Source organism: Abrus precatorius, unplaced genomic scaffold, assembly GCF_003935025.1.
Source record: "Abrus precatorius isolate BTA unplaced genomic scaffold, Abrus_2018 Scaffold4, whole genome shotgun sequence".
Lineage (NCBI taxonomy): Eukaryota > Viridiplantae > Streptophyta > Magnoliopsida > Fabales > Fabaceae > Abrus > Abrus precatorius.
This window is the reverse complement of record NW_020874384.1, coordinates 1,668,266-1,729,244: the sequence shown is the minus strand read 5'-3', so window position 1 is coordinate 1,729,244 and position 60,979 is coordinate 1,668,266. Positions and strand designations below refer to the sequence as shown.

Genomic DNA, 60,979 nt, shown 5'->3' with positions numbered 1-60,979 from the left:
ATTTTTCAAATGCACCCATTTTGTTTTGTTTAATATACTTTCAAGTTCAAATGAGTCAAAAATTAAATTCAACTATACGAGTTACGAGAGTGTTAATAATGAATGATGTTGGTAGTAGAAATAAATGAAAAAAATAAGTGAGTTATGTTGTGTATACTATGAAAAGGTCAAAACATGTGGTATTAACCACTATAATTTTCACTTCTAGTGTGGGCTCTACTTCTCCATGGGAACATAAAAAAGTTAAAAACCTTACATTCTCTCTCTTGTGCATATAAAGTGTGATTAACTGTAGTTATAGTAGTGTCTTTATTGCTTTTATCACACATAGAGCACTTCACATGTCACAAGTAATTGAATTAAATTTCAAAAGTTAGGTTGACATGACACATGGAGTGTAACATCCTTATTTTATTTATTACATATTTATTTTATTTATCATTTATTATTGTATTTTATTTTTTTAACATAGAATAATTAAAATTTTGGAAGCTGCGGGGAATCTAGCTCAAGCTAGATATAACTTGCTCAAGCAAGACTGGGTTTTTTGAACCAGGTGTTTGAAGACACTTCTAGCTCACGCGAGATGAGTCTCACCTAAGTGAGAATGGATAATATCTCCCCAATTGTCCTCTCACTGAGGCGATAAGCCCCTCACTTAGGTAAGAAGTACAGAAAAATGAGGAGCTTTCTAGACTATATCTCGTTCAGGCGAGATTATCAGAAAACATGTAAAATTTTTATCTGGTATTCTCGGTCAGGCAAGAGGCAGCAAGCAAAAAGGGTATTTAAGGAAATTACTATTCTAAAACTTGCATTATAATTCAAACAACCTTTTCTCATTTTTTTCTCTGTCCTCTTACTTCCATTCTTAGAAAAAACTTCTTGAAACTCCAAATTACTTTAAGATCTGAACTTTAACGTTTGTTTCGCTTGATTCTAAGTAAGTTTCTTAGAGCTTAATCTCCCAATCTTACTTCTATTTTTCCCTTTTCTCCTTCTCAAAAGTACTCTACCTTGTAATATATACGAAGAATTTTGTCCTTTGGACAATATCTTTCATGAATCTTGTCACAAATCACCTTATCGAGGTAAAGAGGGTTATATCCCATCATTTAAAATTTTAATTGTTGAACTTCCTTCCTTTTTCATAGACATGCTCTGTTCAGTATGTGGTCATATGATGTTTGTTTCAAAAATTTAAACTTAAATCCTACAATGTTAAACATTAAGATCTAATTCAAGTGTCATTTGAATCAAAGTTTTTTAGAGAAAATTACGAGTAAGATGTGATTTAAGTTATTTTCTTGAGCTAGATAAATTTTGAAATGGATAATTGCATGATATATTGTGTTTTGAGAAGTTTGCATGAGATATATAAAAAATGTGTAGTACAAGATAATATAGTGATGTACTTCAAATCATAACATAGATTATTTATATTTTAAAGTAATTATAGCATGAAAATGCAATTGGAGTTTAGTGGTGAGTTGTTTGACCTTTAACAAATTATTTGCTGATTTAACTGTATTTAAATGGCATGTTATCATGATTGTTAATCTTTGTTTGAAAATTGATGAATGTTTGATTGTTTTATGAATAATGTAGAAATATGATTTTTGAAAATATATGATTTGAACTGAGTCCGAAGGTATTTGATCTTCATGATTAGTGATTTTATGATGATAAATGAAAAAGGATGAAAGTTGTGCTATCACGAAAGGTGATGGAAATACGTATGAAAAGTTACAAAGATAGAGGTATAAAGTTGAGAGACGATTTGAGAAATCTGAAGATTTGAGAAATCTGAAAAAAATGAAGATGGTGAATGTTATTCATAATGGATACACATAAATTAATGAAAGTAAAAGCATCACAGATCTCACATTCATTTCCTGACTATATATTTTGAAAAGGAGTTAAATGAGCATATGCTCTATCCATGTTGATGCATGTAACCAATGACTATTTATATTTTTGGAAGACCTCAAGAGATCATAAGGGCAATAATTGTATGATTATAATATATGTGTGATAACATAATGATTGTGTGATTATAATATATGTGATGTAACATATTGATTGTTATGATCATAATATATGTATTGTAATACATTGATATGTGTAATTATAATACATGTATTGTGACTTATTTATTGGTATGATTATATTGCATGTATTATAACATACTGATTGGTGTAAACATATATCAAACCATAGATCTTAGTGTATGTTTTTTTTAAAATATTGCTGATATGATTGCCATTGTGTTTGGTCTGTTGTGAATTGTTAAATTATTGTTTGAGTTTAATTGTAATGATGAGGAGAAGACTCTCATCTTTACTTATATTCTCAAGAAATCAGTTAAGCTGAATGATTCAGACTATGATCATATTTTTAGACTTTGATGTGAAAGTGATATGCTCTGAGACTTTATATTTTTGTTTTGTAATTGTATAAATTAAGTCCTAATGTATTTTTGAGATTATAATTGATAAATATCAAACTTTTATATCCGAATGAAAGTCAATATATGTATATTTCCTTATAGTTTAAGGGTAAATTTAGTTAATAAGTTATAATATAATAGTAAATATTTATCTTATATAATTCTAAATAACTTTGCATTTTTATAAGTTGAATAATAAAAACAAATATTTTAATTTTTTATTAAATTTTCACACTATGAATAAAAAGAAATTTACTTTATTTTCTTTTCTTCGTTATAAATTACTACATAAACTAAATAATAAGATAATGGCATTACATTGGTAAGATATAGAACTAGTTTGTGTAAATTTAAACATATATGTCTTGATAATAGATATTTTTCAAAATTCAATATATTTGCCATAAATAAATTATATGTATTTTTATAGAATATTATTATGTTATTTTTTAACGGGTACTTAGTAAGATATATAAGATTCACATTGCTAGGTGAACAACATATATATAAAAGAGGTATATAAGTTATAGGACTTTACTCTAATACATTTTTCCAAAATAAAAATCATTCAGTACAAAAGAATGAAAATTGCTTGAGCGTTAGATGACATCAGCAAGCATATATTGGCATTAGAATTTAGCTCACAGAATAGAGTGATCGTCGGAGTCGCCCTCAATTGAATGTTTGATTCTTGTACGTCCAAGGTTTTGGCGAAGGAAGGTAAGTCAGCAATTGTAGCTTCAAATTAACAAATAGAGGCTTATACCAATGACAATTGGAACATGCTGTTTCGTGGCTGTTGTTATGTTTGTGACCACCTTTCAAGCTTATAGCAGGAATCTTACAAGCTTTGTTCATTTTATTTATTTGGTTTATAATATAGACACTATTAATTAAAATTAGAGTTTGTTTATTAACAGAAGTGACAAGTAGTTCTGTTTCATTTAAGCATGGCTTAAATAAAATTTTAGATTTAAATTTTTGTATATGTAAAATATCTTTAGTAATAAACTTACTTATCACATTTAAGTACACGACTGGACAGATCCAGATTAAATTAAATAAAAAAAATTTGTTTTAATTAATGGCCTTGCTATATCATCTAATTACTTAAAGTTATCATTTATTATATTTATAATTTTAAATAACAAAGATAAATTTAAACTTTTTCAAAAGTATACAGACTACCCAATTTAACCTGTGATTAACTTACTTATAATTATGCTAAATTAAAGTAAATACTGTTAAAGGTATCTTGAGTCTATTTTCTGTATACTCTGGATGGTTCATACGTACGATATTATGTCATTTTGTTTATTAGTCCCCACATTTCACATTTCTGCATGTCATTATTTTCAACTTTCTATTAAATATGATCTTTAACGTGGATGGAAGGTGGCCAGGCAGGGAAAGGTTAAGATGTTTTGTTGGTTATATAATTCACCGCGTGATGAGATATTGACAAATGATTTCTTAATAATGTTAAGATAATTTATTTTTTTTAAATAAAGCATTAAATAATATGTTTTCATCAAATATTTTAAACCCTTTCATTTCTTAGCTTGTCAAGGGTTTAGTGGTTATAAGAAAATACGATAAATTATTTTATTTTTAATGTTTATTAAGTAATAAAATATGATAACTTATTTTACTGTGCTATTTTATTTTATACTGATTATTCGAATTCTTATCGAGTTAAAGGTAATGATGAGCTAAGAATAATCAAGATACAATATTTTTTTTTCATTTTTCATTATTTAGAAATATAAATTTATTACTCTTTACAAAAAAACAAACTATAAACATTGTCTTATAATTTTTTTGGAAAATATGATTTTTATACAAATTGTTTTACTCATTTTAATAATATAATTTTTGTTTTTATAATTTATTTCTATTTTAATTATAATTTATCACAAAAATTATTTTTAATTATAAAAAATAAGAAATATTTTATTTTAACATCAAAATTTTAATATTATTTATACACAAAAATATTTTTTATTTTCAAGAAGATTTTAATATATATTTTTATTGGAAAGTTAATGATATTTTTTAAAATTATATTAATTTAAAAATTTAACTTTATCATTTAAATTTAATTCTTTTTATGTATTATATTTTTGTAGAATAAAAAAACAATATAAAATTTCTTATTTATTATCCATATATATGTATATGATATAGCAAGAAGTTACCATTCTCTTATTTTATTATATCTTTATTTAATTCTCCTTAAAATACTTATTCATTGAATCTTGAAATATTTATGATCAATAGTAAAATATAATTGTTATATATTAAATTGAAGACATCATTCTTAATTCTTATAAAATCACACTATCTACTTTCTATTGTCATGAAGCTAGTAAACTTTTATATATATATATATATATATATATATATATATATATACACACCAACATTTAAAATTTTCCATCTCACACTGAATACGACAAAGTATTTGAAATTCATCGTTAAAATAAAAGCTTATTAATTAAAATAACTTTGTTTCATATAAACTTAAATTTTATATCTAACTTAAAACTTCAACAACATTAATTACATATCATAATCATTTATATAGTTCTGACAAGGAATTTTTTATATATATAGAATTTAATATATATATATATATATATATATATATATATATATATATATATAGTGCTTTTAAAATTACAAAACTATAAAATTTAAAAATTACCATTGGCAAATATTTGGTGTATGTAATAAAGCAGTGAGAAATTATTAAGTTTTAATAATCGTTATTGACAATTTTTTAAAAAAATATTTAAAAATTATAAAAAATAAAAAATCACCGGTTGTGATTTTTGAAAAAAGCTTGGTAAAAAATCGCCACAAAATTTATAAAAATAATATATTTTTGTAATTTTTTTAAAACATCATATTTTGTCTTTTTTCATATATAAAAAAAGACCCTTCTGGCAAGGGTACGGTATAAATTCTCCGTGTGAATCCAAAGCATACCTCAATTGTTTCTATACTTTGGAAAGAGATAATTAACCAAAATCATATATCTCAAAATACGTTTTGCTCTCCAATTTGAAGAGAAAAAAGTGGCAAGTGGAAGAAATTTTGTTATAATGATAAAAAAATATTCCCCATTTTTATTATATTATATTACAAGGATAAAGGTATTATATTATGCTTTAGTATTCTTTTTATTTAATCAAATGAATGAAGAGATAACTCAATATTTATTTTTATTTATCTCTTATATTCTTTATTTTCGCTACCAAACAAAGATGAAAAGAGAGGGAATAAAAATAGTGTATCGTGTAAATGTACGTAGCTAGGAGGTCCCACTGTGACGAAAAGGTGATCGTCTCTCTCTAGCACCAGATCGTATTCCTACCTATGTGTCTCCATCACCCATTGCTGCCATTGTCTTCTATTTCTAGAACGCTGTTTATTGCTAGGCCACCAATTTAACATAACCCAAACCCACCACATATTTATTCAAAATAATACTATAATCACTCTTTTAAATATATATTTTATATTTTATTTTTTTAAAATAAAAACAAATCAATTGTAACATACATTTCAAAAACAATTAAAAGAGTGTATTCTTCATTTTTTGATCACGGACCAACCTAACATCTAAACAAAATATACAAATATAGACTTAAAAAAATGTGAAACTAATAAAATATACACTTTAAACAAACTTATACCATATACCACACAAAAAAATAATCATATGATCTCATAATTTATCATTATTTTTCATGGAAATTCCTTTTTAAGATATTACATGACATCAAATCGGAGCAAGTTATATAATCCTAAAACGAAACCCAATCTTAAATTGAAAAAAAAATAAAAAAATTTAATACCAAAGGCAGCCTGATTCTTTTCAGGAGAAGCCAATCTTGAGCACCCAAATTTATAGTGCAGTAATTGATAGTTGGGTGTAGTGAATAATGTGAATACTCTTTGTCCTGTTCATTGTTGACAACCAACTACAGGTGCTACGTGTATCTTCCAAAACAATGCACACATTTACTCAACGATTAGGGCAACATTTTGCTTTGTGACATCATTTGTGACATGGTCTTCACTAAAATGGATTTGGACCCACAATTGGCCCACTAGAGATAGTGACTCATCCATTGCCACCTGCGCGCTGTGTCATATCCATGTGCCCATTCTCTCTCAAAAGCATATCAATCCAAAGGCCTAAACCCATTTACCTTTTATGGCCACGTATAGGGAACCTTATTGTTTTCTTCAAAATGTTCATTATTGTAATGGCAATGGAGGTAGCTGATTAAAGACAAATAAGATGAAAGAACACATTAGTCTTAGTCTTTTAGAGATTAAGAAGACAGAGAATCCTCTTATCACATTGAATTGCAAAACCCAAATAGCCGAATCCAAATTGGTGATATCTAGCTAGCATCCTAAAAGAAAACAAAGCAAAGTCACCATTCATACATGGGTACGGCTTGAGATAATGAATCCCAAAGCGTAAATAACCACCACCGAATTGGCTTTATTAAACACTATTTTAAGATTCATGGAAAAAAAGGGCATGCAAAAACATAAAAATAAAAATAAAAAAGGTACAAGACACACTACTATATAAGTATACATAGCCAACAAAACCATGTCGGCTTCGGTCCCCCCCATGTTTCCCATGTCATTCAATGTGAAACCAAACCCATACATAACATCCTTTTTTGACGTTATTGATGAACCAACAGTCCATGAAGATGCAAAAATACAATTTCCACCCACCCATCATCCATCCCCTGAAATGGGGATCTTAGAGTAAAGGCATAGACTTGCATTAGAAAAATTTGTACAACCATGCTTTGAATATGTGGGCATCAAATTATGGTTTATAGTCAACTTTTATAAGCTGATTTTCCCACCACTCCCAAACAGTGGCTACATAAATATCGGAAAGCTGCTCTAGTTTCTAGATCAAATTATTATTCGTCTGTACATAGAATGCGCGATTATCCTTCCTCTTTTCCGTTATTGCTGCTGCTTGTGTGAACACGTACACTTAGTGCGATTGTCTGAAAGAGTCTGTCAAAGTGTATAATGTAGTAGGAAGAAAATGAGTAATGGAAGGGGTAATACTCATAATTCATTATAGCATATGTTATTAAACATCGTATTCTAATTATAAATGTAATGAATCTTAAAAGGCAATTCTATATCTGTTTTTGAAAATTTACACTGTCAACCAATTAAAAAAAATTATAGACACAGCTTCTAAATTAATTATTACAAAATTTAACAATTTTCAATAATATGAATAATGTTATTTCATTTCAATTAAATTATTTCTGTTATCAATGTAATGGGTTTTTCACTTTCTAAAAAGAAATCTATTTTTAACCGTTTAACCTGTTCATGCATAGGATAGAGACTGAGACAGGAAAGTTTTTAACATACCTGAACTTGCTTTTGAAGGTCTTTAATGTACTCAACAGCCAAGTCCAACATGTCTGCAGTGTTTGTTTGCTGCAAAGAGAGGAAAACAACGTTGATCCGTCAAAGGCTCTTCACAATCCATACATAAAAAGTGACGTATGTGTGCAATAAGTCAAATACTTACCTTATCCATGTTTGGGACGAGATCTTGTAGTTTCCTCATTCGCTCACTAATTTTAGTTCTTCTAACCTGAAGGGAAATTGACACAATGATAACCATTACTTCACCGTGGATGCCAATCATTACAATTTGCCCTATTATGCTTAGGCATCGAATAAATGAGTAACAACATAAATTGTTCGGTGCATTCCGAGTCATGAAAAAGTGATTGAGAAAATCCAGCTCCCTATTTTAGAATCAAGAAACCAGTGCCAGTGAAAAGGAAAAAGAAAATAATTTGGGATTTGGATGCTTAAGTAACTGGACAATATCTTGTTATAAGACAGAACAATGCAAAAAAATAATGGAGCCTACATAAATTATAGTAGGCCCTACTATAATATTTGTATATTTCTTTCTTATAACACGACAAAAATGTAGTCCATGTTTGGTTTTACTTATTTTAAGGAAACAATTGTTCACTTTTAAGAAAGTTTATTATTTTTCTAAAACAATCTTAGCCAAACATGCACTAATACGAGAGGGTATTAACCAATAATTTGACTAAAATAAATTATACCCTTTCTGCAATGCTTCTTGGGTGAGTGGCACATCCCCTCTTGGCGCGAATTTTGCAAGGAACAGAATCTGAGAGTTGAAGAAACTTCTCAATGGCTGCCATTTCTGCTGTAGTATTTGGCAAACTCAAGTGATGAGCCAAAGGAGCAGCAGGAGGCTGGCCTCCAGTTTCATTCTGATCAATGCAACAAAATCAGGTCAATAACATTGAAGTGATAAAATCTACCTCAAACATCAGCAGGGGTAAATAGTGCTAGTCTACCTGATTTTCAGCTGCATTTAAACCAGAAAATGGTTTTACATCATCTTCTCTATATCTTTTTAGACCAGTCATGTTGTCAGATATGATTGTGGACTCATCCCATGGACCCACAGGGAAACCTGAGATAAAATCATTACCCTGGCTTTCAGCATACCCTTCATTTTCTGGATTATTCTGTGTATTGCTCTTGTTCACAATTTCAGCCCTTGATGACATTAGTCCTGAAGAGTAATTTGATGCATTCTTCAACCTCGTTGGAGTTGAAAAGTTTACTTCCTCACTAGTGTTATTAACAGCTCCCATAGTTCCCATGCCTCTTACAGCAGCATAGCCTGCCAATCAAGCTTGCATAGCGTCATTATGACAACCTATTCATGGAGTAAGAAAATGAAGATTGGCATAAATATGAAGCCTAAACCAGCAAATATCGATCATTGTACCCATGATTAGCTCAAGCAACCTCTTCTTTATAAAACCATAGGATTTCTATCACACCTCCACCAAATTCTACTAAGACCATAGCTACCTTCGATTTGGCTTATTTAAAGTGAGAGATTAGAGTAAATTAAGAAGTTGTAGCCATTAATTAAAAATCATTGGTTGAAATTGAAACAACCGCACAATTTATCATTGTACTTTTCACAATTTTAATGGTTAATTTTTCAACTAATGACAATAATTCCTTACTTTAATCTATAGGCAAATGCTAACTACTTAAGGAACCAAAAGTAAATATCTTTTGGTCAAAAAATATAATAAATACACTTCCCCTACAATTTTTATTAAAAACTTTTCACTTCTAATTCTTTAACAAATGTTCTAAGGGTATTAATTAACAAGACCCTGATTTATGAAGTGAATTCCTCACTCTATTTTCTTCTACTCTCTGTTCTCTACTCTACTGGCTGCTCTGTCAGCAAAGTTTATCTAGAATAACAAATTTGAAGATAGTTATCCTACTTGAATTGGCAAGAATTAAGAGCATATTTGATTTTCTTTTTAAAAACAGTTTTTTATTTTTAAAAATATAATATAATAAAAATTTGTCCAATATTTTATTTTTAAACAGAACTATTTTAAAAAGGAAATCAAATATGCCGTTAGTGTTGACATTTTTTTGGAGATGTTTCCTTCCTTCCGTGTGCGTATGGGGATTTTAGGGAAACAAAATGGAAAAGTAAAGGTAAATCAGGATAAAATAAAATAAAATAAAATTTTGCTGAAAAAAAAATTTGACATTTTTTTAAACGAAAAGAAAAAGGTGGTGAAATTAAAAAAATGAAAAAGAAAAAGAAAAAGGACAAGAAATAGGACATACCACTTTCAATGTTAATGTTTGAAAACAGTCCAGCAGGTGAGCTACCATGCCTGATAAGATTGGAACTAGTTCCACAACCAGTCTTCATCTGATTTGGCAAAGGTGGTCGTCCAGTGTTTTGGTAAAAATTCCGAGGCGCAGAAGAACCATAACTATTGATATTACTTTGGTGTAGTTGGTGAAGAACCACAGGTTCATTATTTATTGATGTCAAGGCCTGAGATTGCTGGTTAACCTCTTCTTTAACCACAGAAACTTGCTGTTGCTGAACAGGTGGGAGATTCTGAGTGAGTGAAACTGAATCCTCAGCATCAGCATCAGCATCAACATCACCCCCACCAAGACTATTCACAAACCGTGTCAACATTCGCTCCGTTTCAGGACTAGAGGGGCGATTGAAGACGTGCTCATAGAACTCACGGTCAATGATGCTCGAAAAATACGAACTTGGAGCTGATCGGTACCGTGTCAACCCTGAATTCATCTGTTGCTGGTGATCCAGAAACATTGGAGGGTGCTGCTGAAGATCTGACTCCATTAACCCTCTTCACTTCTAATTCACACGCGCTCAAATTCAAATTTCAAAACTTGAACCAAAGTTTTTCTCTTTTTATTACCCAGATCACACCAACTTCTTCCAATCCTCTACTTCCACCCAATTCCTGAAAAAATTAAATAAAAATAAAATCTTTGTGCAGAGATCTAAAACTAACCAAACAAACCCCAAATCTAGATAATTTAACTTCCAACGCTAAACTGTAAAGTGAGTTGCCTCAAAATCAGGAAGAGATCAAACAAGCTCAGAAAAATAAAGAACACGACAAAAAAGGGAGAAAAACATGAGTTGTAGTTCTATCACACACAAACATAACATCGAAAGTCATAGAAACTAACGGAAACGTTTCCCTGTTTCTAAAAGTGAATCAATCAGCTCAAGGGGACAAGACAAGCAAACAAACCAACATGGGAAGATAAACAAAGGGTACGAACTACGAAGTTTAAAGTTTGAAGTTTGAAGTTTTAACATAAGAGCAAAGAACACATACCTGCTTCTTTTCTTTTTTTTTCTGTGCACTGGAACACCTTGGAGGTGAAGTGTTTTAATTTGTTTTGTTAGGCTTGCGTGTAGTGGTGACAGTGGTGGTGGTGGTGGAGAAGGGTGTGAACGAAGGTTCAAGAGAAAGGATTATAAAAATAGCAATGGATTTAGCTTGTGAGGAGGTGCAGCCAATGAGAAGTGAACAGAGGCATAAATGGAGGTCTGGGATTGAGTTAAAGTTTTACTAGAATACCCTCAATTTTGGGAAGAAACCAAATGGGAGATAAACGTGGCAGAGAGGGGCTTCCGAAGGGAGAAAGAACACAAGTTAATCCTATATTTAGAAGTAAAGGTAGGTTTTGATAAAATGGGAAGGATACGAGGTGAAATGACTTTATTGCCTGCACTCTTCCATCGCTGCATCATCATCAATCAATGCTATATACAATATGAAATCATTAAACTATCATTTCATTTTCCAACATTTCAGCTCTCGTTCAATTCCCCAACCAAATGGATTTTCTTTTTGTTTTTTTCAACAATGCTAATTTGTATTTTTGTAATTTCATCTTTTGTTTAAATCATTTAATGTCACTCTTGTAATTTGGCATTAAATTGATGTCACTTTTTTACAAGCATTAAAACAAATTTCTCCCTCTTTGAAATTATTGTTTTCTGCCGAGTTTGGGTGGCACCATACACTCGTGCGCAGCAATTTCGCCCTATGGAATTCAGCGAAAGATAAAAAAATATATCAGGTTACATCTGTATATGGTCTTAAGGTTATCTGTATGTTCCTAACCCAACGCTTCAATCTGACAAGTCTTTTACTACTTTTACTTTTTTTAATTTACACTTTTATATTTAGTCACTATTTTGATATGTTTTTTTTTTGTCAACATATGGATTATTTCAAACTCAAAATTTAAGTACAGTTAAATTTTTTAATTTTTCCTATAAATGTATTTAATAAGATTGGAATTTATCTCTTTGTATAATTTCAGCAACTAAATTAGACACTTCACGTGTTTATAGAAAGATGAATATGAATTCTCTATATGCATGATCTGTGAGTATTATTATTATTTAGTTCTTACTATCCATTAAATAAGCCTCGTATGTTTATTATTTATATATAAAAAGAGAAACAGATAAAAAAAATTAATATGAATTTATATTTTTAAATTTGAAATGACAATATGCACTCTCTACTCATGAATATGTTAAGGTCAAGACATGTAATTGGGTGGAGCCTGTGATTCTTTTGTTCCATCACTGTCTTTGAATACTCCCATTAAATAAAGTTGATTATTTTCAGAGAAAATAACATAATATATCAATCGCCATTAAAGCTAATTCAGTAATACCTTACAGTATAGCTGAAAATTAAAAAAAAAAAAAAAGTCATTGATGTTTGTGTGTTTGTGTGTATATTTCCCTTTTTTCTTAATACAATCTTATTCTTTTGTTTAAAACATCCCAATCTCTTAGAGACAGTAAAATTTCAAGGAAAAAAAATAAAATTTTCGTAATATGGAATTGGTGAATCCAAAAACATGCAAGATTTGAATAATTTGCAGTTCAACGACAGTAATTAAAAACACAATAGAGAAAGGTGTGAGCAACTATATAATCCCACATATGAAGTCCACGCACTTATTTGTTTTCTCCTTATAATTAATTAGTAGCTAATTGAAATGCATAAACACACATATTTAAGACAAATCTGAAGGATTAAAAAAATGAAAAATTGCTACATGTACTTGAGATATTGGTGTTGCGAGAAGTGGAAAGAGAAAAGCAAATATTTCTATGTTGCATTGGGGACCACTGCTTCCACACGGACGTTCGTGCACGGAGATGCGTTGAAAATAATTTCAATGGACCCTCTAATAAGTGCTACTCTCTTTTATTTATTCTTTACCCAATAAATAAACAATTTTCAAAATTTAAGAAATGTAGAAAGTTGACTCGATTAATAAATTCATCTCACACACTTTTTATTATTAATTCAAATTTATTAAAAACTACAAATTAAAAAATATTAATTTAAGAATAAAAATAATACACTTTTTTTAAATCGATTTACCATCACTTGAATTACTGAATACGTCTTTTTCGGAATAAATTTTCATTTATCTAAAGAATAATGATTTATTCTTTAATTATTGGCTAAGATAAACAGAAAAAAAAGGTTGAATATCCTGTGCATATGTGTGAATATGACTTAAAATAAAAATTTAATCACAACGGCATGAACTCCTGATCATAAACTAGAAAAATTGAAACTTGTTGCTTTTAAGATGACGATTATCGCTTATTACTTTCAAATATAAACAAAGAATATTATAGTTAATAATAAAAATTAAAGTTTTAATATAATTCATTATTATATATATATATATATATATATGCCTTATCAATTTATTTTATTTTCAAAATTTAATGGCCCAACCGAGAATTTTTAATGAAGTTATATTAATTATCTTATACTAACAAAGTTACTTGTGATTGTGGATCTCGCCTTCGAGTGAGACCCCACGTCTATATTATTAAATATCCAAATACATCTGTCATGCTTTTTATTTAAATAATCATGTACCAAAGAAATTAATAGTTTTAAATACAATTAATAAACTTTATAATTAATCATGATAAGTCCCTGTATGATAAAATCCTGTACTTCTTTGTTTTCAAGAAAGTGGTTTTACTAAATAAAACAATGCTAATAGTTTTTAATATTTATTTTTTTATTAGAATTTTGTTAATTTCAGTTTTTAAAATTAAATTTAAATATTTATAAATAATTTTTTTTATAAAAAAAATATGTAATTATTATATTAAAATTATAAAAATATAATAAATATTATTTTTAATAAAATTTTATTATTATTAATGGTTTATCTTCAGTTCTAAAAACTTACGTTAACAAAACTTTTTTATTGTATTTTAATACTTTTTAAATGCTCATTGGTGTAATTAATATAACTTCCCTGTTTGGAAGTTGGAACGTTTCTTACTACACCGTGAAAACTCAAAAATTTATAGAGATTTGATTTAGGAATATTCATAATTTCATATTGGTTTCTTCAGACAATAAAATCTTATGCTTATTAAATTATTTCATATGAATTTTTTTTATAATAATTACTTTAATTTACAGTAGCGGTAGCAAATGTGATGCACATGAAAATAATCATTTTCTTTTGGTAATCTGAAAAAATCTAAAAATTTCGGACTTAATTAAACAATATTTCACGATATTTCTTTCTTAAGATATTTAATTGGTAAACATTCAAGAAATACTAAATAAAACACTGAAATGCTTAATACACTAAATGTTATACTTTATAGTAAATTTCTATAATTTTAATTTCTCAACTAATTAAACATTTTAAAGACTGAAATAATTTGGGAACATCTCCTACAATAATGTCTGTTTATTTTTTACTTATGCGATGGAAAATAAAAATAAAAAGTAGATAAAAGAAAAGATTAAGAAAAAGAGTTAGTAAAAATGTTTTTATTATAATAATTAAGAAGAGCACCGTTGTATTGCTGGCCTGTATCCTTCATTGAAGGAGAAAATGACGGAAGAAAATTTGAATAAAAAAAATGAAAGCGTTTTGATTGGGTTAACGATCTTAATGTCAATTTTGTTAAGTAGTAGTATAATGTAGTTAATGAAAAACACTTAAAACAAAAAGTGGTGGAATTGAAAATATATATATAAATTCATACTTTAAATAATTATAACCGTTTACAAATGTTAATTAAAAATTTAAAAAAATAATGTTAAGAATACATTTGAAGTTTCGTAATATTGAATATCACGTTTGTTATTAATAAAATATGATAACTCTATTAACTTGTGAATTTATCTTTTTATATATAAATTTTATCTTATACAAAAAAAATAATAAATTTTTATATTTTTATTGATGCTTGCAACTTTTTTACTTACAAGTATCTAAATCATCTTAATTGATTTTTTATTTACTTTTTATAATTGATGTTGTTTTTTCTATTTTTTTACGTGACTAGTCGTTCATTTTAGTATAATTATTTTATAACTATCATTTTTTTATGTTGTTCTTCTAAAGTTTGACATTCAATACTATCGTATCGTAATAATAGGTATTTTACAATGAATGTCTGTATTTTAACAAATGAGTTTGTATTTTTTGTAATATGTTGGTTATTTTTTCTATTTTCTAAAACGTGTTTCCAAATGTATGACACTATCTTCAATTTTAGCTTTCAAAAAATTTTCATTATTTAATTTCTTACTAAAATTGTAATGTGTGTATTCTATTTTACTAATACTCAAATAAAAATTCTCAATTTTCGAAAATTGCAAGTTCAAAGTTTAAATTTGAAAATTTTGTTAATTGTGAATCAAAATTATATCATCTTAAAAAAAATTAGGTTAAAATAAATTAAACTAAATAACTCTAATTTATTATTTTAGTATAAATTTGACTTAATTTTATTCAATCTTGTTTTTATTAAATTTTGATATTTTATATTTTGTATCATTGTTGTCGATTGAATCAACACATAAGAGTTAAAAATAGACGCAAAAGAAGGTGACAAGGCACGTGTTTTCCCCTAAAATAGTTAATAGTGGGGAGTTGCGGCCAGCCGGGCATTCTAACTTGATATAATGTGCTTTTGTACTGTTACTGAATCACACCATACCCATATCTTTTTCCACATTTCACTGTTGCTAAAAGACAAAATCTCTTTGAGTGAGACCCAATCACTTTTCTACTTCGTTTACATATAAATATATTGTTTATACTAAGTGCCACTGTCTCACCCTCGTAAACTAATGTTAAATTGCCTCTATGTCCATGTGCCACTGTCATCAGGTTAAAGGAACACAAAAAGAAATTCCCTTTACTTTTTTTCTTATATTTGTCATTTTAATTATTAATCATGCTGAGGAAAAGATGAAAAAGAATATGTGCTTGGTTGCATGTGTCCATGTTGTGCTATGTTTGTCTTCCAAATTTTTTGAGTCTGTACATACAAGTCATAAAGATGAAGTAATGAAGAGAACACAGTAAAATTGGGATTTTGTTAGATATGTTGTACAAATTTTAGAAGTGGCTTTAATGATATAAAAAGTTTTATTTTATCAAATGCAGTTGTTCAAAGACTAAAAAAGGCCTAATAAAAGGCCTAATAAAAGGCCCAAATGTTCTATTTGTGCAATTGGTATTTGTTCTGGATTCTGGTGATTCAAAAGACCAGACAAAAGGAACGGATGCAGGGGAGATGCTTTTTACACACCCTATTTTACTTTCTACATATATGTATAGTTCTTAAAATATCTTTTATAATAATGCAAAACTATATATATATATATATATAAAGTGAATGAAGATAACTAAATAGCGAGCGGGCATGTGCTACGGGATAACTGTAAATGTTACGTTCAATGACCTCTGTCCAATTTTATTTAGATAAAAAGGAAGATATATTATACAAACTCAAATCAACAAGAAGGCATAGTTCAACTGCCTAAAGAGAAGTAACTTGAAAACAGACTCAGAAGGTTGTTGGGCACTATAATAACGTAGACGCACTGTGAATAATAAAAAAAAAAAGGTGTGAACTTAACCCTGAAAAACAATTACTCATTTTCCTTTTTAGTATTTGAAATAATGTTTATCAGTTTTTTGAAATTATATATTTAGAAAAAATTTACTATTTGAAATTAGATACTGGAAATTAAATTCTCAACTCATTTTCCTTTTAAGATTTATAATGCATATGATTAAACGTGACAAGAGACATGCGCACGCTATATGTTATGTTACAGGCAGTGATCATTGTGTTAGAAAGGATATGATTTTTCTACGGGAAAATGGAACGGCTAATGATCAACTTCTATGATTTTTTAGTTCTTATACGAAGAAAATAAGTCTTTTAGTTTAGGTGAAAAGAAAGAATGTTTTAGAAGAAAAAAAAAAGTATAATCAGTAAATAAAACAGGCCCGGTGCAGTTATCAGGAACATCGAAATGAATTGATCTTTCTACAGGCATGGATCCAGATTGGAGCCCAAAATCGTGTCAGCTTTTATTTTCTTCCCATCTTGCATCAGGCCCACTTAGCAGGCGTTTTGGAAGTTTCCGGCATCATTGGGCAACCAAATAAAGCATATTACCTTGACCAAAAGATTGGCTTAATTAGCTGCATCTGCGTTGACTAATTTTATGTTCGATTCATAAAAAAAGCCAGATAGTTCTCACAACTTCTAGAGACTAAAACATGATACTCAATCGTACCATACATCTTGTTTACTTTCCATGCAATAGCATTTTGAACCCATAAAGTCTAAATTTATAAGGTGTTCTTTTGTAATCTTATATTATTTAAGTATCATGAAAGAATATGATGATTTTTCAGACTAATATTAATATCAAATTGATGTCTGTGCTACACATTTTGACCATTTACAAAATATTTTGCACATATAGACATATATTAAGATTTTTTTAATACTTCCGGCTTCAATATTGACAGTTATTAAGCCAGAGGTTGAGTTGTCTCTTACCTTTACTTTTTTCATGAAATGATAACTCAACAATATGAGAGCCTCGGGGTAATTTGCTTCTTATTTGTTAAAACGTTTGTATTAATTTGTGAAATCAATAATATTGGGATCAGTATAAGTCAGTGAGATCTTTATAAAATGTGAAAAGAAAAAACGACTTTAATGGATTTTTGGAAAATTTATCATTCAAAATGTGGAAAAATATTATAAAACAAAAAGACTGATTGTAAATCATTAAAATAATTATGATTGAAAATTGTGTTCGCATCAACCACACATTACATAAACAAGTTGGGCTTTTTCGCCTTGTATGTGGTCTTCAACTTCCTTGAAGGTGGCCTAACTTTCTTGAACACCAATGGGAACTTGATTTTGGAGTTGTGAAATTGTTTGGTGCTTTCCCTTTTGCAAAGCTTAGCTGGGACGGTGGCAGTCTTGATAATTTGGATGCAAGGGTACCTGACCCTGTGACGAGAAGCCATCTCATTGTACATCTGCTCAACTGCACCATTCAGAGTGGTATCACGGAACTCCTTGTACATGTTGTGATAGCCTGTCCTACTCTGATACCTCAACCATATACCATAGTTCTTAATCTTGGTTGGGTTCTTCTCAAAAATCTGCAAAATAAGTTCATTTGTGATCGATGGATTTTAACACGCCAGAATAATGTTACTGGGTGTATTTTCAATTCTGTTGAAACAAATTGCATATCCAGACACATTTTTCCATGTACAAGAATATGTCATGATCCAAATTAACTCAACAGATTACTTAGTTCACTAAAATCATAGGTTATTGAGAAGTTCAGAAACAGTTCATACATGAACTAACTTGATTGAAATTACATATCATCAACAGTTATTTATAGCTAAACAGTGGTCAGGTAAAAACAATTCAGTATATGCAAACATCAAACAGGCAATTCAATTTTATTAAAAGCTTGATTACGCAAATAATATCTGTAGGAATTTGCTATGAAAATTTATATGAAAGGAAAGCTTTAAAAATAACACTTCACAGGTAAATTTTGCAATATTTGTGCGTCATTGTTATTCAGTTCTGAAATAAGGAATATAAAATACTTGTAAGAAACTATCCATGTCATTTCCCCCAATTATAATTTCCTTAACAGGTAAATGGGACTCGGATTCTCTCCCGTACGTCCTGTCACGTTGATTTTGTATTTTCGCTTAAGCAAAAATGCAAAATTTTGCTTGACTGGACCGTCCAGTTCGCGCCAAAACGGGAGAGAATCCCGGTCCAGGTCAATGTCATATAAACATCAACCTAGATAGCATTGACCATCATAAAAGCAAAGCAACTCAATCCACCAATAATACACTTTCCTCAACAATTTCCATCGTAATCGAGAATTATATCATTGTTTTCATCAAACCATATTTTCAAACCATCGGGAAAATATCCAGAAAGAAAAACAAACAAAGCAATCTGATTTTTAAGATAGATTGTACCTCGTTGATAGCAAGGACTTGACCATTACTCTTCTTAACCTTCTTCAGCTTCCTCAGAAAATACCTGATTAAAAAAACAACAAATCCCCAAAATTCAAAACACAAACAACTGACTTCAATTGATGAAGTCATAACACAAAATAATCCTGCAAAACATTGCATTAAAGATCTCAAGCGAGAGACGAAAGAGTTTACCAGAACTTGGACTTAGCGCGAACTTCATTGGTGGCCCACAGCTTCATACGATAAATCTTGGGGTGTTCATCTGCTTCCGTAGGGAGAGCCCTCCCAACAACCTGGTATTGGTGGAACTGCAGAGCAAACAAACGTCACTTGACAAAAAATGGATCTCAATGGAAAATGAAAAACAAAGGTTATTGAACCGAGTTTACTCACCCTAAACGTAACCATTTCTGAGACTAACGGAGAACGCACGCACGCACTCGTTCTGTCTCTCTCTTTCTCAGTCTCGTGCTGTGACAAAGAGAAAGAAGGTAGGGTTTTGATTATATATGAAGCGCCACGAAACCCTAATTTGGAACACGTTGGTAAAAGGGCTTGTCCTTTCTTTGGGCCCGACGATTTCGAGGCCCGAAACATACTGGGTATTATTTTACCATCATTTTATAAAGGAAAAATATTCTCCTGGACCAAAAGAAAAAACAGGAAAAAAAAATCTCGGACAAAAAAGGGGAAAATATAAATAAAAATGTATTTAAAGAAATATTTAATTAATATATAATTATGTTACTGATAGTAAAAACAAAAATATTTGAATTTCTCAGTTTAAAAAATTCTCAAAAAAAGTTTTATTGATAAAAAAATATTTTGATGGTAATTGATAGATATTTTATCATGATATTGATTAGTGTTAATCGAAGAAAATATAAGTGTCGGATAAATAAATTAAAGATATTTTTTAACTAAATAACTAAATAGTTTTAAAAATATTATTTTGATTTGATAGAAAAAATTATAAAACAAATGTTACAAAATAACAGAGACCCGTTCTTTGAAAAAAAAATGAATACTTCATGCATATTTAGAAACCTAATAGAATAAAATTAAATTCTATCTGTCTGTAGATAGATATAATAAAATAATGAAAATAGAATAATAAATAAATACTCAAATTCAATTGAACATAAATAACAAAAATTTTGTTAAAAATTAAAATAAATAATTAATAAATTTAAATTCATTTTAAAATAGAAAAAAAATAAATAGAATAAATAGAGAGATAGAATATAAGCAGGGAGTAGAAATTGAACTCGCATTGATAGCTTGGAAGGTTTATTCATCGTTATGATTTTAAGTCACATTTTACGTGGACATTATAGTTTATTATGCAAACAAATTTTTACGCATTAAGTGTAATTTTTAAAAAAGTATAAGAAATACTTTTAGTGTTAATAATAAATATTATGTTTTATTGGATTATATATGTTCAAAGGATAAAACTTTTGAATGGTAGAAATAAAATATAAAAAATAAATTGAATAATATTTGTATGTTTACGAAATTAATATGGTGGATCAATTATAATTTACGGTGTATTAACAGGTCCCGGAGTTTCCATGCGTAATTATGACAGCCTATTAACGGAGTAAGAAAATGAAGATTAGCATAAATATCGATCAGTGTACCCATTGTTTCTCATAAATCCTTAATTTGACAACTTAAAAATTCATTTTCTGCGAGCATTAAATCATACGGATCCTGTCTCCCACGTTCTTCTATTCCATCCGATATTCTTTATTAAATTGTTGAGGTTTGCTAAGGATTATTATCTTAAGGATGGTGTTTGATAAATATAAGTTAAAAATAAAAATAATATTACAAATTTTCTATTAAAACTTTTCATTCTCATATTTTCTTTATTATATCTGGAGACTATGCTCTTAACAAGATGACAGTATAAATCAGAGTCAGGTCCCTAACTCTCATGCATGCACATATCGCGCATCTCTACATTCATATTCTCTTTCCATCTTTTCAAAACCACAATGAATGCAGTTTGGTTAACGCCGTTGACAGCGCTGTTACTGCTCGCCGTTTCCTCCACCGTCCACTCCTGCCCGCCGTCGGACCTAGCGGCGCTGCTGGACTTCAAGTCAGCTCTCCAGGAGCTTCACTACGGCATATTCAACTCCTGGACGGGTGCCGATTGCTGCCACCGCTGGTTCGGCGTTTCCTGCGACCAAAACTCTGGTCGTGTCGCCGAAATCAGCCTCCGCGCTGGTTCCGTCTACACCACCTTCGAAAAACCCCACCGTCCCGGCTGCATGACCGGTCACATATCGCCGGAGATTTGCAAGCTAACTCGTCTCTCCAGCATGATCCTCACAGACTGGCAGGGAATCTCCGGCGAGATTCCTCGCTGCATTTCCTCCCTTTCTTTCATCCGCATCATCGATCTCTCCGGAAACCGCATCTCCGGAACTCTCCCCGCCGACATCGGCAGGCTTCAGCAGCTTACTCTGCTGAGCGCCGCCGATAACCTCATTGCCGGCAAAATCCCGCCGTCGCTGACTAGCGTGACCGGTTTGATGCATCTTGACCTTCGTAACAACAAGATCTCCGGGCCCATCCCGCAGGGATTGGGCCGGCTTCAAATGCTGAGCCGGGCCCTTCTGAGCGGGAACAGCATAATCGGGCCTATCCCGAGCTCAATTTCTAAAATATACCGTCTTGTGGATCTAGATCTTTCTAGGAACCAGTTGTCTGGGCCCATCCCTGAGTCATTGGGCCGAATGGCGGTTCTGTCAACCTTGAAGTTGGACATGAACAAGCTTTCGGGAAAGATACCCACGAGCCTTTTCGGCTCGGAAATCAGTGACTTGAACTTGAGCCACAACATGTTGGAGGGAAATATACCAGACGCGTTTGGGGATAGGTCTTATTTTACGTCACTGGATTTATCGTATAATAACCTCAATGGTCAAATACCCAAATCAATATCTTCAGCTTCTTACATTGGGTATTTGGACTTGAGCCACAACCATCTCTGCGGCCCAATTCCCAGCTCCTGCAATAATCTGGATGCGTCATCGTTTGCTTACAACGATTGCCTCTGTGGAAAGCCACTCAAAGCTTGTTAATTAACGCTACTACATCAACAGCTATTAATCTCATTCAAACTTTTCTAATCAATCCTCAATGTGTCTGTGTTGTCATATTAATTAATAAAAATAGAAGGTTTGTATCGTCCATGCACGTGCACATCGCGTAAGATCTCAGAAACGCATTGTTTCAAGGTTGACGAAGCTCTTTATTCAAAATTGAATTCAGGATGTCTGATACCCCCTGTCATTAAGAGCGGTGGAACAACAAATTTAAAAGTATATAGATAATGGGATATTAATTGCGAATGGATGTTGATGAATGGTAGACAGCACATGTGAGTAGCGGTGAGAAAATGAATGACTGTTCTACACTGTAGCCGTTGCTGCTGCATCCATGCTGCATGCCCCGGTGAGACCGGAATCGGGTCTCTCTCTTGGTTGGCGTGTCCCCCATACACGAAATAATAATTTTTTTATATTTTTGAAATAATAAATATGTTTATTTTTATTTAATATTTATTTATAAAATAGTAAAAAAAATATATTAAAAAGAGATGGTATATATATATAGAAAAGCTCTCACCTATGATCTGATTGCATGCTTACTAAGAACAAAATAAACCGAATGCAATCAATTAGGGCGTATATCAGACCGCCAGAGAAGTTAACCACTAAAAATATAGACTTAATATCATAAGTCTATTACTAATGAAAAATGATTTGTGTACGCTAAACAAATACACTTGCCTTGCAATAGCGCGGGTTTGAGCCTAAGGACCTGACATACCCTGAAATAATTTATCCATATTCCTGTTTTTATATTAATTAAAAAATCATAATTAAGCTTCAAATTATTTAATTGAAAATATATGAATTAGGTAGAGATATTTATGGGTTAACTTTGACTTAAAAACACTTCAAAATATTTAGAAATAAGTTTTTCAAAATTAAGCACAAACAATTTGAGCTTTTCTAGTACCTTCCTAAAGAGAATCATAGTCCCTATTATTATCTAAAATATTAAGAACCCTAATTCTCATTCTCTAAATCAGACACATATTCATTTGAGCGTAAGTAATTAATACTTTAAATTTTACGAACCTTAATTCTTAAATTGTTGATTTCCATATTTCATGAAGTGCTCATTCAATACTTCTAATGTTCAAAATTCTTTACAAAGCTCGATCTTTTAAGTCATATCACGGCATATAGATTTGTTAACGTACTCTATATTCTTAAATTGTCTCAATTTTAATCTTATATTTCACGTTTTAAGTTTGGATTTGTTATTCTATAATATATTTATTTGTTTTTAGTTTAGATTTGTTAACGTACTCTAAATTCTGTTATGTTCCATAGTTCAATCTTTGCTTGGTTAGTCATGTTGTTTTGTTGAGGATTGTGACTATAAGAGTAAGAGAAAGAAAATTTCTCTTATCTATGGATTAAGAAAAGCGTACTACGAACATAAAATGTGATAGTTTTCATTTCCTTAAACTTTTTGTCACCATGATATATTTATGCTAGAATTAGAGATTTCATAAATGGAATGCAAATATTGAATATACTGATTCAAAATATACGCACGTATCTTGGAGCTACCATAGAAGATTGGAGCAAGTTGCTCAGCAAGCATATATCGAGAAGTTTCAAAACACAAAGTAAATCTAGGGTGTTATACTGTGAGATATTTAGAACAGACATATATCTTGACATCAACAAAAGCACTTGTGAATTTAATTTGAAGGTTGGGATGTGAGAAACTAAATTTAATTTTTAGTTTAATTATTATTAATTGAAAAAGGCAAAAATCCTAGTATTGAAAACAAATCTTTTTCTTTTCTTGTAAATCTAGGTTTGGTGGTGATCATTCAAAAATTAAATATAGAATAAGACTTAAATTTAGCCATATTAAATTCGTACATTATTGTTTTATAATTTATTTTGAAACTGCTAGATTACCTTTAATTTTGGTCTTATTTCGTACAAAACTAATACTCATATTTCTTAACGTATATTGTAGTGATCAATTTATTAACTATTGAATTTGGGGGTTGGAATGCCTATATTATAATGTAATTTTTGTGCAAAATTGTAATTGAATGACTAACATTTTATTAAGATATAATTTCTTTTATTTTGTCTTTTTTTCCCCTTTTTTTTCTTTTAAGTGGACACGATATAATGCAAGTTATACTGAAATTCTCCTTTTAAAATAGTCATGATGAGGTGCATTCTTTGCGTCCTATATATAAAATGATAAATTGTTAAAAAAATGAAAAAATAAAAAATAAATAAAAACTGTGAAACTAATACTAAGTTAATATATTTCCATTTGTGAAAGATATCCTTTGAATAAATTACTAAAAATCACACTCTTACAATATTTTCGTATGATCTGAAAATGGGCAATTTTTCTTTACGAAAATATTTCCTTTACGAAGTTAAATAAAGGTTGCGTCATTAAATCCCTTTACGTATGAAGCTAGGTCTTATCAAGAACTCTTGCAGGAGGTTCCACGAAGGGTTTCTATCGCAATGTGGACATTTGCTTGGGGAATGTTGTGGGGTCTGAAAACTGCAACCCAAGAGATTTATTCCATTGCATAGTGTATTCCTTAACACTTTCTTTAATAAGAAAAAAAAATTATTATATGTATAGAACTTGTTATGATGGATATATAGAGAAATGATGGACTTTGTTCAGCTGAACTAGGATATTAGATTCCATCGTATGTAACATGTGTGCGGATTCATCTTACATCTTTGTTCTGCGTATAGCATTTCACTAAAACAAAAAACAGAAACAGATAACTAAAAGAAAAATTATTTACGTTTATAATTTTTAGAGATCATTTGATGATTTTTTTCAAGAAATGAATCGAGACAAGAATTAATTTTTTTTTTCATAAACCGAATTAGGTGTTTACTGTAAAAGTTATAATATTACACGGAACTCAATTTAATTTTTATATTTGTGAATATATATTACACATCTTATTGAGTCGTCAATTCAAAATGAGCATGTTTTGCGTGTGAGAGAGATGAGGCTAAAGTAGATTTGTGTCATGCAGGTGGTGTGAAAAATGTTGTCAAAATAAGAAAGAAATCTATGCATTACTCCTAAATGGCGTCAAACAATTGCCAATTAATATGTTCATATTTTAGTCATATATTGACTTATTGATTTTGACTTATAATTGAGAGTTGTGCTTGAACATATGGGTTACGTTGTAAATTATATATTTTGAATACTTAATTTTAATCAAACTCTATTGCATATAAGGTAAAATTTTAAACACATGAAAAATGTTGTATCTAATTTTTTGGTAAAAAGGAAAAGGAAAAAAATAAAGTATAAAATATGCAAACTGTTAAATAAACTTTAATATAAACTACAAAAGAAAATATATAGTAACAATTACAATTCTCTCTTGAATATAGGAGAATGTCTCTCCTACCCGGCTCGATCGATCTAGGTGAAATTAACAGATACTACACACAAAGTGTCAAACTTTGAGCTTGAGTACTCTTTAGGCTATGTGATAACTAGCCGGATAAATACCATCACTTTAAAAAGACACCTGCTTTGCCATAATACTGAATCAGATACTACGCACAAAGTGTCAAAGTGCAATTCTCCCAATTTCTTTTTGGTGTTATAAGCAACACATACACTTACTACTTCCCTTCCTTCCCATCTTAATTCTCACTTCCCATTCTACTCTTAACCTCCCTACATTTATCACATCCAAACACCAACGATCCATGCGAGTCGCCCCCACCACGATCACTTTAAAAATCACATTACAAAATTCCTTTCTTGTTAATAGAACCATGCAATGCTACCTAGCTAGTTAGCTTCCCCTAGAAAATCATACAAATTAATGCTTACATCACAAGTATTACAATATAATCCCCTTTTCTTCTACCAATCTCTCGATATATATGACACCAACCCGTTGCTACATCCCATATATAATAGTAAGTGACAAGCATGCATGATTGCACTTGCACTTACGCAATAACTAAATAGTCAAATAACATACCAACCAAAAACAACAAAATGGGTGGTGCTAGCTTCGTCTTGGCAATGGCATTAGTAATCCTAATGGCTCTAACATCCTCACGAGTAGAGTCATGTCCTCCCTCCGAATGGGCATCACTCATGGCCTTTAAGGCAGCACTTAAAGAGCCCCATTTAGGAATCTTCCATTCATGGAGTGGTACTAACTGCTGCTACCACTGGTACGGCATCACCTGCGACCCCACCACTGGCCGCGTCGCCGAAATCACCCTACGCGCCCTCACCGTCACCGACGACCACCGCTACAACCGCCGCACCGGAACACCCTACATGAGCGGCCACATTTCTCCCTCAATATGCAACCTCACTCAACTCTCCAGCATCACAATCTCCGATTGGAAGGGCATTTCCGGAAACATCCCTCGCTGCATCACAACGCTCCGTTTTCTTCAAATCATTGACCTCTCCGGGAACCTCATCTCCGGCAAAATTCCGTGGGATATAGGGCGCCTCACCCAACTTACGCTGCTCAACCTCGCAGACAATCACATCTCTGGGAGGATTCCGAGGACGTTGGTGAACCTAACCAACCTCATGCAATTGGACCTTCGCAATAACGCCATCGAGGGCCCAATTCCTTGGGATTTGGGCCGGCTCAAGAGACTGAACCGGGCCTTGCTGAGTCATAACCGGATCACTGGCCGAATCCCACGGTCCATTTCTGAAATTTACGGGTTGGCGGATCTGGACTTGGCTCTAAATCGGTTGTCCGGTTCGATTCCATTTTCTTTGGGCCGAATGAAGGTTCTGGACTCGCTGAATCTGAAGTATAACAACCTAACAGAGAAGATTCCGTGGACTCTATTGGGCTCCAGAATAAGCCATTTGGATTTGAGTTGGAACTGGTTGAGTGGGCCCATTCCCAATGTGTTTGGAGGAAAATCGTATTTTATAAGCCTTGATTTGTCGCATAATAATTTGACAGGTTCAGTAGCTAAATCTATGGTGCATGCTACCTATATCGGACATTTGGACTTGAGTCATAACCGTCTCTGTGGCCCCATTCCACGTGGTGCACCGTTCAACCATCTTCCCCTGAGTTCATTGGATCATAATCTGTGCCTTTGTGGAAAACCGCTTAATCCCTGCACTCATATCCCATGAACCATCAACTCAGTTGGTAGTGCTAAACGTGTGTCTAGCACTAATAAAAACTCTTTTGCATGTTTTTCATTTTGTTTTGTATTCGATTTTAAATTCGCAAACTGTAATATAGTTTATTAAGATTTCTTATTCTTGAATATGATTTACTTCTTTATGAGTTAATAAATTTTTTTATTAACATACCAACGTTACTACATACATAAAGTTATGATAAAAATGAATTTTCTAGATTAATTTATTTTTTATAATTATTATAAATATTTTTAATATAAATTTTCTATTTATTTTTACTTTTATATCCATTTTAATAAATAAAAAACACAATATTATATAAATAAATATATAAAAGGGTAATAAATATATTAAGCAAATATATAAAAGTATTAGATTTTTTAGTTATTTAAATCAATACAAAATTAAAAATAAATATATAAATTATATTTCAAAAGTTATAATAAGTATATCTATTTATATAATAAAAAACTAGTATATTTAAAAAATATAGTAATTTCTTTTCTCTTTTTAATATTTTATAGATATATTATTTGGAATTGACAAAATTTATAAAAATAGAACACAACAAATATATAATAGACACTAAATGAATTGGAATTAACAAAATTCATAAAAAAACAGAACACAGCAAATATATACTAGAAGACACAAAATGAATTGAAATTGACAAAATTCATAAAAAAAAACATAACCCATATACTGGAAACAAAATGAAACTCGTAATAACATTTAAAGAAATATATACTAAGAATCATCTATCAATCTTGAATATTGAAATAAACAGTATAATGTTCATCTCTAAATTTGAATAATGGCTCTAAAAGAAAATTCCTGTTTGCTCCTTTAGCTACGAAAGAAACAGGATTGTATTGGCTTATTCCATCCAAAGCGACAAAACTGGTTGCTTGGTTAAAAGAAGGGTTAGAAGCAGACATGCAACTGAGCTTAACTCCTGCAGCAGAATTCAGACCAGTATACACGTAACAACCCTTGTTGCTTTCGGATTCCAGAGATATAGTTCCATTTCGTCCATCCAACCCCGGTATTACTGAAAAAGCAGAAGATGTCCCAGGTGAAAAATTTACGATGTTAAGAGATTTGTCTGGTCCTTGTTCAGTCACGTACATTCCAGGGAGATCAAATGGTTCCAACATCACTGATGTACCATTCGATTCCTTTGGCACAAGTCTAAAAGTTGATCGAGGAGCCAAATCAGTGCCAGGTTGAGGTAATATTTGCATCGCAAGGGTTTGATTTGAGTTTGCTAAGACATAAGTTGATTTTTCAAAGTTCTGTGCACAAGAAATTAGTTGACTATTGTAACTGGCAGGAATTGGAGTAATCCAGTTTGAATTGCCCCCATCCTTAAGTTCCCAATCACCGCCGCTAGTATGACCCGCAAGAAGATAAGGACCATAGAGAATTGCTTTAACTGATACATAGTCAGGCCTATCATCTGAATTTAATTAAAAACATAATTAGTAACGAAATCAAAATCTCTAGTTAGAAGTAGAATATTTGTAATACACAAGTAAATTATCACATAATTCTACCTTTTATTGCCTCTGTTCTGAGAGTAATGGGAAACTGAAGAGTCAGCTTGTCACCGGCAAGCCATTGTCGCGTTATTGACAAAAACTTTCCTATTTAAAATATAAAGAAAATAACAAGATTAATTTTTTAGTTAAAAAAAACATGTATAAAATTTAGTTTCCTGGTTGTGATGTGTATATGATGTTACTCATTTTAGCAGTTAGCAATAAATGGTCCAATGTCGATTGAACAGAGATCCAGACCTGGAGCCGGCAAAGATAAAACTTCAGCATTTAATACCGCTTTGGCACCGTCTAAATGAGTCCAAGACGGTATTCGAAAGTTTAAAGTAGATGAAGTACTCTGCAAAACAAATACTTGACAAGTGAGTACAGACAACCAGTATAAGTAACTTTTTACATGCAGCAGACTTACGAAAGGACATAAAGACAACTATAACATCAATCCTAAAGTAACTTTCATAGACAAACCAAACCAAATTACGAAAAGTACATGCAGCATTTACTCTAAAAAGTGTCTAAGATGAATATTTGACTCATTTACCTCAGCAGGAGAAAAAATAAAGGAGACTCGTAAATAAGGATCCCATGACACAGCTGGAACAACAGTTTGACTGATCAAAATTTTTCCAGATTTCCAATCAAATGAACTTGATATGTACTGAATGATGTAAAGAGTAGGATTTTTCCCTTCCTCTTCAAAATAGATAGAATCCCCCAGCTTTGAAAATGATTCAATTCCTAATGAACAAGAAAAAGGATAAGAGTATATAAATGTGGTACTGTTTAATGCATATTCGGATAATAAATAAAATCAAGAAATGCACACCGGTTCCATAACAGCACCAGAAAGAGTCAAACGGAGTTCCCCAACTATGTCCAGTTTTAGCCTTGGAAAACCCAACACCTTGTGGAAGCATATAAATCATCACTCCAGGATCAGTTCCTCTTTGAATGCTGAGTACACCATTGGTTAAGGCACGCTCATAATAATCTGCATAAGAGATTTCTTTCGTCCATCTAAAGAGGTGGCGTGAAACCTGAAATCTTTTTATTTTAGTGCTAAGATAATGGAAACTAACACAACGACATATACAAGCATATAAAGACAGAAATAAATGAATATATGCTAATGAATTATAATATGAAAATAAATTTTCTCTCTTCTCGCAATTAATAAATGAGTTATTTAAACTTTTCAAATAAACATTTTTAACAAGCTAATAAAATGAACAATTGGTTGTACCTTCAACATATTATAAGTTGTGCATGACTCCTCAGTCTCTGTTGTTCGTATGTTGTCTGCTATTCTCTTTGGATCTCTCCTGCACAAAAATTGAAAAAAAGGAACTGACTATGAACTAATAAAGGAAAAACATTTCTAAACAAATATTCAATGGATAATCTCATATGCATACTGAAATGAAATTTAAAAAAGCTGACATCTTAATACCAGAATTCATGGACAGATGTCCCTCCAGTTGCATAGCTGTGAGAAGAGTTTACAAGAGCCATAAAGAATGTCCCAATTTCCTACAACACCAACAAACAAGTTGAAATAAGAAAGTTTTGAGTGCAGGCAATTAACTACAAACTAGATGATCAGAACATAAATGAACTCTTTTAAATTGTGTAAAATTCAAAACTAAGTAAATAATATCACATCAATAAATAGTAAATATACACATTTCCATTCAAACTTTATATATATATATATATAATCTGAGTGAAGCAATTCACCTTATAAAGTGGATCGCCTATTATTTCATAACGCTCTTGAGATCCAACAAGAATCGGGATATGCGTATTAGAGTGAAGATCAGCTATATCGTTAGCCTGCATCAAATAAGAATATTTTCAAATTAACTTCTACTGTTACACTAACTTGCCACCCTAAGACAATATAGATAAAATAGAAATTCTACCTGTACTGCCAGCAAACCTAGAAAGCATGGCTTGTCAAAAAGGTGAGCCAACACTAGATGCTTAGAATCTCCCTGAAAAGAAAAACATGACAGTTCTATGTCAGAATTGAAGTTTAAAGCAATATTAAGCCAATTCTTACTCTCAGCTATGAATTAAACTCTCTGTAATTGATGCCTATACTTAAATCAACAAAGTCTATAATATATTATTACAAACAAAGCAGCAATAGAGTTAACCTACCGTTATCCTGTATAATTTGTAGAGGACATCATTCATTCCTCCAGTTTCCTCATTCAGTGATTCATAATGTCTATTTATAGTGAACCTTGCTATGACATTCATCACTCTGTTGTAGAAGTAATCAACCATCCATGTTACCATTTTTAGAGCTTGAGGGTTTCCCGCAAACGTATGTTGATCCAAGAGGCCGGCCAAGATCTGTCAAAATTGAATAGTTGATATCCAAGCACTTGCATAATCAAAATATACTTTTGATACTTTTGATTGTACCTTGTGAATGGTGTAATAAGGAGCCCACACAGGTTGAATAGCTTCAAATCGATCAAAAAACTCCGATGGAAATGCAGATAGATATCCACTTCCAATTTTCTCTTGACAAGCAGACATACCAGTAACAACAGCTGACATTCTCTGCCTCAGGATATCATTCTGTGTGCTTGCCCACATTAGAGCGGATGCGCTTAAGTAATGCCCTTCACAGGATAAAAAAACAATTATAATTAGCCTTAAGAAAATAATTCGAGAGGCTTAAAGTTAGTAATGTGCTTGCTAGATGCAAGACCACCAACAAACATGCATTAGGGTGTCATTGTGTGTTACAAAAGCCTTTCAACAAAAAACAATACAACCAGTATTTGAAATACATGGATCAGACATCCTTTCAGAAAAAAACTTAGATATAGAATGATAAGCTTTAGTAAATGCCTGAAATTTTTTTTATAACTGCAATCCTTATTCAAACAATTAGTTGAATGAATAAAGAAAACCAAAACATAACGTGGAAAAAGCAAAACAGAAGAAAAGAAGATTATGCAGTTAAGCCCTTGAAAGGTTACAAAATTATTATGATTTTATTGCATGTTAAAGAAAAACAGAATAACAATTAAAATGATTAATGAAATAAACTAACCAACAAAATGACCTCTGAGCTCAACTTCTGGACCTTCCCACCCTCCATAAGGAGTTCCAGGAGTGGGTAGACCAGCTGTCTTTCGGAAGCTCCAAAGCAACCTGTCCACATCCAACATCAATAGATAATCCAAATTTGTCTGCTGTGCCCGGGCATGTATTGAATCCTCGTTCAATCTCACATCTTGAAGAGGCACTTCTTTGAGTAATCCTTCAGGTGAGTTGAAGACACCCACGTTCTTAATTTTCTTATACATCACTGCCCAGTCATATTGGTTTTGTTCTGTCAAGAGTTTCCTTGGCAGCAAGTCAGCCCAAGCGGAATCATCCGTTGGTGTCAAATGGTAGTGAGACATCACCTCTGCCTTCCACGTTTCATTCTTGGACGTCAATAGCTCAAATCTGAACGTGTGTGATTGTGTAGGAATGTTTGTGCACTCCTTGAGAGCAGTACAACCGCACAACATAAGGGCCACGAACAAAGACACTAGAGCCTCCATCTTCCTAGAAAAATTGCAAGTCAAAAGATTAAGAATCTCAAAACAAACAAATACAAGCCTCAAACATTACTCAACAGACAACTCCAATTCACACGTGGCTGCTACAATTACCGAGTAGACTTAGAACGTCGCAAAAAAACCAGCATCAAACACTACGGGACACACAGATTTATAATCTTAAGCCAGTTAAACTTAATTGATGATAGAGACACCAGATATCAATATATATAGAGATCTCAATTAAAGGTTACAACATTAATAATACAATGGAAATGTATTAACATTCATATTTACCCAGGGATACAGCATTACAGCTCAGAAAAATCTCAATAATAAATGGCAGAACATAATGTTAAAGTAAAAAACACAATAACAAAGTTACTTTGTATAAATCATGTAGAGAAATGAGTTTGAGGATAAGAAACAAAGTGGTATGAGAAGAGAGCCGAACAATAGAATAGAAAGAGAAGGGAACAGTTGCTCGCATACATGTGAATATCCATGTGAAGGGAATATATATAGACACTCCCGCTAGGAAACAAAGGAGTTGCAGCAAGTAAGTCACGATTAACTCATCCCGTGAAATGGATAGGTATGGATACGGAAACAGGGGAAAAGAGTAAAACACTAACCGGAATTATAGGAGAGTAGAAGAGGCCCTCTTCGTTGTAACTGCCCACTCACTCCAAAATGTGGAATTTTCCGGTGTCCCTGGATAACAGAGTTAAAAAATACTTTAAATTATTAAATTTATCTTACAAAATTATTTTAATTCCTGATCCCGGATACTCTATAAGTTAATCATTCTTAATTAAAAGTGCTTTTTTTAATTTTTTGATGCATTTGACTCGTATTTTTTTAATTAAAATTTGATATTTTATTTTTTAAAAGTTATATAAAATTATAATAAATATTTATAAAAATGAACGGCTCATTTAGTTTTTATAACAAACTATGTTAATTTAATTTGAAAATATTTAATAATAAATAATACTAATATAAAATGTTATACTTAACATATTTTAAATAAATAAATTATATCAATTGATATATGCCAGAGTAAAGCAATTTAATTGAAGTATACCACTGTATCTACGTAAAATATAAATTATATTAAGAATTTCTATTATCTTTTTATTAAATTGTACCTAGTAAAATTTAATTTTATATGACATGAAGTATAATTTTATCTATCTAGACAGATTATGCGTTACATCCTAGGTGAAGCTGAATAATATAAAATTATAAATAAAAATATATCTTATTTCTATTTTTTTCAAACTCTGAACATAAATATACAATATACAGAGGATCGCGAACAAAATGTCTGAAATCAGTTGTAACATTCTGAAATCTAGCAAAATATAAATATTACTTAAAATGAGTTACACGAAATCTTTACCTAAGAATTTATTCAATATTAATATTAATATAATAAAAATATAACATATCACTGCTTTATATAAATTTGCAAAAAATGTTAAAATAATTTAATATAAATAAAAAGTTATATTTTACTATTTTATTGCATTTTTATTAACTTTTAGATGCTAGTTTTTTACACTAAATTATTTAAATTAAACAGTTTAAAATATTAAATATAATATTAAAATTATACATAACTGAAAAATTACCGGATCTTTAATTATTATTCACTTAAGCATAGGCTATAATATAAACTTATCTCTATATATAGTTTATTGTTAGTAGTAAATAAATATATGTGCAAAGTAAACTATAGTTATAATGGTAAATTATTACAAATACGTAAATAAATTTTAATTAATTAATGATTTATTTTTAATGCATTTTTTTATATTGCATGACTATATTTTGTTATTAATTATTCTTACGTTCAAAAGTGTTGATAAATGAACTTTAAAAGACACATACAAATTAGAGAACGCAAAATTGTTACAAAAGTTTATAAATTATTTAAAAATAATTACTTCCTAAATAATTGTGTAAAATTTAATTAATTTCAAAAAAATTTATCTTACTTTAAAAATAAAAATAATATGTATTTATTATTATTATTATTTAAATACAACTTTATAAATTTATTTAAGATGACTTTTATTATTTCAATTTTATATTAAATAAATAATAAAAAATTATAATTTTTATATGTGTATATATATAATTATCATTTTTTTACATGAACTGTTAAATTAAAACATTTATATTATCAATAAATTTAAATAAAATATAAATTTAATTAGTTTAATAATTAATTTAAATGTTTATATATTGACTTTATAAAATTTTATATAAATAATAAATAAATAAATATTTTATTTTATTTTAATATATAATAAATATTTAAAATTTTAAACAACATTCATGTAAATGTCTAAATAAAAATTTTAATATATATAATCATAAAAAATTATATAAGTATTTTAATAATTGAATTGAATAAATTATCATATATTTATTAATTTAAATAAGTATGCAAGTTTGACAAGTGTTAACAATATTAACTTTTATACAGAAAGAATTTTTGCAGAATATAATTTTAAAAATTTTTACATTAAATTTAAACTTTTCATTTAACTTACATCTAACGGTTTATAAAGTAAAAAATTATAACTTAAAATTAAATAAAAGTTAAGAATTTTTAAACTTATACTAGTATGCAAGAAAAATTCATTGATATATATATATATATATATATATATATATATATAATTTAATAAAAAAGGAGTTTTAAAAATTTTTTATATAAAAATTGAAGAAATTATATTTGAGTAAAAAATTAGTTCAAAACAAATACTTTAGAGTAAAAAAATGATTTGAACAAATTATTTCAAAGTTAAAGGAAAATAATCCAAATTAATACAGAAAATGAAACATTTTGAAAGTATTATTTCATAGTACAAATAAAAACTAATGAAAAATATTTTAAAATAAAAGGATTTTTGAAATTTTTTTTAAAAGGAAATAATTATTTTTAAATAAAATGAATTATTAAACATGTATTTTCAAAATAAAAATATATTTAAAATAAAATTGACTCCCATTCTTAAAAGTGTTCTGAAAAAATAGATAATTTCTCTGTACGTGCTGCTGAAAATCAATTTATTAAGTCAAATGTAAGATATAATTATATTTAATCAAATAAGAGAGATACTAACATAAGAATATTTTAAATTTTTATTATTATATATAACTTTTGAATTCATTTTAATATTCAGAGATTAAGGGATATAAGTGATTTTATTATTTAATTAATATTAAATGTAAATAGACTCATTGTCATTAAAGCTATTCGTTATTTTGAATAAAAAAAAGTGTAATTATGATTTATTGATGTCATAATATGCATATTTTTATAAATAAAACTAACCTAATAGACACTTTATTTATTTTTATTTAAATTACAGAATATAATTTTTTTAATTTAATTTTGATATTATTTTAGCAATAAATTTGTAAAATTTATTTAAATTGAATATAAATAAAACACTGATTGATTCCTAACAAATACAAAAATTAAGCACTTAAAATAAAATAAAATTGATAAATATCTCTTTGTTATAATTTAGAGAGCTAAATAGTTAATTTATTTTCTTATGGACCTGTCTCACTATATATGTTTTTAAAGATTTTGAAATTAAAAAATAATTATCTTTCTGTTAAAAATATTTATATTTTTAATCATTATATTATAGTTAACATGTATTTTTTTATTTTAATTATTTATGTTTAATTTTAACATTTATTATTATAAAAAAGTTAGTTATTTACTCCCATGTTATATAAAAATTTATAATTTTAATGTTATATAAATGTTTGTTGGTTATTAATTTTAATATACATATTAAAAATTTATTTATATTTATAATTTTTTTCTTCAAATATTTTATATATTTTTATTTTCCAATCAATAACATATAAATTAGTATTACGTTGTATCTTAATTATATTTTTATTAAATATTAAATAGTAAAGGAGTAAGACATTTATTTCAAACATTTAACATATTATGACGACTATTTAGAGAATAATTGAAATTAAAAAACATAAAAATTGTACATGCTACTTGAAACTGCAATAAAAAACAATACAGGTTAAAAATACATCTAAAATAAAAATATAAAAATTATAAATGCTCCTGAATTTTGACTTACAAAACTATCACTTGATGTATTAAATCAATTTTAAGAAAATAAAAAAATTAATATATATTGGTGTATAAAAAAATAGTTAGTCTAGACAGAAGGTTGGAGGTGGTGGTTGTGCAAGATTGAGACTAAATTAAATGATGACATGACATTTGTGTAATAATATAGTTTTTATAAATCAACATAGCTATTGGATAATTAAATGTTTGGTGAATGATAATTACGTTTATCTTTTAAAAATTTTAATATTCAAACTAAACTATTTGCAACAGATAGTCTAAAACTTGTATTTAAAAGTAGAGTTGAAAAGAATTTTCGTATAAAAAAGTTTCAAATAAGATGATTTATCAGTTTTTGAATTAACTTTTTATACAGAAGTGTTAAATAACATAATTTATCAACTAATTAACTTTGCAAAATGACATAATTAAATATTCTATAAGATAAAACACATTAAAAATTAATATTTATTTTTACAATAAAATTTAATGTTTTTAAATGACTTATGATGACATGTTAACATGATAAAAAATTCTAAAAAATTAAAATAAATAAATTTTGTTAATAAAGACATCACCTCAACTCACATGATTTATCCTCCTACAACTAGTAATTGTTTTCTATATCACATAAATATTATTAAATTAAACTAAAATTTATTAATGATTAAATAAAAATATTGTGAGATTATTTTTTAGAAATAATAATTATAATTTTGAATATTTAAATATTATTATTTTTACTAATGAATAATTTATTTATTAGAAAAGATAATATAGTATATATAAAAAAATTAAATTTAAATTAATGTTAACGGAAAAACATAAAAGTTTAATGTAAAAATTACATATACAATTAAAAGAAAAAATCTAAAAGCACTTTTATTTTAAAAACTTATAAAATAGTATTTTTTTAAGAATTAATATTCATAAATTATTAATAGAGATTGAAAAATTTTATAATAATTATAATAAGAATTTTATTAAATTAAAAATATATAAATTTGAACTACAAAATAAATTATAGAGAATAAAATAGATTTAATATTAAATAGAATACAAAAAGAAATCTTAATAAATCTGTGTTAAAAAAATCAGAAAAATTTTCATTGAAAAATTACTACTAAAAATATATACAAAAGTTAATGCTATGTTGTCTTTGAATTGCTTTAATTAATTAAATTTAAAATAATAATTAAACAATGTATAACGTCTAAAATAACTATGAATTTACACATTATAATTTATATATATATTCACGTTACTTTTTTTCTAAAATCTTAATCTATTTTTTTTAAAAAAAGTTAAAATTCTTTTACACTTAAATCTAGACAGCAATACAATGAATACACTGTTTTTCCATTTAGTCATGTGTTAGTACATAAAAGTACGAAGTAGTAACCCTGCGTAGCTTTTTATAATAAATAATGCTTACATCGCTATTAAAAGGAACCGTATTAATAATAGTTAATATAAGATCGCTATTAAAAGGAAACATATTAACAATAGTTAATATAAGAAAAACGTATAAATTTTCAATGTGTTATATTTCATATAGCTTAAAAACAATAAAATAATTCCCTGTAAGGATATAAAATCATTTAAATTTAACTAATAGAGAAATTTTATATGCTCTCCACATCAGGCTAATAACCAGTTTTAATAAGAATTAAAATGAGATGACATGATTATTTGCTAATACAATAACCCATATTATAAAACATTTTTATTTTTGAATTATATTTAATTAGAAGTATACCGGTATAAACCACAAGTTTTAATTTCTTTCAAAGTCAACATTGTTTTGATTGGTTGAAAAGAAGGCCAAATTATCATAGAGAAAAAATCATGTGAACGGACAGTTAAAGACACCATATGGGTCCTCTGTATTGGCATTTCTTGTTGTACTCTAGTACTGGGAAACTGTGAGCTCTGCTGTCAAATTCACGTGCATAACCATCTATGTTTTGCGGTCATTTTATTTCCATAATTTTAATTTATATTAATAGGTTTAGTAAATTATTGTATAATTGTTTATTTCTAAATTTATGTTTGAGTTAAACTAATAAATTTTAATCTTTATATTAAGTTTATTACTTTAAACTTATTTTTAAATAAAATTAACTATACAAAACTAAATTCGTCAGAACTCAAATCTTCACGTGATCCTTCAAATACACACTCGATGTTTGGACTCTCAATTGAACCCTGCCCTTGTTGTAGGGGCATGTAGAGAATAAATTGGAATTTTTTGTCGTGTTTACATAAATTGGGAATTGTGGACCCTATAAAAGCAAAAGGAAAAAAAGGCTTTTTCCAAGTATACTAATCATCGTTCCAAAAAGTTGAAATAGTGTTAGAATGCAATAGAAAATTAGAAACTGTACCCAGAAACGCGAAGTTCTTCTACGAAGAATTTCTCAAATTGTTGGTATCAGAGACGTCGCAAAAGGAACAATTTCGGTGTTAATTTAAAGAAAATATTTAAAAAATCGAATTTAACTCATTTTCAGAAGGATTATTTATATCATAAAGTATATTTTAATTAATATAAAATTAAATTTATAATTGTCAGAAAGGGGATGGAGTTTTTTTGACGAAAATGGAGAGTAGAAGCAGATGTACAAGTAGTGAGATTAAATTTGAATTATTGTTCATTACTTTTGGACTAATGAGGTAGGTATTTTTATTTCTCACTAATTAATGCGTACTGCTACGCAAGAACTCTGAAATAATGTAATATGTGCATAGCTAAGTTGGTATTCTACGTCATATATATATATATTGTAAATAAATAGAGTACTTTCTTGGTGGAAAGCAATCTTTTCTTGTTCGTAAATGAATTTCCATTCAAGAAAACGATGAAGCAAAGTGAATGTGACTTGTGACTTGGGGTTTGGTTTCTTCTAAAGACACTCGAAAACTGATGGAATACTTGACTCAGACCTAACGTACAAGGACATACACATAAAGAAGCTAAGAAATTACCAGAATAATCTTCCTTGCACAGCACCAAATAGACCCATAAAATGAGCTAAATCATATATTTAAATGTAAAATATAAATTCGGATAAAATCTTTTTACTTTAAGACTAAAATAAAAAAATTATTTTAACCTGACTCAATAAATTTTGAAGTCCAATATTAACAAATTCTATGCGAGTTAACTGGTAAGTAATTCGTTTTGTTAACTCTACCGCTAAATCATATATTGTATAAGCTTTCTTGTGTTGAGCTTAATTGTTGGTCCTCTCTCGCAAAACAAACCCTCAACTAACAAATTTATATAAAACTGATCAAATATTATTATTTAATGTTATATTTATTATATATAATATATACCTAATTTAATGACAATAAAAGTTAATTTAAGTGTTAAAACAGCTCAATATCACTTAAGTAAAATTTAATATTTCAATTTTAGTACAATTTATTTTATTACTTTATCTTATTCTATTTATTTTTAATCTAGTTTTTCTATAAAATTAAATTATACTAAAAGATGGATAAGATTAATTCATGGACTCTATATCTGTTAAAAAAATAATAATTTATATTATATTTCATATCCACCAAATTTATCATCTTTTCGAAAAATGATTAAAATAAAACAAAATTTGATTCCTTTACAAGAATCTGTTTGCGAAAAGAATACTACAAGTCCATCCACTTGCGATTCCTTTGCTGTTTCTTTTCACCTTCGCCTTAAGTCATTGCTTGATCGAAAACAAGAATGATATAGATGATGCGGTCATGTTGAAAGTTACACAAGCCATTAGTTAAGCAAACCAAAAACAAGTGTTCAAAACTCTTCAGCCAGGTGTTTGATATGTACACTGTTGAAGCAATGATGTGCAACTATGTAGAAAGCCTTATCCCAAACTCATCATTGGGCATTTGAGAACAAAGATATATATGAAGAGTGAGGATATTTTGCATTGCTTTAGATAATTAATATCTTGAAGTTGATATGCATGTGGATGAGCATTGAGCCAAAATTTGTTGAGAATTTGTGAGCACACACACTCCACATCATTAACCTTACATTAAATATATATTTCAAGCAAACTTTCATGACATAGCATCCTAAACAAATCAAACTAAGCCACTTTCTTGTAAATCTGAGAGTCCTAGTCCCACTGGACCGCCCAAACCTTCTGTTTGCATGTGAATGATTCAGCATGTGGCCCAAGAAGAACGGTATCACATTGAAATGGAACGAAAAGATGCATCTCACAAGAAATATGTACAGATTGTAAAGTGCTCACCATATAACTTTTGTCTCATTATAGGGCTAGCTTTTTGATTCAGAATATGAATTTGGGAAAGGGACAAATAAGTCACTCTCTTGGCGTATCGTGTAAGTGGGTAACCCAAATCTCCAAATAAAAATTATAACTAAAATACAAGTATAGATAAAAATAATTAAAATAAAATTCAATGGAAATATTTTAAAAATTGTTTACGAAAAAGAAATAACATTTATGATTAAAATGATAAAAATGACAAGAAGAAAAAGAAAGCATTTTTCTCCTCTTTAAAATGCTAACGTACCTTGTGGACTTGGGTTTGATATTACATGTCCCGGTTATCTTTTTGAGTTCTCATCACTCAAAACTTTGTTTTTGTTTTTTAATTATTGAAATATATTATTATTATTACAAAGTTTAGACAAGGTGTTGCATCGAAGTTGTTTGTATGCTGTTTTCAAGTTAACTACTCAATTCTCATTGACAATAAAATTTGTGCCTCAAATGAAAAGTATAATATTATAAAAACTCAAAGGGGAAACGTTTATTCGGAACCCATAAACTATACCAACATATCTTGATGAAAACAAAAACAAAAGAAGAATACAAGTTGATTCTACTTTAAAAGTTTAACCTGATTGTTACCAAATTAGGTAACTGACATAATGTATTTTTAAATTAAATTTGTTGAATCAACGTTGAACCTATAAATTAGATTTTCCATGCAGGGCTTATCTAATAGCATGAAAGAAAGACTCAACTTTTAAGTTGAATAACCTATTTATGTATTTAGAAAGTTTAAATTCATACATTTTTACTATATATTTTTTAATTTATTTTTAACTCAGACTTTTAATATTTAACACCTCATTCTTAAGTCTAATTGACTTTGACGCAAATGTGACTTATATTTATATTTTAAGTTTGGGTTTATATTACAGGTTTTTTTTTTTTAAAATAATTGAGCTTATACTCTTTTCACGAGTGTTTTTTTTAAAGATATTATGAGTATATTTTTTTGCCCTTTATTTTCTTATTTGGCTTAACTTTTCTTTAAAAAAATTTGGTCATTTCATTTTCATTTATCAAATTTTTGTTTTGGGTTTCAAGTTTTTTTTTCTCTTTTCTAATGAAACTTAGACATTATATTAAAATTTGAGTGTGGACTCAATCCAAGAATATTTAGATTGAATGGAATTTAAGCATAAGTGACCAGTTTTATCTAAAATTGTTCGACAATTTAGACTCACAATTTTTTTTTACATTTCTCCTTTAATTTGTTACTAACTTAAAAAAAATTAAAAGACCTAAAATAAAAAAGGTCAAGTCAAATAAAAAATAAATAAAAAAGCTGAAAAAATTATACTTCTGACATTTTTTAAAAAAAATTAAAAAAGGAACACAAACCCATTTTAAAAATAAAAATAAGACTTATGATAAAGACTCAAACTTAAAGATAAGTCCAGATTTAAAAAAAATTCAAATTATAACTAAATTAAAAGCTCATTAAACTTGATACGAGTGTAAAAAAAAATAAATTTCACCCATGATGACCTGACTTGATACGAGTTTGATCGAGTTGAATTAGATTTGATAAGTTTAGTAATTCGTGACACCCAATTCAATCCAAGTCTAATTATGTGATTACTTTATCACCCTGCAAGTGTAGGTTGTCCTCATGATGGGTAATGTGTATACACACAAGCCACTTATTAGGGAGATTACAAAAACCACGTAAGGTGATCGTAAAGCTATCCATCTCCTGCATGCTGCACCACAAAAGTCATTATCTACGATGTCATGATTTTCCTCTTAATCCCCAATATATCAAGTATGCTGGAAAAGCACAAAGGGTAGACAATTAACTTCATTCACCATTCATAGATTAACCGTGAATTCACTATTGGATTGTCCACTTAATCTAATCGTTAATTCAATATTAGATTAGTGTAAAAGGATGATTGCACCCTCACCAAACGTTCCCAATGCAATCACCACAAGAGGAACGGAACCAACATAGTCATAAGACTCGTCCACCACAAATTTGAAAGCAATCATATACTTGGATAGCAAGAAATAAAAATACAAATTTGTGCACAGAATCAAGCAAATTCAGATAGAGAAGATCTTCAAAGTGGGAATAAATTGTCCAAAACCAAATTCCCAATCGCTCAATTTGCTCTCCCCACTTTTATCCTTCTCAAGTGCCAGCCAAGAAGGTTAATTGATTGAAATATCTATAAATTGTGGTGCAAACAATAAAGTGAACCACCACTTTGTGGATGCATGATACAACATACAATCCCCCATTGGCTTAATAACATGAATTATATAATTTTCTCCTTGACTTTCATTGTATTCCATCACTGTCACTTTGTTATCCAAATTTAATGAATCTGACTTTGGCTCAGACGCACTCTATATACACTATAATCTTTCGGTATATGCGAATAAAATGCGCTTATTTATCAATTTGTATATACACTATAATCAAGTTAATCCAAATTTATGGTTACTTAGCTATGACACATCGCAGAACAAATCTTGTCAGGTCACGTTTTTTTACTCGACAAATGTTTATATATTGTTCACTTTACACATTCAAACAATAATGAGGATTTCTAATTCATGCTTGATACTACAACACTTTACATAAGTTTTATATATGGATTATATATACTACATAATTTGGGACCATACTTTGCTTAATTGGAATTGTATAATTCCAAACAGTGAAACCTTCTCGCATTATTTTTATTCATAAACTTCCTTTTCAATACAATGAAAACATTTATCCACAGTGAAAACAATTGACCCAATTTTTTTGTTCAGGCCGAATATTGTTCTTTGTCTTATGTTGACGCTCTTTGTAGTGTACAAAAAATAAATATTTGCTTTATTATATTTTTCTTTTGGTCCAAGAACTCTCGTCTTATCACTTCATGTCTCACACCGTGGGCCCATTTCAGATTTCCTATTTTGGGCCACATTATCTATTTTCTCAGAAAGGAGAAAGTAACAGTTAAGACTCTTTGGATCAACTTCCTTGTGTGGACGTTCCCCAAAATGACATTATCTATCCTATCGTGTTTGGGCCTGAACAAATTTAACAATAAAATATAAAATTCAAGCTTGTCTTGTTGTTGACCATAAGAAAAAGGCTTGTCTTGTTATATTTATTTATAACTTTATTTTTTATTTTATAATTTTTTTCTTAAAATCCGTATAAATTTATTAATTTGGTGTTTAGTAGATATTTTTCTGTTAAAATATAAAGTAAAATAAGAAAAAGGCAAGAATAAATTTTTAACATGAAAGTTAATTAATTATTATAATTCTATAATCAAATATTTATTTATTTATTCATACACACATGCGGGAACCCTCGTGCTTCCACAAATTATTCATAACTTTTAAATTTGTGTTTAACTAGGTGATATTAAAAATATTTTTGTTTATTTAAGAACATGGATGAGTCAACTGAATGTTTAACGAATTATTTCCGAGCAATTAATACTCAATCCAAATTATTTATCCCCGTGCAAGACAATCTTTCTTAAAAAATTCTTAAGACTAGATTTTTTCCGAGTTTTAATTATATCGATAACTTTAGGCTACTTAACAATTCGATTATGTAATTTTCCTAGCTACACGAATAACGACACGATAAGAGCTAAAGAGCCAAATTATGGGTCAAATCAGAGACAATGCATGAGGATAATTTATTTCATTTTTGGGGTGCATATATTTTATTTTTAAATGCATGGAGAAGGAAACAAAACAGATATTCACCTAGCTTTTGTTGTTTGTTGAGAGAAATCAGAAATCCAATCCAAAGCCATAATCTCATATAAGCAATGGCTATAGCTATCCCATTGTTGGGAAGGACCATAACCTATGGGCGAGACCTACGAGACATGTAGCGATTCATGACAAAAAGGACACGTTTGGCTTGAATAGCCGTGGGTCCTCAGATCAATCGTCTTCTATAATCAACTTCGCGAACAATCAATTCTACAATTGGCCGACAATGCTAGCCAGGGTACCCATTCCTGCCTTTGCTCACATACACTTCATGTAAGGATCAGATTTTCCGCATAATAGAACACAACGCAACTCTATTCCTTGTTTGTATTTTTGAGAGAATCTAAAACTAGTTTCTCTTTTTTTGAGGTTGATGTAAACTAAAACTACTGTTATGGAGTACATTGCGTACAAAACATGGTGGACCACGTTTACTTTGCCGTGAAAGTTATGTTGTACACTCGTCAAATTTATTAAACTTTCTATTTAGCACATGGCTATGTTCTTTAAGTTGGTGATCTATGAAACCAATTAATTACCTAATATTGATTAGTTACCTAAACTATGTCTCGTCAGAAGCAAAGTGGTCCAAGGAACTTTCCAAGGTAAAAATTGCAAGCTACACACTTTTTTTAAAAATTATTGATTGGTATAGTGTTTTTTCATATATAACTCAAATTGAATAGTTTATTTAACAAAAAAATAAATATGTACTATCTAAACATATCATTTGATCGTTAGTACAAAGGTTTGGTTAATTGGAAAATAATTAATCACTACTATTCCCCTAATTAAGAGTGTTGATTAATGATTATTACATTGCTTTATCTTTCGTTCCAACAAGATGATGCTAATTCTTTCTCGTGAGAAGAGAGATACCGCCAGTGCTTTACAATTGTAACAATGTATACTGATAATCCGATTGGGCATCAGATGACTCCCCCCTGAAACCTGAATATCCAAATGAAAAAAAAAAGAGAGAGATAATTTAATAAAGATAACATAGACTTTACACGGGGAAAATTTGTTAAACAGCTATGATTTCGAATAATTCGCACTCAATGCACCTTGAACATCACAGTTAAACCCTTCAATTTTATGACTACTTTCTTTCCGTCCAAAACCATAATAATGATGTCAATTTTTGAACAAGATTGATTCCCTGATCAAATGCTACAAACCCAACATTCAAAACATTCATTACGTACGTGCAATAAAGAAATGAGTTAATTAGTTTATACAATTACATAATTAGCTTTTCCTTTTTGAAAAAAAGAAAACTGCATATTTTACCTGCGATAATTGTTGTACCTTTTACTATTGAGCTAATTTTATAAAGCTAAGAGCTGTTTATTCAAGGTTAAGCATCTCATAGGAAAAAACTGGAGAATATATCAAAAAGGGTTCATAAACAATGGTTTTAATTCTACAGCTCTTACACCTTATATATTCCTAGTTTACACCAACTAACATTGCTAATCCCGTTTTTTCACGATCTACCGTTATTCTATGTACACAAAATTACAGTATTGCTAAAAAGAATAACTAACTTTTACACGTGCAAGCATGCACTCGCACATGCGTTAGAATTCTGTTAGAGAAACGTTCTTCTTAAAATTGCAAGACGTTGGCGGCGACGGCGACGGCGGCAACGACGGCGGAGGCGCCAAGCTCTGGAAGTAATCCCTAATATCCACGCCGCCATTTCCTGCCGAAGGCATATCCTCGGTGCCGTCCTCTCTCGCCGGAATGAACGGCGGCCGCACCACCTCAGTCAACAGGTCCCACTGAACCCCTCTGAAGAATTCGTGCTCCTTGATCTCATTAGCGCCACGCCCATAACCCAAACGCTTCTTCGGATCCTTCTCCAACAACTTCTCGATCAGGTCCGTCAACGCCGACCTCTTCCCGACGAAGCCCGGCGGTTTCGTGAGCACATTCCGGAACGTTTCCTTGCGGTTCTTCCCCTTAAACGGCGTCGTACCGTATAGCATTTCGTAGGTGAGAATCCCCAGGGCCCACCAGTCAACAGCGAACTCGTGACCGTCGCCGCGAACAACCTCCGGCGAAACATACTCCTCCGTGCCGACGAACGAGTTGGACCGTTCGCCGTCGGAGAAACTAAGTTTTCGTCGACTCACGGGGCTGACTCGGGCGGAATTAGCCTTCTTCAATCCGCTCTTATTGAAATTAGGAACGTCGGGCGGGAGGAGGGGGATCCACCGGGAGAAATTCCGGCGGTGCTTCCGGCGAGGTTCTGGAAGCTTCGAATCTGGCAAAGGGATTGGGGAAGGGACGGTTTTGAGGGATTTGGGAGCGAGTTTGCGAGATAGGTCGAAGTCGGTGAGGGTGACGTGGCCAGAATTTTGAATGAGGACATTTTCGGGTTTTAAGTCGCGGTAAGCGATGCCCATGGCATGAAGGTGGTCGAGAGCGCATAGGATTTCGGCGAGGTAGAAGCGAATAACGGAGGGAGAGAAAACACGGTCGTTTTGACGGTAACGGAGGACATTGAGGTCGCCGCCGGGGCAGTAAGGGATGGCCCATGCGAGTAACTCTGGGGAATCGAAGGTTCCCAAAAGGGAAGGGAGGAACGGGTGTGAGAGTGTGGAGAGAACTTGGATTTCCCAGCGGGCGCGGCGTTCGGCGTCGAGTTTGGCGTGAAGGGAGGTTTTGTCGACGACTTTCAGGGCGAAGGGGGTGGTGGCGGCGGCGGCGGTGTGGTGGACGAGGAAGACGGTGCCCATGGCGCCTTTTCCGAGGATTTTGAGGGCTTTGAGGTTGTCGAAGTGGAGCTCCGGTGAGGGTGGAGCTGTTGTTGCTGAATCCATTTGGATGGAATGGAAGAGATGAAGAGAGATGGTTTTGTTGGTTAGGAATTGGGTTCTATATCACTTTTTATAGCATTTTCTTTCTTTTTCCGTTTGGGTTTTTGTTGTTATTATTATTTTTCCCGTGTTTTCTGTGCGTTTAGGCTGGCTGCCTTTTACTGTTTTAGTGTCGATCCTTTTTTCCCCCTTCTTCATGACATCTCTTTTCCAATATGATGCCAAAATTCTATTCCAATATTTAATCGTAATTACATTATTAAAATTTATATTATCTTTAATTATAATGTTGATTATCTGTTATTCATTGTGTTTAGTGATCCACAATCTTACTGCATTACATTCTTATCCAATGTTATATTAACCGACAAAAATGAAAACTTTTGTTCCAACGTGGATTGGGAACAATTCTTTGAAAAGACGTGCTATCCTCTTATATATGGAATATAAGTATTAGAATTTATTTTATATTAAATATATATATAACAAAATTAATAATTTATTTGTAAAAAATATAAACATATTTTAATTTTTAAGATATTAAATAAATTATACTTGTTAATTTAAATAAAGTACATAATACTCTCTCAGATTTATAAATATTGTAACAATAATAATAAAGTATACAATGTTAATTGTATTTTTAGTTTTGAAGGTACTTATTAATTTTTATCGAAGATTTCGTGGAAATGAGAGAAATAAATCACTTCTAAAATTTTTTAATACTTAAAAAGGGGTGCTGCATTCTTTTAAAATATTTGAGGGTGGCATGGCATGTAAGTTACATAATTTACTCTTTTATTATTTTTTTTTATATCGAACAACGAGTAAAATAGAATAGAATGTAATTGTCTTGTTAAGATATTTTTATTTAGTAAGGAAGCAAAATGAGTTATGTTCCCACATGATTATGATGTTTTTGCCATAGGTTAGAATATTTTTTCAGTTCTATTGTTCATTCAAATGTTTATTCAATATTCAAATATATTTATAATCAACATGGTCACTATTGAATAAATACATTTAAAGATAAAAAATATATTCAATAGTGACCATGTTGATTTTTTTTTTCTCGTGTTTTCCCCCTTATAGATGTATTTTATCATGATTTCACCTTACACACTGGAATCAAGAGATCTCATAGTCGCTTTGTTATGGAAACTGCCGATAATTTTTTATTAGTTACTTTTTAAATGGATTATTGCCCTCTAGCCGATGGTGTTGCGTGATTATATGACACACATTTTTTCTTGAAAATTCGATCGCTAGTACTCTTTAGTGATCACTAAGGAAGAGGCCTTAAAAAAAAACCCATGAACAATTCAATATATATATATAGCCTCAGGCAATTCAAACTTGCAAAAACACTCGAAGACAATCTCAGAGCTGAAAAGATATAATTAATTAAGCTAGAGTGTAGGCAAAGAAAACAGTTACATACATATTGGTAAAATCTTTAAGATGCTTATAAAGTGGGTCAGATTCATACCATTCTTAAGTATATCACAACTTGGAACTAAGTCGAGGTCCTGTTTCTTTTCTTTGCTTCATAGTTGTTCTTCATTAGAAAATTGAGAAATTAATTATATTGCTCGATATATAGCTTGGCAGTTTGGAAATTGTTTTGCCAAATTTCCATATATTGCTCTTGATGTGTTTTCCTTTGGTACATGATGATCGAAATGGTTTTGGGATAACTTGAACATTTTGGATAATTTCATATTGGTTAGCAGTGATAATTTGCCAGTTAGCTAGATACGATATGAGAGTACTTCCGCAGACGCTTGACGCTTAACATAATCCAATAAGATGGAAAGAAATGTAGGTAAAGAAACACACGTATATATCGATATTTAAGTACGTAAAATATGTAACATTTGCTTGCATGTTTTCATACACGGGATGGTCAAGTACTAAAGTTTAATTTAACAAGACTTGATGAGGAAACGAAGGAAAAGTAATTAATTAAATATACATTTGAATTATATAAGAGTTTTAAAAAATAATAATGATTAGCATTAGAAAAAATAATAGAGTATGTTGAGAATGAGAAGTTAGTTAAAACAGGATGGCAAGGGCACACGTGCAAGACAAAAAGAAAAAGACGCATGGAGCCAAACAAAATGACAAAATAAATTGGTGTTACGATAATCACATGGGGACTCCCCTAATCTAAGGTGAACGTGCATCCAATTTCACCACTAATTCTTGGAACCTTGTCGTTTCCTTATAATAAAACACCGCACAATTTCATTTACTTTTCCCCACTCTATTTTTAAATCCCTAATCAGCTTTCCAACCAGCAAAACAACTCCTAATAAGCTTAAGAAATTGTTCCTGTCAATTATTCGAATCGCCGTACCTATTGCATTTTCTTATTAAATTAACACAAATTTGTCCTTTCAATGGTAATTAATAATCTACTAATTCATTCAACCAGTTTGATGAAATATAGGCACATACGTATTATTTGCTGCAATCATTTTTGGCTTTTGCTACGGAGAATATGATTATAAAATACAGTGGCATTTTATATTTTGGTGTTTTGATATATTCTTTCATATATATCACGTAAAGAATTCTTGCAAAGGAGTTTCGTGACCTGCACTTACTTGACACTTTTTCTGCATTCGATATAGGTATTTTTGATTGATTAACCTTACACAAAAAATGCTAATATATAATTATCAGATCATATATAACATATTTCATTCTAAGCTGGTGACCCAAGTATGAAAAGTCGCTAATTAGTCGGGATTTGCCATTGCCATGTTGATGATTCATCATGTGGGTTCTGAATTAGGGATGGCTTTGTCAAAAGTGCGGGCTTTGTGCCAAACATAAAAGATAAACTAGAATTGAGCTACACTTAAATTAAATATAAGTTAATATTTTGCAGACAGGTGGAGGACATAATCATTATGCTTCCTTTAACACATGAATTGACAAGTTTTAGATTTGCAAGTTTTCACATGAAATTGTGGCTCTTAGAGGGAAAAAATAGACTAAAAGAAATCACCTATATAAAACAATTGATTAATTCGAAGTTGTTAAATGTGATTAAGACGAGTGTTTTACACTGAAATGTTACCGGGGTGATGAAAGCGTAAAATTTCTTATACTCTATAGAAATTCTTTTTGCAGTTATTCTTTTATTGGTAACCTTTTATTTTAAATTTTAAGAAAATATGAAAATAACCATACAAATACAAAGTGATTTTAAAGGAAACACGAGTGTAATATAAGAGTATTAAAAAATGTTTGTAACAAAAACGGGGCCAATGCTTTATCCGTATTCATGTTTATTTATAAGATTTCGTTAATTGGTATGATAAAAGTATTGATCGAAAAACAATAATCAGTAAGTTTTTTTTTTTTTAAATTATATTAAGATACATTAAAAAATTATAGAAATAAGTGCTTTTTTACATTTTAATAAAATATTTTTATTTTTTATTTAGTGTATTAAAAACATTAATTACTATTTTTCTTTATATATATATATATATATATATAATCATAAGAACAATCTATATTCATAAATATTATACTATGTTATATGTATTTATTTACTTTATAGTTATTGTAAAATAATCAATTTTATCACATTTTAAAAAGATTTACAAATCATAATATATATATATATATATATATATATATATATATATTATATTATGCCAAAAATGAGATCTGAAAGCGTTTTGTCTTTTCTTAGAGAACAATTATTAGTTCTTTAGAATCGTGTGCTATCCAATGTCTTGTATTTAAGAGAGCTGTTAAATAATTGTTCTTAGATGTTGTACTTAGAGAGCAATTATGTACCTAACCGTTCTCAGAAGTAGCTTTTAAAGAGTGGTTACCCGCTTAACCGCTCTTATAAGTCAAAATTTTACAGAGTGGTCACTCTAAAATGTTCATTTCTCTAAAATGTTCATTTTTGAGAATGGTTATATGGGAACTGCTTTCTTAAGTGTATTTTTAAGAGCAGTTATTTAAGAATCGTTCTATAAAGTACACTTCTAAGAGGGGTCTTTGATTAACCACTTTCTTAAGCTTATAAAAATTTTGACTTTTTTTTTATTAAAACTGACAATATTTCAAATTTACCATACTTAATAAACAATATTCTTGCTTATAAAACAGTGTGAACAGAATAAACATGTAAAACAGAGCCTCCGATATACCAGAATATGAAAGCAATTGCACAATATGAAATAAAAAATCCAATGAATTTGGGAACATATACACGAATATCTCAAAGTAAAAAGAATAATACAACAACAATACATATGTGCAGTTAACAATTACAAAGAACCACTAGGAGAAAAACAATTTATACACTTGTTGCCTTAAGTAAATTACAAATATCACAAACGCTGCGAAAAATAAAACACTAAAAATCTATTGCTCTTAATGTGTCATTTAAATATTTACAGTACATATATGCACACCACTCCTTTTGCACTTAATAAATTCTCTAGTCAGGAAATGTTGGGATTTGGAACTTTGAAAAATACTGTAGACAAAACAACAAAATAATAAAACACAAAGGTTAATTACTTAAATTAAATTTAAACCAAATGGCAGAGACTTAACATGAAGAAATAGAAATGATACTCTTACATTATATATGATTGTAGTTTGGCCATGGTGTAAAGCATCTCTAATGAAGAGACATACATAAAATGTACAATCATCATTATTTGATTGTTTCAGACACGAGTGGGGAAAAAAAACATAAAAACCAAAATTAACATAGAATTATATATAGTGTAATAAGTTAACATGTAAAAAGGTTTTGTAGCATTGTTACATGTACAATAATCCATCTTGTTTGATTCATCTTTGTCCTAAAGGGCTACACTTGCCTCTCTGCTCGATATGTGAAGAGAGCACTAATAATAGTGAATAAAAGAAGAAAGTTATATTTCAACAACCACTTATGCAAGATAGACTATTAAAATACATGCATGTTTACTTATGAAATAGGTTCTGCATATGTGTTCTATTCTTTAGTGGTTTGCATAAAGAATCCATATAATACATTGTTTCATCAGAGGTATTGATGGCAATCAGGATCCAATTTCTCTACCAATATCGAAAATATATCTGTGAGATTACAAAATTATAAAACAAATATGAATGCTCATAAGAATGACTTACCTGACATTGTAAGGTGCAAAAATCAAGTGATTTTCACCCATATGACACTTCAACATTTCAACTATATGTTGATGTGGGCTCAGATTGAGCTTTTCGTCCATTTCATACATAGATATAAATAAAAATATACTTGCCTTATTTGTTTCATGCAAGTAAGCTTCACATAAATATCTTATAGTGCAAAAAAAAAATTGAAATGCATTAAATAAGAAAATGAACATAAAGTATTTTTTTTCCTATAATTACACAAATGGAAAAAATAATTACCTAATGTAGAGGTTGATGTTGGAAGCACTCAACCGATGTTGCCGTATAACCTCTAATATGTTTAAAACTTTTTTCCCCGATGCTCAATTATCATATGAATTGTAGCAATATCAATGGCTTGTGAGCTCATCACAAAAAGCTTCATCATATCAAAACTTGCAGTACTTTGGGCCTGTACCAACTTATAAATCTCTATGAATTACAAACAATACCTTTATTGCTTGGACCAATAATCGATTCTTTAGTGTGGTCTGTCTCTTTCCCTAACCCTTTACTTGATAATGGGGCAACCTGAAATATATCAAAGTTTGATTATGTAATGTAATATTTATTCCAATTTTAGAAGTTATAAAGAAATTTACCAACATACCTTGGGTTGTAAAGTAATTAAGAACAATGGTCAAGTAATATAAGTACCAATTGCATATCTCAGGCAAATGAGGTTTACTTGTTCACTTAGAATGGGGAGTACAGTCTCTTCCTCATGTTGTGTATTATCTCTATTGAAATCTTACCATGGTCTCGAGGAAAATCATATTGTGTAAAGACTCCCCAATCGCTGTATGATATATTCTTCTTCTTGCAACCACGCGATATGGGGTATTCAAATACAACATATAGTCATGATCACTTTACAAAGACAAAAAATTAATATTCATATGTAATTTAATCATATGAAGTTAACAATCATTTAAAAGATAAATTAAATTATATTTAAAAGTACTTCTAGAATCTCAACAAATGTAATTGTTGTATAGCTGCTCTATGACTGTTACAAGGTACATCAAGTGGCGTTTCGGCACCTACCTTCACCACTGTATGGATTTAACGAGGAATACTGAAAGGTGGTGGCATTGAACAAGCATGAATGGTGGTGGAGTAACAGTATGGTTGAATGGCATCTGACCTTACGTGAATGGGGATAGTCTTTAATCTCCTGTCAACTGTGCGACATAGTACTTCGTATTCTGCCACTCAATAGATGATGATTGTGGATGTGATGTTGTTAGGTCAAAATACAGATTTTTTGGGTAACTCCAAAACCAGCAGCTCTCACATGACCAAGATGCTCTTTTACACCAAGTACTTGAGACAGTATGTCATTTTGGCAGTTGATTCAAACTCAGCCTTTGTAGTCCCCTGTGTTAAGGTTTCCTATAATAAACAAAACATAATACAATCAGTGGATTAATCTAATGTTCAAATAGAATGACAGTGGCTAAAACTATTTATGCAATTATTTACAACTTACAAATTCATGGACTATTTTTTGTACCCTTTCATCATCAATACGACCTTCTTTGTTTACCCTAACAACCTTCCATCGGACATGTTAAGGTACAGAGGTCACATTAGACCTAGACGAAGCAATCTACATAAAGTAGTCCTAGACATTAGAAATAAAAAAAACATGTGATGACAGTAACAAAATATCAACAAATGCGCAATTCATATACTAAAATAATGCATATCAAATCTTACTCCAACTCATCATATCCCTTAATTGACCTCCTATATCTATACGAAATCTCTTTTGCCCTAACTACATTAGCCTCACTACATTAGCCTCACTTTCTTTCTGAATTGTAAAAAATATACAATTTAACCAAATCAGTTACCAATTATAAATGACATGATAATTACTTGAAATAAAAGAGAAATTACCTTAAATTCTTCTGTGTATCTTTGATTGACAAACTCCATCTAATGATCAGTCACAATGATGAATCTCTGATACTTCTCTAGAGGATGGGGGAGACAATTTTTGTCTTTGTCCAAAATATATTTTCTCATCCGTGTACAGAATGTACGAAGATCTCGTCCAGCCAATGAAAATACAAAATCTTTGGGTTTGTCTTGCACATCAAAGGTTTGCTACATTGTCCATAAAACACATATAAGATATGCTCCATCACTTTATAGCAGTATACAATAGTTGAAAGCATTTATATTTACCTCTAGTTGCTCCTATATATGTTCCTTAAGGCTAGTAGGCACATTTGTCCAATCAAAATAACTAATTGGCATAGTACTTCTAATAACAAATCCGATAAAGTATCCAAATTTTGGTTTGTTAAGGTCAATGGATTGCCCTTTTGAATTTCATCCAATCTATAAAATGTTGTAAGTGATGAGACAGATATCAATTAATAATATAAGCATAAAAGACATGCATTATGCTATTTTATCATACATATATTTTTTTCATCAATCCCATTGTACATTAGATGTTCTTCATATTCTTCAACATTTACTTACATCATATTCAAATAACACCAACAAGGGCAGGGAATGAAGTTCACATTAGTAGCATGCTTAATCACAAACTCTAATAAACTCTTTCACTTCATCTTCATATTCTCCAGTCAAACGATATACTACCATCAAACTTCGATCCATATTTGCTCAAACTACGATTACGATGGATGTATTTGTCATATACTTATTAAGTCTCACATGGTAGGGCCCTATCCCATTCATGAACAAAGTTTTTCATGCTTTAATTAACAATTGTTGCTTAAATCTTGTCTTTTATACTTGACAAAATTTCGGGAACATTTCGCATTAGTCTGCTAATACACAACTTGAATATGAGATAATTTACCTCAAGCAAGCATACACCAAGAGACAATGAGAAATGTTCCAAATTAATTTTTTTTAAGTATAACATACAACATTATAAGAAGCATTTGCTAACCAATGAATATAAAACTTTGTTCACAAATTGTCTAACTTGAACAATTTGAGATTGAAAATAATGATTGAATAAATCATTGTTTTCAATCTCAAATAGAAAACTAAGGTTTCACTCAAATTTATATTTCTTCAAATGCATTCATAACATTTCATAAGGCAGAATATTAATTTCATTCATACCAAACAGAGCAATAACAGTGTAATAGGGCCAAAACATTAAACATCAGAAACAGAATAGAAATAACCTGACAATTTTAATTTCACAACATAAATTTATAGAACAATGAAATGCATAGTTGATTATTTAAATGTATTATAGAAAATTAGTCTCCTAATATCATGCATGTTCAGAAATTCTTAAATAATCAAACTAACATTAGCACATGGTAACTAACCTAAAGTTCTACATCAAGTTCTAAAAGAATGAAATACACATTTAGATTAATCAACTATATTAAAGGCAACCAAGTCTCCTATTATCATGTTTAGAAATTCCTAAATAACCAAACTAACAAATGCATAGGTTAACTAACCTAAAGTTCTACATTTTTAATTAAATTGTTACTAAATAAAAATAAATTTCATGCTCTGTGAGACAGCAGTAGTCAAAAAATACAAATAAACTAACCTTTCAAAGTAATTTAGTTCTACTAACTTGGTCTCAGATCACCTAAATCTAAGGATGAAGGAGGGGACGTTTATAACTATTAAAGGTAAATAAAACAGGTGCATTTTAGTGAACACAAGTTATTTTCACATTTTTCATGTCTAAACATACTTAGAAAACACAAAAAAGATGATAAATATACTTTCGTAGTGTGAATGCGATGTCACCGGCACAGATGGTAGTGCAAAAGCTTATGAAAACACAGTGAATAGAGACAAATTTGGAGGTAAGAATAGGCGCGAGAACAGGGATGACCCGATTTGGGACTAGGTTTATTTTGAAATAACACCTAAGAGAGTGGTAAGCACGAAACTGCTTTCTAAAGTCCACTTTTCATAATAATTTCATGCGTTAACTACTCTCCAAAGTCCATTTTTGAGGGCAATTATTTAATAATCTCTTTCCAAGTAAACTTTAGAGAGTGGTTCTGGATGAACCGCTCTGATGAGTATATATTAGAAAATAGTTCTAAATGAATCGCTATGAGAAGTGAACTTTAGAAAGTTGTTCACTTGGATTTATTATATTTGTAATAATTTTGAGGCTTTATTATATTTTAAGTTTATAATGTAAATGTGATATTTGATTTTTTAATTTTAATCATTTATATTTATTTTATATTTTTATTTATATAATTTGTATATTTTTTCTTTATTTATTTGTTAAAATTAATAAAATATCATCTTTCTATTTTATTTATATTAATTATTATATTAAAATTTAAGATAAATAACTTAATTTAAACATTTAAAGAATTAAAAAGACTAAACATGAACAACTAAAATTAGAAGAATTAAAATCACATGTACATTAAAATATAAAGACAAAAAAAATGTAATTATATTTAATTTTAAATAATTATGAAAATTATAGATTATTGGTTGATTTATTCATAAAATTATATATGGGCGAATTATAAGCCCTCAGTAAAGAGGTCAAATTTACAACTTCAAATAATTTATTTCATACAATTTTTATACTGTGAATCATTAGAAACCCATAATCAAACCCAACCAAATTTAATTTTTATACTGTAAATTAAAAGCACCCTTAAAAAAAAAAGCAAACATCGATCGTGCATTGTTGGGGTAGTTATTTTAATACTTTTACAGTAATTATTCCTTATAGTTTTTTTAAGTTAATACTTTTAAATTTTAGAAAATTAAATCAGCAAAAAATAAATGTATAAAGATAAAAAATGGTATTTCAAAACAAGGAATATTATGTACTCGAAGACTGAAAAATATATGGGCAGCACATAGTGTTTGATGGGAACAATTCAGACGCATGTGTTCCAATGTGGTCCTACTTCCAACGACACTCGCTCCCAAATGACTTCAATTGTATTGTCCACTGTATCGAATATGGTATCAAAGTATCAACAATGTCCTTCTATCGTAATTTTTACGTTGATTCTAAGATTAAGATAATATTTTATATTTTTTATATGTAACTAATTATATATTAAATATATAAAATAGATAATGACAGTTAATTATTTATCTTTTAAAAAATATAATTATTTTTATTTTATAAATATTAAAATATAATAAGAAATATTTACTGAGACCAAACAACTCATAATTTTGACGAAAAGTCATTTGTATCAATTATCAGATGATATTGATACTGAATCAATCCATCATTGAAGTCCTCCAACTATCACACTTTTTTCTTTGTTGAAAAATTTAAAATCTCGACATGATAAAAGTTTATTAATTATTGAATTAAGACTTTCCTAGTACTTGAACTGCTTTTTTCTTTCTTTCTAAAGAGTGCTTGAATACTTAAATCTCATTCTTTCCCTTCCTACTTAAACTACTTCTCAAAATAATGGAATGTAATTCTATGAAATCATGTCAATTATAACTATGAACAAATTAACAAGTGGTACATGTTCATGTAAAGAGCAAGTCTTTATGCTATAGATATTTCTAGCTAAAATAGAATTGTCCATTGTAAAAGATATTTATATTTTAAATAAAAATATTTTGATAAAAAATTTAAAATGTGTTATATTTAGGTAAAATTGAATTGATTTAGATTTGTTTTAATTATCTAAAAATCAAATTATAGTAAAATTATTAAAAAAATATATGGAATTATTTATATTAGTTAGTTTGAATTTAAAATAATTAACTATTGAAAGATAAAATAAAAAATAATTTAAAATATAGCATGATACTTTTTAATTTATTTATATAGCATTGTCGTTTATTCTATATATTAAGAATGAGGCAAACTTTTTATATGACCTAATTGTTAAAATTAAAAATGTTATTAAGTTTATTCAATTTGTTAGGTTTAATCATATTTAAAGAAAAGTCAACCAATGTATCGACTATTTAGTTAAACTAAGTTTTAATGATTCAATAATATCTTTTTGTATTGATTCTATTTTCTCTTTTTTAACTTTCTTTCTTTGTTTCGATTCTTTAGGCAATTAGACTTGCAGGATGAGTTACTAAATTTTGTTTGTTTTGTTTGGGATTTCAATTCCTTTATCTAGAAAAAAAATGATTTATGATAAAAAAAATTAGTTTTTATTTTATTTTTTTATAATTTTACTAAAGATTAATTAGTTTTTGTAAGAAAAAACTTTTAAACATAAAAAATCCTATTCTTTCGTCCACCAAAATTAATTGTATTCAAACATATACTAAATATATGCAATATTTGTCTAGTGACATGATGATATAGATCTCATGTTTTTAAATTGTTTTTTAACGTGTTATAAGTGAGATACAATGGATTGGATTACCGAATATAATGAAAGCTAAATAATAATTAGCTAACTAATTACTTACCCTTTATACGTACTTCCTATTCATATTACACACACATATATTTTCCTCATTTTTATTTTATATATAAGCTTTTTAAGCGGTACGATGTATATTTTTCTTAACTGTTTATGCTAATCACGTGTAAATCTCAAGGAATCGTTAAATATATTATTATAATACATATAAATCTTGGATGTATGTCACGAATCTTTGATGTCGTAGTGAATAATGATAAGTAGTGTGTATATATATTATATAACAGATAGTGCTTGTAGCATTATTTGATTGATATATAGGATAGGCTCTTGGCGTCGTGCTTTCTTTCTATACTTTCTTAACCTTTTTCGTTAAACACCTTTTTATCTTCTTGAATTAATTATTAATTACCCAGATTCATGTTAAAATTACCTGCATTTAATCACTGAATCAATATAAATATAAATATAATGTAAATTAAAACATGCTGCCGTATATAAGAGATGTTCTTTAACAAATTAATAAATTATTCTTTCTAATTATCTTAATTTTATATGATATAGATGCATAAATATTTTATTTATCAACATAAATTTACGACATCTAACGTAATAAAGTGTCTCTAAATTCAATAAATAACTATAGAATAGATCGGTACTGCTGATTTTTTTTAAAAATAAATAAATGAGGAAGCAACCTTTGATATATATGATTTTACTGGTCAAAACTATAAGCAAACAATAAACTAGGTTTCTACACTCAGCATAATTCTTTGGATTTTTCTTTCTTTAATGAAAAGTTGAGCTTTTGGGCTACATTAAAGTAAAACAGGTAACCTTTAGTTTGTTTATTAGAAAGCTAACCAAGTTGGTCATGTGACAATACCATAAAGAACACAAAGCGAAAAAAATAAAATAAAATGTCTATATACCGCAAGTATGCAACCAAAGGGACCGGAGGAGCTCTTTGGAAAAGAACCCCACAACTTAAACCCCATATAATACAACTTTAGGTTACATGAGATCTTTATATACTATTTTATTTTTGGCCTATCTTTTGATCTTATGCATGTTGAAGACATTATAACCCCACTCCAAATTTTGAAAGATAACTTTATATTACCTTTGAAGTTTCACCATATGCTTTCCTGTCTGTCATCATTCGTTGGGAGAAAATATAAGCTTCCACCTATGCGGAAAAAAAATGAAAAAGAAAGAAAAAAAAATGTACTATAGTAGTAATTATATTCCTCCACCCATGTCAAAGGTTGGAACATATGTGTACTTTAAAGAGAAAGCTCTTTACACTTTGTTGATGCCCTTGTCGGCCATGATCCAACCAAACAAAAGAATTCCACAAGAAAAATAAATAAATCTTTCGGATGAGTTAATGGGAACTACTATTAAAATTTATTAGACATGATAATTAGGAAAATTTATGGTACTTGTGTCTTGGAGGTTTGATGAAAGAATGGAAGTGCTGATATATAAATCATGATTCATGAGTATCAAACAACGTCGCATCGTGTTTGCAATTTTCCTCTACTTTTCTACCGTTAGAATTGAACAAATTTAATTGAGCTTTGAAAACAAATGAATAATTGAGCTTCCATTAAGCGCAATGCTTTTGCTTTGTGTCGCAGTGTGTCTGCTTGCACAAATTCATACATTTCTATTCGAGATATATGCAAGACAAACATTCATGCATGTGTAGTCACCCACATTCTATGGTCTTCAGCAAGGAACAAAATAT

General features: G+C 29.6%; 6 protein-coding genes across 13 annotated transcripts; 2 read left to right on the top strand and 4 right to left on the bottom strand.

Annotated features, from left to right (window-relative positions):
* Positions 1 to 6,173: 6,173 nt before the first annotated feature.
* LOC113864706 (transcription factor bHLH122-like) lies at positions 6,174 to 11,685 on the bottom strand. 2 transcript variants are annotated; one of them, XM_027498735.1, is made up of 7 exons: positions 11,230 to 11,684; positions 10,184 to 10,845; positions 8,866 to 9,197; positions 8,605 to 8,778; positions 8,049 to 8,114; positions 7,886 to 7,954; positions 6,174 to 7,513 (listed from the first exon to the last, which is right to left on the bottom strand). In XM_027498735.1, the coding sequence occupies exons 2-7, from the start codon at positions 10,719 to 10,721 to the stop codon at positions 7,460 to 7,462; spliced, it is 1,233 nt and encodes a 410-aa protein (XP_027354536.1). In that variant the 5' UTR covers positions 10,722 to 10,845; positions 11,230 to 11,684; the 3' UTR covers positions 6,174 to 7,459. The 2 variants fall into 2 exon arrangements, with proteins under 2 accessions (XP_027354536.1, XP_027354537.1); XM_027498736.1 differs by having other exon boundaries at positions 6,753 to 7,513; positions 8,866 to 8,984; positions 11,230 to 11,685.
* Positions 11,686 to 17,967: 6,282 nt separating this feature from the next.
* Positions 17,968 to 19,770, bottom strand: LOC113865044 (60S ribosomal protein L18a-2). Of its 2 annotated transcripts, XM_027499388.1 has the most exons (4): positions 19,661 to 19,770; positions 19,460 to 19,575; positions 19,265 to 19,328; positions 17,968 to 18,409 (listed from the first exon to the last, which is right to left on the bottom strand). In XM_027499388.1, the coding sequence occupies exons 1-4, from the start codon at positions 19,673 to 19,675 to the stop codon at positions 18,068 to 18,070; spliced, it is 537 nt and encodes a 178-aa protein (XP_027355189.1). In that variant the 5' UTR covers positions 19,676 to 19,770; the 3' UTR covers positions 17,968 to 18,067. The 2 variants fall into 2 exon arrangements, with proteins under 2 accessions (XP_027355189.1, XP_027355190.1); XM_027499389.1 differs by lacking the exon at positions 19,661 to 19,770 and having other exon boundaries at positions 17,969 to 18,409; positions 19,460 to 19,584.
* A 1,500-nt stretch (positions 19,771 to 21,270) lies between these two features.
* LOC113865778 (DNA damage-repair/toleration protein DRT100-like) lies at positions 21,271 to 22,365 on the top strand. Its single transcript, XM_027500522.1, has one exon. The coding sequence runs from the start codon at positions 21,271 to 21,273 to the stop codon at positions 22,363 to 22,365; it is 1,095 nt and encodes a 364-aa protein (XP_027356323.1).
* Positions 22,366 to 26,395: 4,030 nt separating this feature from the next.
* Positions 26,396 to 27,520, top strand: LOC113865141 (DNA damage-repair/toleration protein DRT100-like). Its single transcript, XM_027499521.1, has one exon. It carries the CDS (start codon positions 26,396 to 26,398, stop codon positions 27,518 to 27,520), a length of 1,125 nt encoding a protein of 374 aa, XP_027355322.1.
* Positions 27,521 to 28,172: 652 nt separating this feature from the next.
* On the bottom strand, positions 28,173 to 33,373 carry LOC113865788. 6 transcript variants are annotated; one of them, XM_027500537.1, is made up of 13 exons: positions 33,296 to 33,373; positions 32,165 to 32,667; positions 31,525 to 31,727; positions 31,255 to 31,452; positions 31,014 to 31,085; positions 30,829 to 30,924; positions 30,542 to 30,621; positions 30,335 to 30,413; positions 29,918 to 30,128; positions 29,633 to 29,829; positions 29,332 to 29,431; positions 29,089 to 29,178; positions 28,173 to 28,991 (listed from the first exon to the last, which is right to left on the bottom strand). In XM_027500537.1, exons 2-13 carry the CDS (start codon positions 32,661 to 32,663, stop codon positions 28,294 to 28,296), a joined length of 2,523 nt encoding a protein of 840 aa, XP_027356338.1. In that variant the 5' UTR covers positions 32,664 to 32,667; positions 33,296 to 33,373; the 3' UTR covers positions 28,173 to 28,293. The 6 variants fall into 6 exon arrangements, with proteins under 6 accessions (XP_027356338.1, XP_027356336.1, XP_027356334.1 ...); XM_027500535.1 differs by having other exon boundaries at positions 28,176 to 28,991; positions 33,153 to 33,350; XM_027500533.1 differs by lacking the exon at positions 33,296 to 33,373 and adding an exon at positions 33,046 to 33,148 and having other exon boundaries at positions 28,176 to 28,991.
* A 12,191-nt stretch (positions 33,374 to 45,564) lies between these two features.
* On the bottom strand, positions 45,565 to 47,689 carry LOC113865805 (serine/threonine-protein kinase UCNL). The gene has a single exon (XM_027500571.1). It carries the CDS (start codon positions 47,672 to 47,674, stop codon positions 46,427 to 46,429), a length of 1,248 nt encoding a protein of 415 aa, XP_027356372.1. The 5' UTR covers positions 47,675 to 47,689; the 3' UTR covers positions 45,565 to 46,426.
* Positions 47,690 to 60,979: the final 13,290 nt, after the last annotated feature.

Coding starts and splice junctions, on each gene's coding strand:
- LOC113864706 (XM_027498735.1), bottom strand. CDS start 10,721: ATGGAGTCAGATCTTCAGCAGCACCCTCCAATGTTTCTGGATCACCAG. Junction 9,198..10,183: donor AAACATTAACATTGAAAGTG/GTATGTCCTATT, acceptor CTTGATTGGCAG/GCTATGCTGCTGTAAGAGGC. Junction 8,779..8,865: donor TAAATGCAGCTGAAAATCAG/GTAGACTAGCAC, acceptor TGCATTGATCAG/AATGAAACTGGAGGCCAGCC.
- LOC113865044 (XM_027499388.1), bottom strand. Junction 19,329..19,459: donor CGCGCTAAGTCCAAGTTCTG/GTAAACTCTTTC, acceptor TTTTTTAATCAG/GTATTTTCTGAGGAAGCTGA. Junction 18,410..19,264: donor AAGTCCTTGCTATCAACGAG/GTACAATCTATC, acceptor CTTATTTTGCAG/ATTTTTGAGAAGAACCCAAC.
- LOC113865778 (XM_027500522.1), top strand. CDS start 21,271: ATGAATGCAGTTTGGTTAACGCCGTTGACAGCGCTGTTACTGCTCGCC.
- LOC113865141 (XM_027499521.1), top strand. CDS start 26,396: ATGGGTGGTGCTAGCTTCGTCTTGGCAATGGCATTAGTAATCCTAATG.
- LOC113865788 (XM_027500535.1), bottom strand. Junction 30,414..30,541: donor ACATCTGTCCATGAATTCTG/GTATTAAGATGT, acceptor ATTTTTGTGCAG/GAGAGATCCAAAGAGAATAG. Junction 30,129..30,334: donor CAACTTATAATATGTTGAAG/GTACAACCAATT, acceptor AAAAGATTTCAG/GTTTCACGCCACCTCTTTAG.
- LOC113865805 (XM_027500571.1), bottom strand. CDS start 47,674: ATGGATTCAGCAACAACAGCTCCACCCTCACCGGAGCTCCACTTCGAC.